This window comes from Mauremys mutica, chromosome 7, assembly GCF_020497125.1.
Source record: "Mauremys mutica isolate MM-2020 ecotype Southern chromosome 7, ASM2049712v1, whole genome shotgun sequence".
Lineage (NCBI taxonomy): Eukaryota > Metazoa > Chordata > Testudines > Geoemydidae > Mauremys > Mauremys mutica.
The window spans coordinates 71,764,787-71,836,660 of record NC_059078.1 but is presented as its reverse complement, the minus strand read 5'-3'; the positions used below and the strand labels follow the sequence as shown (position 1 = coordinate 71,836,660).

The following is a 71,874-nucleotide window of genomic DNA, read 5'->3' as shown; positions in this document are numbered from 1 at the left end:
AAGACCCTATAACAACAAGAAGAAATCTTAGGTTGAGGCTTATGCTTTATTATTGTTATTTCAGTTAGCAATGAAGGCATAGCATGTTTTTACTGTCCTAGAGAACAGAGGGGGATTGGACACAGTACCAGAGTTTGAATACAATTAACCACTGCTAGCCTCATATATTGCCATGTCACCATTGTAAGGTGCAGTGTTTGGGAACATTACTGCTGTACTTTTTATGAAGCCAGGCCCATTGTCCTTGATATGGCACAGTGAGAAGTCCTGTCATCATTCTATTATCTCAATTAGCATTTGCACCTCTCTTTACAGGTAAGAATCAGGGGCCTGTTCCTGTACCAGAGGAAGTAAATGGGAAATCAAGGGGCAGAATGAGGCCACACATACTGTTGATGTCAAAGAGTGGTTGTTCTCCCACTATTCTTTTTGGTCACAGGACAAATCAAATAACATTTCAGACACAAAGTGGACCCTACCCAAACCACACTATTTCATCTTAAGTATTATTTGGATGGGATGTTTTTAGCACCTGATCCCTCAGCTATTCCCAGATGTACTTTCCTAATTACACCAAAGTGGAGACCTGCCGAGGCTAACTATACATGCGAGAGGGTTAGACCTGTACTGCCCATATTGTAGAATTGAAATACTTATTAAAACATCCAACAAGTACATAGAAGTTTGAGGTATGAATTAAGTGCAAAAAGCCTAGATCAGATACCAGATATGAATCCTTTTTAACTCTGAAGAAGTACGGATATAGATCTGCATCCACATTACTCAGTTTGGGCTCATCTCTCACTGACTGGAATGAACAGCATTTAATTTGTCTTACCTTTTTGTATTTTGCTGACAGTAGCTTTCAGAGCCTTCTGTTGTTCTTGCAAAACACTTATTTCAGTTTTTAAAAGCTCACATTCTGAAGGAGAAAATAATAGTATTTTTCTTATTGTGTCACATTAAAATACGGAAGGTTTTCTAAAAGTTTAAAAAAGCCAGAGAAGTCACCTCCAGAACTAGTAATGAATCACAAGTGTAACACCAAAGATACTGTTTTTGATTTCTTGGTTGCTCAAGAAGATACAAGTTTAAAACTGAGGTGTTGAGGCCACAAGTCCACTGAAAAATATAACTACCTGTTCTCAATAGCACCCGCAGCAATGCTAGCTTTCCAATTTCATTAAAAAATTAGAAGCACATCCTTCATCCCATGAACCCAGGGATCAGGTACCCATCACTGTGGTGTTTCTCTCCTATAGGATGTTTGAGTTCATCAGACCAACTTCTGGTAACCCTGCAGGCTCACTCACTTCTCTCCCTTGAAATCCAGACTGTCTGGTTTCCCCAGTGCCCACCTCTGAATATTTCTCCCTTGCTCAGAAAGAAGCAGCAAAGCCCTACTGGAACATTTATGAAATGAAAACCATTCAAACATCCATAAAGGCCTCTCTGTCTGCCCTGTTGGGCTTCTTCTTTATCGCCCCCTCAGAACGGGGGCATTGCTTATCTCTGCCTCCACAGTCTCCCTTTGGTCCTTCTGCACCTCTGTCTCCTTTTGGTCCAGGGGAATCCATCCTTTCCTGGAAGACCTGGTATCCCTCTTAATCCTTGCAATGCAATGTGTTTAATTCAGGAAAAAGGAGAGATAAAATTAAGGCAAGTAAACAGTAGAATTTGTAGGTGTTATAAGAGTTTGTGATGTCATAATTAGAGATGGACAAAGATTAGATCATCGAAACAATGAATTTTGGGAAAAGTTCAGATCCTGATCCAGATCCCAGCTTTATAGCTTGGTTCTATTGCTACAATTTAAATATCAAATTCAAATATCTGAAAAGTGTTCAGAAGTTTGGTTTGGATTCACTTCTAAATGGAAATATTAGTATGTAAGTGTAGCTGGAATTCCTAAAATGTTTCTCAGCATTTACAGATTTAAAGCCATATTTTCCAAAGACTTTGGAACCAGATTTTGAAGTGCTCAGCATCCAAAATTGGGTCAAGATCTTCAAGAGCTTAAACACTCACATTGTGACACTTGCAACTGAATATTCAAAATAACTCTGCACTCAGTGCACTGTTTTGAAAATATGGTGCTATGCTCTTTTGAAAATTCAGTGACTCTAGTCTATAATCCCTTGTGCCTCCATTGCCCATCTCTAAAATGGAGATACTACTCCCGTCTTTCTTTCTCTCTCATCTATTTAGTTTGTAAGTTCTTCAGGGCAGAGAGTCTCTCACCATGTTTTATGTACAGTGCCTAACACGACAGTTTTCAGATCTCAGTTGGGGATTCTAAGTGATATTGTAATACAAGTAAATATTGCGTACAGTGTAATTACAGCATAACTATTTATAGTACTTCTAGAGAGTGGGCTGAATGCCTCTTACAAACTATGCACAACTTTATAATTAAAGAACAGACTTAAAAGAGAGCAACAATACCATCCAACCACTTACTTTGCAATTCCTGGTTTTCTAGAAAAAGCATTCACAGGAATAATTTTCTGTGAGTTTGACCCTGTATTTATATGCTACAGATTAAGTAACATGAGCTCTTGTTTCTAAGCTATGCTCATTTACAAGAAAGAAAAAAGAAAGAAAGAAAGAAAAGAGCTAAAATTGGATAAAGGCAGAGCTGCCCAGAGGATTCAGGGGGCCTGGGGCAAAGCAATTTCAGGGGCCCCTTCCATAAAAAAAATTGCAATACTATATTCTTGTGGGGTCCCCTGCAGGGCTCGGGGCAAATTGCCACACTTGCTCCCCCTCACGGGCGGCCCTGGGAAAAATAAACCTTCCGCATCTCAGCACAAACCTAGTTTTGAGAAAACTTCTTTACAAGGTATCACTGGTTCTCAGCATCACTCACTCACTCATGCCCGTCACCCCAATCGGGGTATGGGCCGTCAACCACAGATCTCCAGAGTCCTCTATCCTGGGCCATTCGCTCTAGCTGGTTCCAGGTATAGCCCATTTTTTTGCTATCAGCCTGAAGGTTGCGTCGCCAGGTATTTCTTGGATGGCCTCTTTTCCGCTTGCCTTGGGGGTTCCACCGCAGTGCCTGTCTGGTGATGTTGGTTGGCTGCTTGCGTAGTGTATGTCCTATCCAGCTCCACCTTCTCCTTCTAGTTTCTTCCTGTACTGGGAGTTGACGGGTCCTCTCCAAGAGGTGGATGTTACTGATGGTGTCTGGCCAGCTGATCTGGAGAATCCTTCTGAGGCAGCTATTAATGAAGGTCTGGATCTTCCTGGTGGTTGTTTTGGTTGTCCTCCAGGTTTCAGCTCCATACAGTAGGACTGATTTCACATGGGAGTTGAACAGTTGAATCTTTATTGCCAAAGACAACTCTCTGGAGCTCCAGATGTTCTTGACCTGTAAGAAGGCTGCTCTTGCCTTACCAATCCTTACTTTGATGTCTGCATCTGTGCCACCCTGCTGGTCGATGATGCTACCTTCTGCACTTCTTCCAGGGGGCGTCCATTCAGTGTGACTGGGTCGTTGCTGATGGAATTGATCCTAAGGATCTTGGTCTTGTCCTTGTGGATGTTGAGGCCAACCTGTGATGACGTGGCTGCCACTACATTGGTCTTCTCTTGCATCTGCTGTTTACTGTGCGAAAGGAGTGCAAGGTCGTCGGCAAAGTCCAGGTCATCAAGCTGGGTCCACAACGTCCACTGGATTCCGTTCCTACGCTTGTAAGTGGATGTCTTCATAATCCAATCGATGATGAGGAGAAAGAGAAGTGGTGACAACAAACATTCTTGTCTGACTCCAGTTCGCACCTGGAAGCTGTTTGTGAGCTGCCCTCCATGGCTCACTCTACAGTGTATGCCGTCGTATGAGTTCTTGATCAAGTTAACCACCTTTGCTGGGATGCCATAGTGCCGAAGGAGCTTCCAGAGGGTCTCTCGATCCATGCTATCGAACGCTTTCTCATAGTCAACAAAGTTGATGTACAACGAGGAGTTCCACTCCATAGACTGCTCAACTATGATGTGGAGCGTTGCTATCTGGTCTGTTCTGCTGGAAACCTGCTTGTTCATCTCGTAGCTGTGGATCGACGGCATCCTTCATTCTCTCTAAGAGGACTCAGTTGAAGACCTTCCCTGGCACCGACAGGTCTGTGATTCCTCTGTAGTTGGCACAGTTGCTGAGATCTCCTTTCTTGGGGATTTTGATGAGATATCCCTCTTTCCAGTCAGCCGGAATCACTTCTTCTTCCCATATCTTCTCAAAGAGGGGGTACAGCAGAAAGGTCCTTTGGGGCCATCTGCCTGTCCCAAGTCAGGGTAAAGGAGGAGGGTTGGGCGTGGGGCTAGCAACTCCACCCCATAAAAAAATCAACTTGCTACAGAAACGCCAACAAGAGAGTTAACAGAGACTTTTAGCCTGGAAAAAGAAGGGTCTTCAACTTGAAGACGCATGACGCTGGGTGGTGAAAGCCGCGAGGAAGCCACTAAGCCGATCACCCTTCTTACAACCAGGAGGATTACCATCGGCACATGGAACGTGAGAACCATGTACGAGTCAGGAAAGATGGCGCAGGTTGCAGCAGAGATGAAGAACAACAACCTGACCCTACTAGGCATTAGCGAGACAAGATGGACGCAAGCTGGACAGAGACGACTGTTGACAGGAGAGCTGTTGCTGTATTCAGGACGTGAAGAGAGCGACGCACCTCACACACAGGGAGTAGGCTTCATGTTGTCCAAGCAGGCACAGAGAGCATGATTGGTTGGGAGGCACATGGTCCCAGGATCATCACAGCATCCTTCAGAACTAAAATGAAGAGGATAAAGATGAATGTTGTTCAGTGCTACGCTCCAACCAATGACAGTGAAGAGGAGGACAAAGACTACTTTTTACTTTTACAACAGACTCCAGAAAATATTAGAGACTCTCCCAGACAAAGACATTACCATCTTTATGGGAGACTTTAATGCCAAAATTGGACCTGATAACACAGGATACGAACAAGTCATGGGGACCCATGCTCTGGGAGAGATGAGTGAGAATGGAGAGAGATTTGTGGATCTGTGTGCACTTAACAACCTGGTGATAGGAGGCAGCATCTTTCCTCACAAGCGGATCCACAAGAGTACTTGGGTATCGCCAGCAGGCACGACAGAAAACCAGATCGACCATGTCTGCATTAGCAAGAAGTTCAGAAGATCCTTGCAGGACGTTAGAGTTAGAAGAGGAGCAGACGCGGCGTCTGACCATCACTTAGTGGTGGCCAGATTGAAGCTGAAGCTGAAGAAGAACTGGATAGATGCGTCAGACAGAAGAGCGAAGTACAACATCAGCCTTCTGAAGGACCATAAGACCAAGGAAGATTTTGGATTGACGCTGAAGAATAAGTTTTCAGTACTACAGGATCGGTCTGAGGAAGAGGAAGACAGTGTACTCAACAGATGGCAGAAAGTGAGAGAGACACTTAGGTCAGCATGCCAGGAAGTGCTTGGAATTAAGAAACACCAGCAGAAAGAGTGGATCACAGCAGAGACTTTGACTAAGATAGAGGACAGAAAGAAGAAGAAGGCAGCAGTCAACAACAGCAGGACTAGAGCAGCAAAGGCCAAAGCTCAAAAAGAGTATGCTGAAGCCCACAGAGCAGTGAAGACGAATATTAGGAAGGATAAGAGAGATTATGTGGCTGGACTGGCAGCAGAAGCAGAGCAGGCAGCATACAGCGGTAACATGAAACAGCTGTACTATACTACCAAGCGACTATCTGGAAAGTTCAGCAAGCCAGAACGTCCCGTTAAAGACAAGCAGGGAAAGTCTATAACAGGAATAGAACAACAGATGAACAGATGGGCGGAGCACTTTGAGGAACTCCTGAACAGACCAGCACCACCAAATCCACCAGACATTGACCCAGCTAACGAGGACCTCCCAATCAATTGCGATAAACCAACCAGAGACGAGATCAGAAAAGCCATCACCATGATGAAGAACAGGAAGGCGGCTGGACCTGACGATATCCCAGCAGAGGCCCTGAAAGCAGACCCGGATGCTTCAGTGGAAATTCTGTACCTCCTCTCAGCATCAGCTAATGCTAAAAGGCACTAAAGCTCATTAAAAGGGTTGGACAAATATTTTCCGTCAAAACTTTTTTTGGATCGAAAACTAGGGGTTTTTAAAAAGCAGAAAAAAATCACAGACAATGTCTGCTTTCCTTCAAAATTTGTGGTGGTTTTTTTAATTGAAAGTCTCAAATTAGTCTGCTAAAACCTGAATATGGTTTGGGGTTTCAGAAGTGTGTGGCCAAATATTTGCTGCTTGCTGTGTTTGATTGCTTAAAGAAACAATAAAAAAATTCTGCTTAAAAAAAATCCAAAACTTTTGAACCACCTCAGCTTGTGACCAAACATCTGAGCCCATCCAGTCAGAGATTTTTCCAGGTTTCTGATACTCTGCTGGCTTTCTTGACTCATATCTGTCTCCATAACTTTTGGTTCATTTAGGTTAGAACATAAGAACAGCCATACTGGGTCAAACCAAAGGTCCATCCAGCCCAGTATCCTGTCTACCGACAATGGCCAATGCCAAGTGCCCCAGAGGGAGTAAACCTAACAGGTAATGATCAAATGATCTCTTTCCTGCCATCCATCTCCACCCTCTGACAAACAGAGGCTAGGGACACCATTCCTTACCCATCCTGGCTAATAGCCATTAATGGACTTAACCTCCATGCATTTATCTGTTTCCTAGAGACTGGCTCCATGAGGTCCCTCACAAACTGGAGACGGTTACTGTGGGTTTGTCTTTAGTATAGACTATGTACATACTCCACGAACTGAGCATTTGAGCTTGTTCCAGAATCTGGGATGAGCCTATGTTGTGAAAACTGAAATGCTCAAAATAGCACATGCATGTGAATGGACACAGGGTACTAAAATTAAATTAACCCAGGGGTTCTCAAACTGGGGGTAGGGACCCTTCAGGGGGTCAGAAGGTTATTCCTGGGGGTCGCGAGCTGTCAGCCTCCACCTCAAACCCCGCTTTGCCTCCAAAATTTATAATAGTGTTACATATATAAAAAAGTGTTTTTAATTTATAAGGGGGGGTCACACTCAGAGGTTTGCTATGTGAAAGGGGTCACCAGTATAAAAGTTTGAGAACCACTGAATTAACCCCTTTGAAGCCTCAGGGAATGCAGGGGAGTGGGGGGTCTCCCTTGGTAGGGTTGGGAAGGAGGTAGGTGGTGTATGATATTGTTCTTCTCATGTGATCCCTCCCCTAGTGGCTAATTTTAAATGAAGTTACCCTCTCCTGACATGAATCTCCCTATGGCACTGAAATTAAATATAGAGTATAACTTGGCATTTGAGAAGTGAAAGGGATGGTAGCCCTAATGGAAAAGCTAACAGCTTGGCTCTTCTGCAAGCCTCAAACTGCTGAATGAGCATTAGGGTAGGGAAGGCTGTGCCTCCCAAACAGCCTGGCCCTGCCCCCTATCTGACCCCCACCCACTTCCTGCCCCCTGACTGCCCGCCCCCCCTCAGAATCCCCGATCCATCCTGCTCCTTGTCCCCTCACCGTCCCCCAGAGACCCCTCACCACCACCACCCCAGGACCCCACCCCTGGTCCCTGTCCCCTGACTGCCCCAACCCCTATCCACCCCCCACCGCTGAGTCCTGACAGACCCCCAGAAAGCCCATGATCCAACCCCCCCCATTCCCTGTCCCCTGATCGCCCCCCCCACCTCTGCCCCTTCCCTGTCCCCTACTGTTGCCGGGACTCCCTGCCCCTTATCCACTCCCCCCCCGACCCCGGCCCCAGCCCCAGCCTCTTACCGCCAGCTCCCGCCTCACCTGGAGCCTCAGCACGTCGCATCCAGGAGTGTCCCTGAACAGCGGTGCAGCGTGGCTCCGGCAGGGCCTGAGCTCCTCCCCGCTCAGAGTCACGTAGTAAGGGGGTGGGGCTGCGAGCTCCAGTGGGGCCTGAGCTCCCTCTGCTTGGCCTGGAGTTCGCAGCCCTGCCCCCTTACCACGTGGCTCTGAGTGGGGAGGAGCTCAGGCCCCACTGGAGACACACTGCAGCTGTTCAGGGACGCTCCTGGATGTGCTGAGGCTCCTGGAGAGGGGTGGAGGCAGAGGCAGGGTCGGGCCGGGGCAGGAGCCTCAGCCGTTCTCTTGGGGGCCCCTGCAGAGCCCGGGGCGAATTGCCCCCCTCCTCTGGGCAGCCCTGGTTAAAGGAATCAAATACATACAATAATTGCAAAGTTCTTGGTTCAGGCTTATAGCAGTGATGGAATAAACTGCTGACTTAAGTCAAGTCTCTGGTTGCTTCCAAATCATTGGAAGGTCCTCAGTCCAATGGTTACAATGCTCCCATTTGTATAAGTCCATAGTCCAGAGGTTTGAGCAGGAAAGAGGTAAAATGGAGATGTTTCCTGCGCCTTTTAAAGCTTCTGTCATGTGGAGGGAAACCCATTGTTTCAAACAAAGCCCTCAGCACAGCTAGTGGAAGATTAAGGTAAAAGATGGAGTTTGGAGTCACATGAGCAAGTCACATGTCCATGCATGACTTCTCTTAGTCATGGCAGGAAATTCCATTAAGACAGTGTTTCTCAAACTGGGGTCGCCGCTTGTGTAGGGATAGCCCCTGGTGGGCCAGGCCGGTTTGTTTACCTGCCCTGTCCGCAGGTCCAGCCGATCGCGGCTCCCACTGGCCGCGGTTTACTGCTCCGGGCCAAAGAGGACTGCTGGAAGCGGCGTGGGCCGAGGGACATATTGGCTGCTGCTTCCAGCAGGTCCCATTGGCCTGCAGTGGCAAACTGCGGCCAGTGGAAGCCACGATCGGCCGGACCTGCAGATGGGATAGGTAAACAAACCGGCCCGGCCCGCCAGGGGCTTTCCCTACACAAGTGGCAACCCCAGTTTGAGAAACACTGCATTAAGACAGGTTTCTTACTGCATTAAGAGTAGACACGTGTCTTCCATTGTGAGTTAAGTGTTCTTTAATTCTATTTGAATAATTCCTTTACAGTGTGCTGGCTAAACTCCTTGTTGGTGCTAACCAGAAGCAAACACCTTAGAAATACAGGCATATAGTTAATACTACTAAGTTCATGTACAAAAATGATAGATGCATTCAAATAGAATAATCATATTCAGCAAATCATAACCTTTCTACAGACATCTTACCTGCCACATTTTGTACAAGATTTGTTGCAATTATATAACAGTGTTAGCAACAATGATCTACCTGGTTATAGTTTAATCAGTTAACGTCACACCACTAATGCAAAATCAATGCAGGAAAGGGTGTCCTAGACATTGCTGAATGCATCACAGGAACTTCCCATTCTTGGTTCTGTATTACTACAGCTTCTAACCCAATATTAGAAGTGTCAGCGTATAACAGAAATGGTTTATCAAAATCATGTTTGTCTAAAACAGGCTTTTTCTTTGTAAGGTTCATTATGAAAGTAACAATATTATTGAATCCCTTTACAAACCCCAGGTGTCAAGGCTGAATCCCCACTCTGTCACTGTGAGTGCAGAAGTGGGGGCCCACAAGGATTTAAAAAAATAATACTGGTCATTCCAGGCTTGTATTAAACTCCCAAGGTTACAGCTTTTCTCTGACTTTGGCTTGGTAAATGCTGCCACCACCCAAATTGAACCCCCTTTGAACCCAGGAAGGAGCACTTGGGAATTCCTCTCTGTGGGGTATCCTCAAGCCCTTTCACCCCCACTCTGGGGAAGAGCTGATAAAGAAAGCAAAGGAAATTAGCGGTGGCTATCAGCTAATCCAACAACATGCACAAACCTTTTAGGACACCAAAAATCCAATCCTGTTTGGAAAAAAGGTAAATTTTATTAAAAACAAAAAGGGTAAAAATACATCTGGAACTCAAGCTTTTTGCTAGGTCTTAAAAGAAACAATTCCAAAAATTAAGCACCAAATTAAGCTTTCTTGGGGGTTTAGCTTAAAGGTTACAAGCAAACAAAAGCATCAGGGGTTAGCACAGAGGAGATCCACAAGCCTTGAAAATAAACAGAAATAAACTTGATTGCATTTAGCTAAATATTCGGATCTACTTACTCATTTGGAGTTCAGATAAATAGTTCTAGGTATGATTTATGATCATACCCGGCTTAAAGCTGCTTATAGCATGGCTGCTCTGTCCCTCCAGCCCAGAGACCAACACACAAAGGGAAAGTTTCTTTCCCCATTTCAAAAAGTTCTAGTTTTTCCATTGGATCTTTTGGTCAGGTGCCTCCTTTTTTTTTTCTTTACCTGGGGGACTTTTTAACCTTACAGGTAAAGCAAGTAAAGCTACCAAGAGGGATTTTACAGCTAACTGGCTGGCTGGGTGTCCATCAAAGGGAACTACCCCCCCCCCCTTTATTTATCACATACCCTCCAAATCACAGACGATGCTGGTCAGCCTGGTTCAGGTCGGATCCACACCAGCTGGGATTTCTTCCTGGAGGTTTAGGAAACAGAGTTAATAAGATACATGCATCTCTAATTTCACTAATAATTACATGAAGAACTAAACAGTACTTTTTTCAAGGACTACAATGACTTAGAATACGGGGACATTTTCACCCAGCTGATTCTGGGAAACCTTCCCAGGAGAGTGCATCAGCCACTTTGTTAGCGGCTCCTGAAATGTGTTGTATTTCAAAATCAAAGTCTTGGAGAGCTAAATTCCACTGAAAAAGTTTTTTGTTAGTCTCTTTGACTGTGTGAAACCACTTCAGTGCAGCATGGTCAGTCTGCAGGTGGAACCGCCGTCCCCAAATATATGGGCGTAGCTTCTCCAGAGCATACACAATGGCATAACATTCTTTTTCTGAAACTGACCAGTGGCTTTCCATCTCAGAAAGTTTTTTGCTGAGAAACACAGCAGAATGGACTTGTTGATCTGGTCCTTCCTGTGTTAAATCTCCTCCTACACCACGCTCAGACGCATCTGTGGTTATGACAAATGGTCAATCAAACTCCAGGGCCCTCAGTACAGGGTCCGATGTAAGGACCACGTTAAGCTGGCTAAAGGCTTTTTGACACTTCTCAGTCCACTGAATTGGCTGTTTTTTCCTAGTCAGGTCTGTCAGTAGGGTGGCAATTTGGCTGTAGCATGGTACAAATCATCTGTAATACCCAGCCAAGCCCAAGAAGGATTGGACCTGCTTCTTTGACTTAGGGACAGGCCAATTTTGGATAGCATTGACCTTAGCCTGTTGGGGGTTGATAGTTCCTTGAACCACCTGGTGTCCAAGGTACGTTACCCTGTTTAGGCCTATTTGACACTTTTTGGCCATAACAGTTAATTCTGCCTCCCTTATGCACTGGAAGACAGCTAGGAGGTGTTCCAGGTGTTCTGCCCATGAATCTGAGAATATGGCCACATCGTCAAGGTAGGCGATTTCAAATTCCCCAGATCCAGCCAGAAGGTTATCTACCAGTCTCTGGAAGGTGGAGGGTGCATTTCACTGTCCGAAAGGGAGCACATTAAATTCATACAACCCTACACGGGTGATGAAGGCTGACCTTCCTTGGCGGGGTTATCTAGCAGCACTTGCCAGTACCCCTTAGTTAAGTCTAAGGTGGAGATGAACTGGTCATGTCCCAGTTTCTCCAATTGCTCATCTGTGTGTAGCATTGCATAGTTTTATGGGCTAGTTATGGCACTTAGCTTACACTAGTCCACACAAAAGTGGATTTCCCCATCTTGTTTGGGAACCAGAACCACTGAAGAGGCCCATGCACTCTCAGAGTGGCAGATTACACCTATCTGTAACATGTCCTTGATCTCCCTTTCTATTGCGGTTTTGGCTTGAGGGGCCATCCGATAGGGTTGGGATCTAATTGGGCGAGTATCACCTGTGTCAATGGAGTAGTATGCCCGTTCTGTCCGTCCTGGGATGGCTGAAAACATTGGTGTGAAGCTGCTGCAAAGCTCCTGGATTTTCTGTCACTGCTTACGCCCAAGGGTCATGGAAAGGCTCACCTCTTCCACATCACCATTGCTTTTTCTGTCATAGTAGACTCCTTCAGGCCACTCAGCATCATCTCTCTCCTGGGCTGTAAACTGGAGAACCTTGATTTCTCGGGAATAAAAGGGCTGTAGAGAATTAACATGGAATACTTTAGGTTTTAGGGTAGGGTCTGGGAACTCTATGAGGCAATTAACAGCTCCCCAGGCGCTCTTGGACCATAAATGGCCCCTCCCACGACACTTCCATCTTACTGGCCTGGAGCGCTTTCAGGACAATGACTTGGTCACCTACTCTGAATGAATGCTCTCGGGCATGTTTATCATACCAGGCCTTTTGCTCTTGTTGAGCATCCTGTAGGTTTTCTCGAGCAAGGGCTAGAAAGTCTTTGAGGGTGTTTTGTAGTTTGGTTACAAAGTCCAAAATGTTAGTTCCTGGAGAAGATGTAACCCCCTCCTATCGCTACTTCACCAACTGTAATGGCCCCTTAACTTCGAGGCCATAAACGAGTTCAAAGGGTGAAAATCCCAAACTGGGATGTGGTACAGCCCTGTAGGCAAAGAACAACTGCTGCAACACTAGTTCCCAATCACTGGAGTGCTCATTCACAAATTTATGTATCCCCAAAGTCCTATTAAACTTCTCCACTAGGCCATTTGTTTGATGGTGGTAAGGGGTGGCAACGAAGTGGTTCACCCCATGAGCTTCCCAAAGATGTTTCATGGTCCCTACCAGGAAGTTAGTGCCTGAATCCATAAAGATGTCGGAGAGCCAACCTACACTGGCAAAAATGTCTGTCAATGCCTTGCTCACGCTTTTAGCCCTGGTGTTGCTTAGAGCTACTGCTTCTGGCCATCGGGTGGCAAAATCCATGAAAGTCAGTATGTTCAGCTTTCCTCTGGGTGTCTTCTTAGGGAAAAGACCCAGAATATCCACAGCTACATGCAGAAATGGAACCTCAATGATGAGGAGTGGCCTTGACCTGGTCTTGGGGCTTTCCCACCCTCTGGCACACCTCACAAGACTGGACATAAGTAGAAATGTCCTTGCCCATTCCTTCTGAGTGGAATGACTTCCCCAAACAGTCCTTGGTCCTGTTCACCTCAGCATGGCCACTAGAGTGATCGTGGGCTAAGCTCAAGAGCTTTTTCCTATACTTAGTTGGAACTACTAACTGTCTCTGAGGATGCCAATGCTCCTTGTGCCTACCAGAAAGAGTCTCCTTGTATAAGAGTACTCCTTCTATACCAGACCTGGACCTGTTAGAAGAGCCAAGAGGCAGTGGGTAGCTCCATGCCGCCGTCCAAGATCCCTTGAGTCTCTCATCCGCTTCCTGCTCTGCCTGGAACTGTTCCCTTGATACTGGAGACATTAGTTCCTCACTGGGTTGTGGACTCTGGTGGGGTTGCAAGCACGGGCTCTGGTGCTGACTGTTTTGCCAGTTCCGATCCTTGGGCTGGTTCTGGCTGGCTTCCAGGAACTGGATCTACAACTGCTGCCATAGTGTCTGGCCTGGAGTCTCGTTCCACCACCTCTGGCTGGGTTTCTGTAGGAGGCTCAGGAATGGAGTTAGGTGTTTAGGCTGGCTGTGGGTGACCATCCCCACCCTTTTTGTTAGCCTTACTTGGTTGGATAAGTCTTCTCCCAGCAGCGTGGGAATGGGATAATCGTCATAGATTGCAAAAGTCCATATCCTTGACCAGCCCTTGTACTGGGCAGGCAACTTGGCTGTAGGCAAATTAAAAGAGTTGCCTTAAAGGGTTGCACCATCACTTGGGCCTCTGGGTTGATGAATTTGGGGTCCACCAGGGATTGGTGGATAACTCACACCTGTGCTCCAGTGTCTCTCCATGCAGTAATCTTCCTCCTGCCCACACTCACAATTTCCCTTCACTCTGGGGGTATTTGAGAGACATCTGAGCCTGAAGGCTCTTGGTGGGACTCCGGGGTGATGAGCTGTAGTCGGCAGGTGCTCTTGGGGCAGCTGACCATCACATGCCCCAACTCATTACATTTAAAGCATTGTCCAGCTGTGTGCTAGTGTGAGGTGGGTGGTTGGGGTGGTGGGATGAGAGGGCTTCTGGGGTCTCCCTGGCTGTGTGGAGGGCTCCTCCTTGCAAAGTGAGGCTTTGGGCTGACCCCGATGGTGGAGTATTGTCTCGGGTTGCCCCTTCTGGGGGAGGGATAGCTCAGTGGTTTGAGCATTGGCCTACTAAACCCAGGGTTGTGAGTTCAATCTTTGAGGGGGCCACTTAGGGATCTGGGGCAAAAATTGGTCCTGCTAGTGAAGGCAGGGGGCTGGACCTGATGACCTTTCAAGGTCCGTTCCAGTTGGTATATCTCCAATTATTATCTTATCCGCTTCAACTGCTACTAGCTTTCTTCTTCTCCGCCACCTCCACCCATTTGGTCTCCTCAGTTACAGTTTTGGGCTTCCCATATAGGATGTACCTTTCTATTTCCTCAGGAACACCCTCTAAGAACTGCTCCATTTGCATTAGGAGAGACCGATCTTCCAGAGATCTAACACTTGCTCCTGATATCGAGGCATCCCAATTTTTTATAATGTGGTGGGCGTGTCAGGAAAATGCCACGTCAGGTTTCCACTTTAGGGCTCTGAACCACCGATGGGCATGCTCGGGTGTTAGCCCCATTCTAATACTGGCCTTTTGTTTAAAAAGGTTGTACTCGTTCATGTGTTCTTTAGCATTTCAGCTGCCACCTCTGCTAAGGGCCACTGAGTTGCGGCCTCAGCTCCACCATATACTGGTATATAAGTGTGTTGTACCCAAGGCAGGCCCTTTCGAAATTTTCTAAGAAGGCCTCTGTATCATTGCCTATCTTGTATGTGGGGAATTTCTTGGAATGGGGAGCGATACCTGGAGAAGGATTGTTAGGGTTACCTGGTTGATCCAGCTTAGCCTTTTCCAGCTCTAAGCGCTTCATCTCTAACTCCATCTCCAAGCGCTTCCCCTGCATTTCCACTTCCAACTCCAAGTGCTTCGCCTCTCTTTCCACTTTTGCCTCCAAGCAGTTCACCTGTCTCCTCTCCTCCACTTCCACCTCTCTTTAGTACTCCGTTCCAAGTGCATCATCTGTAGGAAGAAATCCCTATCTTCTGTAGTCAGAACTTGGTCTGGGTTAAGGGCATCCCTCCAGCTTGGCACCTGGATCTTGGTTGGGGGAGGGCTGACCCTTCCCTCCTAGGAAGTCCCCTTTCCCCCATCTGCTCTCCTAATTTCCATCATGGAGCTGGATGTCTGGGCTTCATCTGGGTCTGTCTTCTCCATGGCGTGCCGCTTTGGGAAGACTGATTTTTCTAAGGTTTCGGTGCCTGACCTCAACCTCATGCACAGTCAAATAGAAAAATGTGTCCTTTTAAAATCCTGAGGTCTGTGCTTCTGGTTCAAAATGATCCCACTGCTCTGCCACCATGTTAGGGCTGAATCCCCACTCTGTCACTCTGAGTGCAGAAGGTGGGGGCCCGCAAGGATTCTAAAAATTAATACTTGCCACTCCAGGCTTGTATTAAACTCCCAAGGTTACAGCTTTTCTCTGACCTTGGCTTGGTAAACGTGGCCACCACCCAAATGCAAAAAAAACCCCTTGAAGCCAGGAAGGAGCACTTGGGAATTCCTCCCTGTGGGGTACCCTCAAGCCCTTTCATCCCTCCGCCCCCTGAGAGAGAAAACAAAGGAAATTAGCTGTTGCAACCAGCTAATCAAACAACATGCACAAACCTCTTAGGGCACCAAAAATTCAATGCTGTTCTTAAAAAAGGTAAATTTTATTAAAAACAAAAAGAAAGGAAATACCTCTGGAATTTAGGCTTTTGCTAGATTTTAAAAGAGCAATTCCAAAAATCAAGCACCCAAAATAGCTTTCTTGGGGGTTCAGCTTAAAGGTTACAAGCAAACAAAAGCAACTGGGGTTAGCACAGAGGAGTCCACAAGCCAATAAGAAATAAGAGAAATAACCCTAATCACATCTTTTTAGACATTCCCTAATTTTACTTATATATCTGAAGCTCCAGATAAGTAGGCTCAAGGTATGAACTGATAATCCATAATAATACCTGTTTTAAAGCTGGTTACAGCATTACTGCTCAATGTCCCTGCAGCCCAGAGAACAACGGACAAAGGACAAGTTTCTTGTTGCATCTCAGTGCATCTCATGCGGGCCGGGATAAAGCACAACAACCAATATGATTGCAAGCAGAATCGTTTATTATGTACAATGCATCATATTATATAGACTTCTCCATATTAGCAAACGTCAGACCCACCAACATTACATTGCTGCTGATTGATTCTTTGTCCGATACACACGCTTTTCACACGCATGGCCCTTTGCTTACTGATTTCCCATTTCCCATGCAATCCATCTGATTATGGACTTGTTTATCACCTTGAAACCGATCCCAGCTAGGCCACCTGGCGTCTATCTCCCACGGGCTAGCTCTCAACTTTCTCATAACAACTTTATCTAACTCCTCTGTTCTTGTTGTCCTGCTGCTGTAACTTTCCACCAAGGCAGCATAGGGATGATGTAACCCCACATTTCCCCCTCTTTTCTTAATAAAAACATCCAATAAACCTCTCCAAACTTCATTGCAAAAGGCATACAAAACAGGGCAAGCAAATAAAAAACAAAAAACAACTCCCAACGCACTTATTCCCATTTGGAGAAGAAAAATAACCCAAGTGGGCCAGCCAAAGTCATTAAGCCAGTCCCACAAAGGATTATAATCATGCATATGCTTATGCATATTATTCTACAATTGCTAAAACAATGCATACATAAAATGCAAATAATTAAATAAATTTATACAACACATTCCCTCAAAATTCTTACAACCATGTCCCTGCTTTCCAAGACTATTGGTATGCAGATTTTAATAACCATTATAAAATAAGAGAGTTGGCCAATAAAATTTCTCTCTTACTTAAGAAAATGTATTAAACTTTAGCATATCACATTTTTCTTCTGATGTATCCAAACACTTTGTATTCTAAATTAAACAAAACCAGTATCTGCATTTCAATCTAACCCTTCAGCTTAATTTCAAATCAGACCATCTCATAAAAATATTAAACACAACAATTCTGGCCACAAAACAAACATCACAAACAAAATATAAAACACCAAACTTAATTTTTACTCTATTAATAAATGCATAGTATATTAAATGCTGTGCAGCTGGCATTAATTTTCTTTAATTATCTAAAAAACAAAAACAAATCTACCCCTACTGGGCAATCAATCATTACTTAAAATATACAAATACTCTTATTAATTTTAGGCAAAACAAAAAAAACATTAATACAAATGCTTTTTGGCTTGCTCTTTACTTTTAACTTCTAATTTTAAACACTAAAAGAAAACATCACCACTTACAGTGCCCTTAAAGCCTAATACCATTTTAATTACATAGCACTGTATACATTCTTTAATTAATTTAACAAAATTGTTCATAGCCAAACAATTGCAAACTAATTTCTTCGCCTGAATTTATTTACAAACATTTCAAAAACAACAAAAACTTTTCTCTTTAGCATCTTAACAAAATTCAACTGCTGTTCCCTCTAGCAACCACAGAGTTAACTTTTTACTCTGCCTTAAATTACTCGCTTGTACTCCAACAACCACCTTTCTCAACTTAAATCACCATTCCTGAATATTTAAAATTCCCAAGCTTGTGCTTAATTACCTTTTCTTTCCACTACACCCTCAAAAGTTTTCAACCTGATTTCCAATCTTTCTGTCTATTGCCTGCCCGCCTGGGCCCGATCCTTTTTTCCTCTCCAAGTTCTCTGTCTGTTGCCTGCCCGCCTGGGCCCGATCCTTCTTTCCTCTTGCTAAACCGTCGCTTCCATGGGTACCAACTTATTTTACTACCAATTTAGCTAGGAGAATGGGCTTTTTAACTAGCCCCAAACCTTCTGATATTCTTCTGTGAACAATTATCTGTACTTTCCCACTGTGGGGGCTACATACTCATGCATGCAACTTTAATCACAGCATCTATTTTCCGCCTATCTCATTAGATATTGGCTACATCTAGTATCAAACAGCCTTGCAACTGCCAATAGTCAGCACATAACACAAGAAATTACAAAAATCAGATAAGGCTAACAAAAGCACTTTACATAAAGGTACTTTGGGTCACACAGGCCCAAAGCCATTCTCCCGAGTTACCTAGATTTATGCCTAGTAACACCAACTCCTCCCCCCTTTGAGAATACTCAAACTTTTGGCTGAGTTCTCAAACTTTAAAAACAAAAATCAATTAAACTCTAGGAAGCTGGGGTTAGTAATGAGGGGGTAATTAATTCCACATTCATCCTCCCCATGGACCCGGCAGGATTCGGTATGTGAGAGCCCACACCCCCCTCCAACCGGTCCCCATGCTGGGGAGGAGCACTGCAAATGTTCACACTTCCACCCAGACAGTGTCCAAGTATGTCTCTACAACCCCAAATCAGATGGTACTCCTAATGTATCTGTAAGGGCAGTGGGCCATCCTGGTGCTTAAAATCACTCCGAATGGCCATCCGCTGGTCATTCAGGATTTCAAACATACTAAATCCCACAGCAATGCTTTCCCAGCCTCAGTAATAGCCCATACCATCTCTGCCAGTAGCCTTTGGATCCTAAAACTAATGGCGGAAATGACATGTAAATCACCAACTCCAGCCTGTACTTGGGTTAGCGGAGCTCCAACAATAAAAACTAAATAAGGGCAATATCATTTACAATCCAATTAGGGAGGGCAATACATGCTAAAGGATTTATCCAAAACACAGGGCGCAGCCTGTAAAATAAACCTTAAAATCCAATTAATACCACATTTCTCAGCAGGAGTCCCAAATTTCTTCCTGCCAGTGTACAATTCTTTGTTTCTTCACCAGGGTCAGTTCTCAATGTCCTTTTAGTCAGAAATTTCTGGACTTTGGCAATGTCAGTGATATGAGTGTTTTTTCTTCTTTTCCACCACTGTCGTGGTTCAGCTTCTACGGGGGATATTACCAGGACATCATCCTGTAGTGGTTTTGCTTCTTTCAAAAAAAAAATCCAATAACACAATGGGGGCTGCAGCGGACAAGGGAGAGGTTAGCCAGCACGTCACCTTGTCCTTTTTTCCTGCTGTTTAGAAGCACAATGGAGCTAGAAAAAAAAATAGGCCAATCATCAGTAAAAAAATTCTCCTGATGTGAAGGGGTCTTTTTACAGTAAGAATCATGGGTCCAGGCAGTCAGTCTCCTGGTTGCAAGGAGTGGCAGGGCTGCTAGGATCTTTGAGCAGCTCTTCCATACCTGTGAGAAAAGACAGCTAACACATTCCGTTAGTCCCTGGCAGCGTTTTGCGGCTCTCATTAGCTTTTTGGGCCCAGTCAAGCCCCCCTTTTCCTTGTCTGTCCACCAAGTCTTAGCTGAGCGGCGTGTCCTTGACCGGGGCCAGAAAGATTTCTTCGGTTAACTCATTCTGTTCTTTTTCCTTCCCTGCTTGGCTTCTTTTAATCTGTGAATCCTGTGTCAGAACACCCAGCTGTTGCTGCTCATACCGGAGAAGCATAACGGTTTTCTCGGCATTGTCCCAGGCTCAGACCAGCCAGCGTAGGACGCCTTCTCCAGGTTCCTGCCAAAACAACTTACTTGCTTGTAGGTCCGAACGACCTCCGGGGCCACGGCACGAGCCTCTGCCTGCGCCGTGCACTCCAACGTCTTCCCGTCCAGGGCTCGGTTCCAGCGGAGCACCTCCTCGTCCTGTGCCCGAAGGGCGGTCAGGAGGAGCCTCCCCAGCTCCCCCTCTTTCCTTAATAAGTGAGTCAGTGCAGCAGGGGAAATCTTTTCCCCCTGTTGGTTCATGATGTGCAATAAAAGCTTCTGTGTTATCTTTTCTTCAGCTGATACAGCGGTACTCATAACTTAGCCAGCCGTTTACCTATGAGCTCAAACACCTGTGAGCTCAAACGCGCCTCTCTCGGACGCCCAGGAGCCGCTATTCCACGGTACCTCCTGCAGCGGCTGTAACCCGCAGCCGCTCAAACGCGCCTCTCTCGGACGCCCAGGAGCTGGCTCTTCCCCAGTACCTCCTGCCGCGGCTGTTCTCCCGCCTGTTCAGGACAACGACTCGATCCGATTCGAATCACGTCGGGGTCACCATTTGTTGCATCTCAGTGCATCTCATGCGGGCCGGGATAAAGCACAACAACCAATATGATTGCAAGCAGAATCGTTTATTATGTACAATGCATCATATTATATAGACTTCTCCATATTAGCAAACGTCAGACCCACCAACATTACATTGCTGCTGATTGGTTCTTTGTCCGATACACACGCTTTTCACACGCATGGCCCTTTGCTTACTGATTTCCCATTTCCCATGCAATCCATCTGATTATGGACTTGTTTATCACCTTGAAACCGATCCCAGCTAGGCCACCTGGCGTCTATCTCCCACGGGCTAGCTCTCAACTTTCTCATAACAACTTTATCTAACTCCTCTGTTCTTGTTGTCCTGCTGCTGTAACTTTCCACCAAGGCAGCATAGGGATGATGTAACCCCACAGTTTCTTTCCCAATTTTAAAAATTTCTACCTTCCTATGGCTCTTTTGGTCAGGTGCCCACTCCTTTTCTTTTACCTGTGGGCTTCTTAACCCTTTACAGGTAAAGCCAGCAGAGAACAGACCAAGAGGGATTTTACAGCTGGCTGGCTGGATGTCCTTCAAAGGGAGCTACTCCTCTCCCCCTCTTCATGTATCACAACATGTAAATAAAGTATGTCTCAGTCTCATTATCATCCCTGAAGTACTCTTGGGTTCCATGCATGGTGACTCCAGGGGGCACGTATCAAAGCGATGACAATAACAGAAGTCATTGTGTGGTTAATTCTCTGCAAAAGGTACTCACTAATTGAGCTTGATTAATGAGTCTCTAATCTGAGGCAAAGAGGTCCGAGAATTAAATTATTTTGTATAGAGCTGACAAACAGCAAACTGCCATGAATATCATTTTACTTTAACTTTTAGGTCGTTGGGCCAAATACTGAAAGCCAGTGATTCTCCTCTCACATCTGCCAGTCAGTGTAAAATCAGGAGTAACGCCAGTTAAGTCAATGAAGATCTAGTTAGTATAAACCTTGCATAAGGGAAAAGAGAATTCAGTGCAATGGGACTTTTGCCATTAACTTCAGTGGGACTGGGATTTAGTGCTCTTTCGGCTTCACAAAAAGTTATCCAACCCTTAGCCTGACTCCCATGTTTCCTTTCCCCAAAGACTAATGCACAATCCTTCCAGAGTTGGAAACAGGACCTACTTGTGGAGAACTGAGCTCCTTGGCACTAGCTAATAGACTACTGACCCCCAGAGCTAACAATGTGATCTAGTAAATCACAGCCTTGTTTCTTCCTGCTCTAACCATTAGGACACATTTTGTTGGGAGTTGGGAATAGACACAACTCAGGCGTGATATTTTGCTAATCTTCCAACAAAAAGTGTTCCTCTCAAATCTTCACTGGCTTCTCATGCTCTCCTCCCTTCATCTCCAAACAAGGAAACAGTGAGAAATTAAGCGAAACAAGAAAAGTGAGCACTGAAGGAAAAACTCATTGCAACCCATTGTTTCAAAAACAGCTGATGATGCCATAAGGTAACAGTGAGGACAATTTCAAAGTAACAAGTTATTCATCTCTCCAAATAAATCCCGATGCTGCCCCTCCAAAAATCCTCCCTCACCTACTCCCTCCCTTTGCTCTTTGCCTGCTCATCTGCCAGTGCTTAAGACTCCTACTGATGTTTTGCAGCTTGCCTGCCCTGGCATCCCACACATACGTACCCTCTTATTCGATTCTCTGCTGCTGCTTTGTTCCTCTCACTTCCATACACAGAGAGCTGAAGTGCCTGCCTAGCTATTGCAAAATGGTGGTGGGACTCTCCAGCTGGTCCCATCACTCCCCGTGCAGCACCCGAGAAAAGTCCTGAAGATTTTCTGCCCCAACAACTCCTGCTAATGGTTTAGGTAAGAAGCACAAATGGCTGCTCTTCTTGCATTGACTTTTTCCATTTCCCCCCCCAAGTGCTAACAGGGAAAGAATAGCTTTTCCAGAAATAGCAAAAAGATAGATCTACCACACTTACTCATATTGAGTAATACCCTACTCCATGAGTAGTTCCAGTGATTTCAATGGGATTTCTCATGGAGTAAAGTATTACTCAGCATGAGTAAGGGTGACAGAATTTGACACCGACTCTTTAGGAGAGTTATACCAGAGTGAGTCAGAGCAGAATTTGATCTCAAGTGATGCTCCCCACTTGTCCAAGACACATCAAGAAATAGTTGAGAAAAAAGAGACATCTGCTTATTCTATGTGGTGCTCCCTATTCTTTAAAAAAAGAAGTGGAATAAATGCAACATAAAGAGGCATTTCTCACAGCCAGTTATAAGGAAAGTTGGGTGAAAGAGAGACAGTCTTTCTGGAATGACTATTCACGATTAGCTTTGAAAATGAGTAGCAGGCAGGATCTCATATTTCAGTAGGTGAAGTTCAATAGATCTTTTTGTTGCACCACCAATAAGCCACCTATGGAACAATGTGTGCTCACCGTGACACAGCCAAGTACTCTGACTACAATTCATCAACATATAGACACCCATCCACCACTAACACCAAGGGCGAGGGGACAGGAAACGGAGGTCACTGCCCCAGACCTAGGCTTTAAGGTGAGGAAGGGGAGCTGAGACTGGCATTACCTCATTGGCAGGTCTAGGGTGCTGCAGTTACTTTGGAGAGACAATGAGGGCGGGGGAGTGAGTGCTGGTGCAGACTGCCTCCTGCTGCACTCACACAGCACCAGAAGCCCTGACCAGCCTACTGCTGCCATGGAACGATTACATTGGTACAGGGACAAGGGTGGACAAAAACAAAGGAAGAGGAGAGAACAGAAGTTGGTAAGAGGGGCCAGCGAGAAGGGGGAACAGCGAATGGGGACAATACACTGGGTGAGGGGACAGAGGCAAATAGTAGGAGAAGGAAACACCCAGGGAGTCCGAACAGGTGAAGGGTTGAATGCTCTGAGGCAAGAGGGAGCGGAGCAAAGAGATTGGTATGGGATTGACGACTCTGTGGGACAGGACCACAGTAGCCCTGATTCTGCTTCTGGGCTTGGGCCCTGGAAATCCCAGTGGCAGCCCCATTGACACAAGAGTCACAACAAACAGCCGTTATCCCAGAAGCCTGAGATTCTAAAGGGGAAACCACAAATTCAGCTAGTAGGGAGAATTTATCTCCAAACAGAGGCATCATCATCATCTTCATCATCACCTTTCTTGTGCTGAGGTCACTGGGAAGCAGCAAGACTCAGAAATAACTGTCTGAATTCCTTCTGACCCACTGTATCCAAAGCAGAAAGTGAAGGTTTTAGTTTGCTCAAATTTTAATAATTACCTACCAGCACCTACCTTTACTTGCTGAATACACAATGAAGCAACGTGACACACTGCCAGCTAATCTAACAGATGATGTAACTGAATGCAGTGTACAAGAAACCTTAAGAAATCCAGTGGATTTCTCCCTAGCTGCATAATCAAGCAAGAATATGTTAGACTTGCTAACAGAGGCAGTGAAAAGAGATTTATATTGACAAAAGGTAGTTCTGTGTTATCACTGTCCTTGCATAACTCTAGAGATTGCACACTGAACCTGATATCTCACTATTTACTGGACTGGATGTCGTTTTTTGGAAAATATTTGCTATTGATTGCCTCACCTCATGCAGACCTTGGCCACATTGCTGTTTAATTTAAAAACGTCAACCCTCCCTGTCTCATTCCAGTAAATGAAGCTGCTTTTGTGTAAGGAAATTGAAGAGTACACAACGTCCTTCTCCTAACACTCTATACCTTCGACAACATCCAGCTATGTTTGGCATTCTCTGCAGCAGGGTCAGGACTAGCCATGGGAAATATTTGCCTTTCTAAAAACCTCTTTGATTATTTTTCTTTACTGATGAGAAGTAGGGTACGTAAAAGCAACTGCTGGTAAAAGGTAGTAAGCAATCAAGGCCATTTTAAATTCATTTCTTCACTGCTGTGTGCTTTCTAAGTGCCAGGCACCAGCTGGCAGTGTGGAAGGAGGTTGGATGTCTCATTGGTGGTTAGAGAGAAGAGCAGCTTGTATGGTGGGGTTGATTGGAGCGCTGGTTGTGGGGAACAGTTGATGGCCATTGAAATGGGAAGGGTTGGCATTGCCGTGGGCATCTTTGTGTAATGAATCAAAGCCACAGGGATAAGACTTTATGCTGAGCTGCAGGAGTGACTGGCAGTAGCAGTGGCTATGCTACCTCCGCCAACTTCACACAACCCACAGTATCCATGTACCTCCTTACTCTAGATTTCTCTCCCTAGCAGGGAGCTAGTTCCAATAGCAGGGTCATCTCCTTCCCTATGGTTTAGTTTCTGGGTCCTGAAGTTCTCTCAGGGTAGGGGAGAAGGGAGGAGTCCGTTAGCTTGCCGCTCAGGTTGTCTGTTGATGGCCAACCACTTGGTGTTTTGGCTTATAGGGAGAGAAAGCAGAGCCAGGGGAAAGGTTCTGGGGAGAGACACTAAAGAGATGAGTGAATGATTGAATTTTCAGTTTGAGGGTCAAACCAAAACTGATTTTTTTTTAACCAGAATGAAAAGAAAAGGGAAAAATAGTTTTGTGTGAAACAAAACACTTAGTTCGACCAAAATAATTTTCCCTTGCCCCCCGCTTTTCTAAATGAAGCATTGTTCTGAAACAAAAAGTCTAAATGTTTCATTTTGAAATGATAGGAATGAAATGTTTTGGTGAATTTACTATTTGCTGAAAAAAATTGCCCAGTTCTAATCCAAACACACAAACACAGGCCTAGATGGCATTAGAAAAGTTTAACTGAATAGACTGAAACCAGTGTGACCCTTGGGATGTGACTCAAATGCTTCTAGAGTTCTCCATTTCAACAGTGACTTATTAAAAAGGTTGTAACAGCAGATCCTAGGGTATGTCTATGCTATGAAATTAGGTCGAATTTATAGAAGTTGGTTCTTTAGAAATCATTTTTATACAGTCAATTGTGTGTGTCCCCACAAAAAGTGCTCTAAGTGCATTAAGTCAGCGTACCGAGGCTAGCGTCGACTTCCTGAGCGTTGCACTGTGGGTAGCTATCCCACAGTTCCTGCAGTCTCCGCCGCCCATTGGAATTCTGGGTTGAGAGCCCAGTGCCCGATGGGGCAAAAGCAGTGTCGTGGGTGATTCTGGGTACATGTCATCAGGCCCCCACTCCCTCCCTCCCTCCCTCCCTCCGTGAAAGCAATGGCAGACAATTGTTTCGAGCCTTTTTTCCTGGGTTACCTGTGCAGACGCCATACCTGGGTTACCTGAGCAGACGCCATACCACAGCAAGCATGGATTCCGCACAGCTGACTGTCACCATATGTCTCCTGGGTGCTGGCAGACATGGGACTGCATTGCTACACAACAGCAATTCATTGCCTGTTGGCAGCAGACGGTGCGTTACAACTGGTAGCCATTGTCATGGTACTCCTGGGTGTTCTTTTAACTGACCTTGGTGAGGTCAGTCAGGGGTGGCTGGGCAGACATGGGAGTCACTCAGCCAGGTCATTCCCATCTTCTGCCAAGCACCCAGGAGATGATGATGGCTAGCATTCCTACTGCACCATCTTCTGGCGAGCAGCCAGGAGATGATGATGGCTAGCAGTCATAATGTAGCGTCTTCTGCCGAGCACCCAGGAGATGATGATGGCTAGCAGCCAAACTGCACTGTCTACTGCCAGCCTAAAGATGTAAAAGATAGATGGAGGGGATCAAAACAAGAAATAGACCCGATTTGTTTTGTATTCATTTGCTTCCTCCCTCCCTCCGTGAAATCAACGGTCTGCTAAACCCAGGGGTTTGAGTTCAATCCTTGAGGGGGCCATTCTGTGTGACAGTTGTTTGTGTTTCTCTTTAATGCAAAGCCACCCCCTTTGTGGATTTTAATTCCTTGTAAGCCATGTTGTCAGGCGCCCCTCCCTCCGTCAGAGCAGACAATCATTTCATGCCTTTTTTCAGCCCAGATGCCATAGCACTGGGATCATGGAGCCCGCTCAGATCACCATGGCAATTATGAGCACCACGCACATTATCCTGGAGTATATGCAGAGCCAAAGCAAAGCCAGGCAAGGAGGCAACGGCAGTGCAGTGACAAGAGTGATGAGGACAGAGACATGGACACAGACTTCTTACAAAGTACGGACCCCGGCAGTGTGCACATAATGGTGTTAATGGGGCAGGTTCATGCCGTGGAATGCCAATTCTGGGCCCAGGAAACAAGCACAGACTGGTGAGACCGCATAGTGTTGCAGGTCTGGGATGATTCCCAGTGGCTGTGAAACTTTCGCATGCGTAAGGCCACTTTCATGGAACTTTGTGACTTGCTTTCCCCGGCCCCAAAGTGCCAGAATACCAAGATGAGAGCAGCCCTCACAGTTGAGAAGTGAGTGTCGATAGCCCTGTGGAAGCTTGCAACGCCAGACAGCTACTGGTCAGTTGGGCATCAATTTGGAGTGGGCAAATCTACTGTGGGGGCTGCTGTGATCCAAATAGCCAATGCAATCAAAGAGCTGCTGATATCAAGGGTCGTGACTCTGGGAAATGTGCAGGTCATAGTGGATGGCTTTGCTGAAATGGGATTCCCTAACTGTGGTGGGGCGATAGACGGCACCCATATCCCTATCTTGGCACCAGAGCACCAAGCCAGCGAGTACATAAACCGAAAGGGGTACTGTAAACGGGCCGTACTCACCCCTGCCGCGCCTCCTGCCGGTTGGTCCCGGAATGTCCCTCGGTCCAGCCCTGGAGCGCCCTCGGCAGGCTGGTGACCCGCCTGTTCTCTGGCCCCGGCGTCCCTCCCTGGACCCAGTGCCCCCTATCTATAATTGGGTCTCCCCCTCCCAGGGGAACCCCGCGCTACTATCCCCGCCTTGCCTCAGTAGTGGCTACTGACAGTCATGGTCTAGCCCCACACCCTGGGGCAGACTGCAGTATCAGCCCACTCATCACAGGCAAAGGGGGTTTGGACCTGCTGCTTTGTCCTACCCCTGGGTTGCCCTCTGCAACCCCCAGTACCTTTGGCCCTTTGCTAGGCCGCAGCCTGGGGCTTTCCAGGCTGGAGCTTCCCTAGCCCCTCAGCCTGTTCCCCCAGCCCTGCTCCCTCAGGTATCTATTCTCAAGCCCTAAGCAGCCAGGCCCATCTCTCTCTGAGGGCAGAGAGAGACTTTGCCTGGGGTCTGGCTTTCCTGCCTCTTATAATCCCCAGGGCTTCAGTTTGGGGCGTGGCCCCAGCTGCAGCCACTTTCCCCATCAGCCCAGCCTCCAGCCACAGCTCTCAAGCCCTGCCAGGCTGCTTTCTAAAGCCCTCAGGGCCGGAGCAGGGTCCACCCTGCTACACACCCTCCCCCTCAAGAACCCGTCCACCGGGGGGGGGGGGCAGGGTGTTCTACTGGCCCAGGCTCCTTCTTAGCTGGACCCGTAGGGAGTCCCTTTCTCTCCGCAGGCCCTCTACTTCTCGGAGAAGCCTGTCCACTTCCCTCCGGTTCTGGGACCGGACGGTAGACCTCCCCCGTTCTCTGCGGGCCTCCCCCCGCGTTTGGGTCCCCATGTCGGCCCCCCTGGCCGTTGTCTGCGTCCCCCGCTCAATGCGAGGCCCTCCCGGCACGTCCCCCCTTTTTCTCCGGGGCCCTTGCCCCTTGATAGGGGGCGGAGTATGGGAGAGGAAGCATGCTCGCTGCCCCTCCCCTGCCTCAGCCCCTGTTTTGTGGGCTTTGGCCCGGGGTCTGGGAGCCTTATGAGGGCACAGTCTCTTTATGTGTCCCCGCTCCCCACACGCCCAACAAGTTCGGAGGCCCCCTGTTAACGTCACAGGGGGCACTCGAGTCTGGTAGGGACACTCCCTCCTTAAAACCCCCACCCCTGGGGATCATAGGGCCTTCTGGCCTGTGCGGCCCGGAGGTGTCCTGCCAGCCGTGCCTGCTTCTCTTCACTGTCCTTCAGTTTGCAGGCCAGGGCTTCGTTCTCCTGGTGGACCTTTCGGAGCTCTGTTACGGCCGTCTTCCACGCCTGCTCCGTGGCTGAGTCCCCCAGGCCCTCTTCCCCCAGGGTCTGGGTTCCGGTGGTGGTCTGTCCCAGCACCACCTGGGTCCATTTAGTTTCTTGGACCAGTCTCTCCTGGGCCCCAGCCTCCTGCTGGGCCCACTCTGTTTGGGTCTCCTCATTAAGGACCTCCCTGGTGATGGTCTGGGTCTGACCCTCTCGCAGGGTCCCCACCGTCCCAGCTGCGGTCTTCACCACCTCCCCTGGGTGGTCCACTGGCCGGTCAGCCACTCTCTCGGCTGCCTCCAACTCTGTTACCCTCGCCACTAGGGGGCAGTCCTTCTTCAGGTGGCCCTGCTCCCGGCAATGCCAACAGGCTCCCCGCCTTGCTGTTGCCCGGGCCCCCTGCTTCTTCCCACTGTCCCTCCCTGGGCCAACCCCTCCTGGGTTGCCCTGGGTCGTGCTCCTCTGGGCCAGGCAGTCCCTCCAAAAGTGGCCCCACCTCTCACAGGCCCAACACACCCGCAGCCGCCTGGGTTCCCTCACCCAGCGTGCCGTCTGAGGGACTGGGTTTTGTCCCAATCTGGGGTGAGGCACCCTGCCCCCAGCCCCATAGGGACAGTCTCTTTTTATGTGCCCACTCCTGGCACAGACAAAACAAGTCCTTCTTTCCTTGGCCCTAGAGCTGGGTTTCGCTCTCAGCCCTTTTCGAGTCCTCCCGACCACCTGTCGTAGGAGCCTCCTCACGGCCCGCTGTTCCTTCACCAGCTGGGCCATCTGTCTTTGGAGGGCCCATTGCACCTCCTGCAGTCCCTGTGGGTCTCCAGCCGCCTTCCACTGGGGCGCTGCCTCAAAACCCCACCCTGGGATGACACCTGGGGCGTCTGCGAAGAAGACCCCGGTGTAACAGGGATCCATTTCTCCCTGTCCTGGCCCTTTGTATCAGGGGCCGTTCTTAGTCCTTGGTCAGGTGCCACTGTAACAGGGGGTGGTACTCACCCCTGCCGCGCCTCCTGCCGGTTGGTCCCGGAATGTCCCTCGGTCCAGCCCTGGAGCGCCCTCGGCAGGCTGGTGACCCGCCTGTTCTCTGGCCCCGGCGTCCCTCCCTGGACCCGGTGCCCCCTATCTATAATTGGGTCTCCCCCTCCCAGGGGAACCCCGCGCTACTATCCCCGCCTTGCCTCAGTAGTGGCTACTGACAGTCATGGTCTAGCCCCACACCCTGGGGCAGACTGCAGTATCAGCCCACTCATCACAGGCAAAGGGGGTTTGGACCTGTTGCTTTGTCCTACCCCTGGGTTGCCCTCTGCAACCCCCAGTACCTTTGGCCCTTTGCTAGGCCGCAGCCTGGGGCTTTCCAGGCTGGAGCTTCCCTAGCCCCTCAGCCTGTTCCCCCAGCCCTGCTCCCTCAGGTATCTATTCTCAAGCCCTAAGCAGCCAGGCCCATCTCTCTCTGAGGGCAGAGAGAGACTCTGCCTGGGGTCTGGCTTTCCTGCCTCTTATAATCCCCAGGGCTTCAGTTTGGGGCGTGGCCCCAGCTGCAGCCACTTTCCCCATCAGCCCAGCCTCCAGCCACAGCTCTCAAGCCCTGCCAGGCTGCTTTCTAAAGCCCTCAGGGCCGGAGCAGGGTCCACCCTGCTACAGGTACTTTTCAATGGTGCTGCAAGCACTGGTGGATCACAAGGGATGTTTCACCAACATCAATGTGGGATGGCCGGGAAAGGTACATGACGCTCGCGTCTTCCGGAACTCTAGTCTGTTTCAAAAGCTGCAGGACGGGACTTTCTTCCCAGACCAGAAAATAACCACTGGGGATGTTGAAATGCCTATAGTTATCCTTGGGGACCCAGCCTACCCCTTAATGCCATGGCTCATGAAGCCATACACAGGCAGCCTGGACAGTAGTCAGGAGCTGTTCAACTATAGGCTGAGCAAGTACAGAATGGTGGTAGAATGTGCATTTGGATGTTTAAAAGCTCGCTGGCACAGTTTACTGACTCGGATAGACCTCAGCGAAACCAGTATTCCCATTGTTATTACTGCTTGCTGTGCACTCCACAATATCTGTGAAAGTAAGGGGGAGACATTTATGGTGTTGTGGGAGGTTGAGGCAAATCGCCTGGCCACTGATTATGCGCAGCCAGACACCAGGGAGGTTAGAAGAGTACAGGAGGGCGCGGTGTGGATCAGAGAAGCTTTGAAAACCAGTTTCATGACTGGCCAGGCTATGGTGTGAAAGTTCTGTTTGTTTCTCCTTGGTGAATGCCACCCGCCCTGGCTTTGGTTCACTCTACTTCCCTGTAAGCTAGCCACCCTCCTCTCACCCCTTCAATCACCGCTTGCAGAGGCAATAACGTCACTGTTGCTTCACATTCATGCATTCTTTATTAATTCATCACAGAAATAAGGGTATAACTGCCAAGGTAGCCTAGGAAGGGTGGGGGAGGAGGGAAGCACCGGGTGGGGTGGGGGAGGAGGGAAGGAAAACGCCATACTGCACTTTAAATCTTTAAAACTTAAAAACGTATTGAAGGGCAGCCTTCTGTTGCTTGGGCAATCCTCTAGGGTGGAGTGGCTGGGTGGCCGGAGACCCAGCCACCGTGTTCTTGGGTGTCTGGGTGAGGAGGCAATGGAACTTGGGGAGAAGGGCTGTTGGTTACACAGGGGCTGTAGCAGCGGTCTGTGCTCCTTCTGCCTTTCCTGCAGCTCAACTGTACGCTGAACATATGTGTTTGATCTTCCAGCAGCCTGAGCATCGACTCTTGCCTTCTGTTAGCAAGCTGATGCCACCTATCATCTTCAGCCCACCACTTACTCTCTTCAGCCTGCCACTTACTCTCTTCAGCCCGCCACCTCTCCTTGCGTTCATATTGTGCTTTCCTGCACTCTGACACTGTCTGCCTCCATGCATTCTGCTGTGCTCTGTCAGTGTGGGAGGACAACAGGAGCTCAGAGAACATTTCATCCCTAGTGCGTTTTTTTCACTTTCTAATCTTCACTAGCCTCTGTGAAGGAGAAACATTTGCAGCTGGTGGAGGAAAAGGGAGAGTGGTAGTTAAAAACACACATTGTAGAGAACAATGGGTACACTCTTTCACGTTAAACCTTGATGTTCACATTACACAGCACATGTGCTTTCGTTACAAGGTCGCATTTTGCCTCTTGTATTGAGAGCCTGCCGGTTTGGTGTGAGAGATCACTCACGCTTCACCCCTCCCCCCACTGCAAGGCTGACAGCGGGGAACATTTCTGTTCAGCCACAGCCAAACAGGAACGGGCACCTCTGAATGTCCCCTTAATAAAAGCAGCCTATTTCAACCATGAATGATATCACTCTCCTGAGGATAACACAGAGAGATAAAGAATAGATGTTGTTTTAATGCCAGCGAACACCGGGACCATACGCTGCCATGCTTTGTTATGCAATGATTCCCGACTACGTGCTACTGGCCTGGCGGGGTAAAGTGTCCTACCATGGCGGACGGAATAAAGCCACCCTCCCCAGAAACCTTTTGCAAAAGCTTTGGGAGTACCTCCAGAAGAGCTTTATGGAGATGTCCCTGGAGGATTTCCGCTCCATCCCCATACACATTAACAGACTTTTCCAGTAGCTGTACTGGCCGTGAATGCCTGGACAAATTAATCATTAAACACGTGTGCTTTTAAACCATGTGTAATATTTCCAAAGGTACATTCACCAGAGGTCCCTTCTCTGCCTTCAGGGTCCAGGAGCACGCCTCGGGTGGGTTCGGGGGTTACTGGCTACAGGTCCAGGGTGAAAAACATATCTTGGCTGTTGGGGAAACCGGTTTCTCCGCTTACTTGCTGTGAGCGATCTTCAATCTCTTCATCATCATCTTCCTCATCCCCCAAACCCGCTTCTGTTTTGAGTGATTCTCCATTGATGGTGTCAAATCACAGGGTTGGGTAGTGGTGGCTGCACCCCCTAACATGGCATGCAGCTCATCATAGAAGCGGCATGTTTGGGGATCTGATCCAGAACGGCCGTTTTCCTGTCTGGTTTTTTGGTAGGCTTGCCTTAGCGCCTTAATTTTCATGCAGCACTGCTTTGCGTCCCTGTTATGCCCTCTGTCCTTCATCCCCTTTGAGACTTTTTCTAATGTTTTGGCATTTCGATTACTGGACAGGAGTTCAGGTAGCACAGATTCATCTCCCCATACGGCGATCAGATCCCGTACCTCCCGTTCGGTCCATGCTGGAGCTCTTTTGCGATCCTGGGACTCCATCATGGTCACCTCTGCTGATGAGATCTGCACTCACCTGCACTCACGCTGGCCAAACAGGAAATGAGATTCAAAAGTTCATGGGCCTTTTCCTGTCTACCTGGCCAGTACATCTGAGCTGAGAGCGCTGTCCAGAGCGGTCACAATGGAGCACTCTGGGATAGCTCCTGGAGGCCAATACCGTCAAATTGCATCTACACTACCCCAAATTCAACCCGGCAAGGCTGATTTCAGCGCTAATCCCCTCATCAGAGGTGGAGTAAATAAATCAATTTAAAGAGCCCTTTAAATGGAAAGAAAAAGGGCTTCATCGTGTGGACAGGCTCAGGCTTAAATCAAGGTAACACTGTTAAATTCAACCTAAAATTGTAGTGTAGACCAGGCCTAAGTGTTTCCACTTTTTCATTCAGAAATGACAAAGCTCATCTAGCACATTTGTAAAGTGTGTGCACAAACCATTCATAATTTTCAGGCAGTAATTTAATTTAATTTAATTTAATACAATGCTGGTGGATCTATCCTTGTTCCAATGCTCTCACTTTCCTCCGCACAAGACTGTACTGCTTACTCTCCACCACTAAATCCCTTTGGCCCACTTATGCCTAGTGAACTTTTATCCCATTTTGGCTCAGTGGGTTCCACTTTTTCCAGCGGGACCTTGTATCCCCATCAACCCTTTCAATGTAAGGTGCTAAATGAAAAGAAAGACAAAAATAGAGCAACTTAATTTTCCAGTCGTGTCAGCGTTTGCAGTTGCTGTCATAACTGCAAATGGGCACAGACTATAACACTATATACTGAACTGTGGGGGAAGTTCAGACCCCGGTGCTAAACCAAAATTCATGGCTTGATCCAATTACCCTAATGGACTCAAATTGGAATACCAGCACTGAATGCCTGCAAATGGGGCTTAGAAGTTTGAATGTGGACTTGGCATGTTTCTTAATCAAAATATTAGCAAATGCATTTCACTAAAATTCCAGAATTGCTTCCAAATGTGCACATGTGTGGGTCAACTACCTAGCAGCATAGCTCCATTGATTTTTTTTTTAGTTTATCAATCATTGATTTCAATGGCACTATCCTTATTTATAGCAGCTGGGCATCTGACACAAAACATTTTTGTAAAGTCCATTCATGGGCAATATACACATGGATGTGTGACTAATTTGGCAAATCCATATTCATGCACATCACTCTAATTGTGTAAGTAATCCCACTGACTTCAAACTCCCTCCTTTTGACCTCAGTGGGACTACTCACATGACAAAGGAGCACTCCCTTCAATAAGTGTTTGCAAGATCAAACTCTGCATTTCTGGAGTCTGATAATTCCACAAGAAGGAACTGCCTTATTGAAAGGACTTCAGAGTTATTCAGTGAATTCAGCTCACAGAGCAGATGGAATTATAAGGTTCTTTTAACTTTCTATATGTGCAACACAACAGTTGTGCTTGCATGGGTAGGTTAGAAACACAGGGAAAGGTTTATAGGGGAAAGTAACAATTGCTGCCCATGTGCTGAAAATCATGTAACCTCTGAACCCTATTGCTAAGGGTAGAAGAGATTGGTTTCTCATTAAACAATGTTCTCTTGAGTGCTAGGTATTGTGATCCTTTACTATCACAATTTTAACTATTTTATGTGATTTCAGTGTGCCCTGAACTTATTGAAAAAGTCTGGAATGGGGATAACTCCTCTGTTCAAACTGCTGCCCTGATGCTAAACAAGGGGTCACATGATTGTAACATGTGTAACCCCCACTTGGGGGTGGGAGAGACAAAAGACTAACCCATTCTCCCCTCATCCTCTGCTGGAGCAATAGTGACGTTTCTACAGGGTGGGATATGGATGAGCAGTCCACTTGACCAATGACAAGCCAGGGCTGCACAGCTCCAGCAAGATAACTGGCGAAGAGGCAACCTGATTTTACACACAGAAAGCGTTTAGAGTTTGGAAGCTGGGAGAGAGAAAGCACAGGTGGGGAGGCCCTGATAAACTCCTACTCCCCCTCAAAGAGGTTGATGTTTCTCAAATACTCTGGCTATAGGGATCAGGTGGCTTCAGCACCCCTGTGACTAGCATTCAGAAAGAGAGAGCGAGAGATCATGATATCAGGCCTGGCACTGGCCACCAAGATCCAGCCAGAATACCAGGACGATTCCAAATAGGGAGCCGAGGTGGAGGCAGAAGAAGACTCTGCCCCATCCAGGGGTGAAGATAAAGTAAGGCAACTTTTGTTTATGCCAGCCAACACCACACCATTGCAACATTCCAACCTGAGACACGCGTCCTGTGCCGTACCATCCATGTTGGGAGTGTGCTATGGGGGAGCTGGGGTTGGAGGAAATTCAGACTGTTAGGATGAGGGGAAATGGTTTATTTATGAATGTTGAATAGTTATTAGTTAACCTTAACCCATTTCTCTTGTTTTCGTTTCTTTTCATTCAGTTTACGTTTAGTGCTTTCCATGTGTTTTACAATTGTCTGCCTTCAGACATAATCTACAGCCTTGCTGCATACAGTACAGAACAGCACATGACCATCAGTGTGAAATTTGTCCTTTGCAAACTCAGTGACATGGTTTTTAGGGGTGATTTTTAAAGTTTTCAGCATCTGTTTATAACTTTAATTACTCATGTCTGGAGGCTGAAGTGAAATTTGAGATGCATTAATACATGAACCCCTGTATGCCACTGAATAACCTCTATATGCCGGAAGCAGTTTATTGGAGTATATTTAGCTATGTAAATTTAAAGTGCATTCAAAAATCAACCACAAGAGGGGGAGGTTGCACGCATTGAATAAGGGACACCGGTACTTTCAGTAAAAATGTAGTTAATGTATGTTTTTATTTTTTCACAAAATGTAAAAACTAAAGATTCTCTGTAAAAACATAAATTCCATGTTCTTCTGCAGCAAACAGCTTTCTAGGATCCCTGACTATTACTGCTTTCTCAAGGGCAGCACCCCTGTTATGTCTGACATGGTGAAGCGTCACTGACAGTGGAGGCACAAGGCACCAAGAAAAAAAATCCAGGACCCGACCTGCATGATGAGATGGGAGAAGTTGCTACAAATATTAGTGACACCAAGCCCCAGGGAGAGAAAAAGGAGGAGGTTTAAGCCACACCTCAGAGAGTAGTTATAGATGGAAGCAATCAAACACAATCAGTTCACAACCTCTTACTCAGCCTGTTAGCAATCAGTTTAGTGCCATCTAGAGGGGCGAAGCTGAAATGCAAGACGAGAAGCTCTTGGCTTTCTGACTGGAGCAAAGGAAGCCGCCTACAGCCAGTTCTTTATGGTAACAAGAATCCCCAGTAACCCTACAGATGGACAGACTAAGTGTTCTCACGCTGAGAAGGCTTGAGGAGCTGTAAGCTAGGAGCAGCAGTGCCCAGATACAGCGCTCAGAAGTTCTGGATGCCACCGAGGGAGGTAATAGCACCTGAAGGATCACCATCCCGGAGAATAGGAAATTAGGAGGTGGTGAGTGTTGTGCCTGTGAGCACTGCACCTACAGATTTTAGTGCCAAAGCTACAGTCTTTCCTAGCACAGAAAGATTTGAAGCCAGGGCATGTTCCTCTTTCACCCATGACTGACAAGCTAGGGCCAGCTTGTGGGATAACTTGTGGAGAAGCGTGGCTCACCCTCCTGGATGACAGCCACTGTAAGAGATTGAGGATATTTTCAGAGAACTTGCTCATGCTTTTGGATTATGAGGATTTTGAAAGTTGGATTGACCAGGCCACTGAGGTGGTTCCAGAGTAGCAATGCAGAAAAGAGTGGGAGAGAGGATAGCAGAAAGCCCTAGGGTCCTCAGAATCAGCAACTCTGGCGCTATGTACATTACCTAGTTGCCTTAGAGAGCACATATGGAACCATAGAGTAGTGAGGACCTGTACTGCTGGTTCAGAGATCTTAAATGACATCAGGAAGAAAAAAGGCCCTAGTTCCTAATGAGATTTCAGCAGTTACTCATGAGAGTAACTCTGAAGAAGGGTATCCAGCTGGAGAGGGTGAACCAAGCCCAAATTACCCAGGTGCTCAGGGACTTTCTCTTTGCTGACACCATATTCCTTAACCTACATGTGAAGAGGTTGGAGGACCCACCCGCCTTCCTGGCCCTATTTAAGGAAGTTCGAGAAGAAGAGAATAGGGAGACAGTGAAGAAGGACCCTGTATTGCAGGCCAAACAGTAGCTCCCAAAAATCCAGGAGAAGGAGTTAGCCCTAGAGAAAAGGAAGGTAGCTATCCCTCAATAGCCTACTCCAACACTTGCAAATCATGTAGTTATGCCCCCAGAAAGGCAGAGAAGATCACCTCCTACTGGGGGCAACAATCCTCTGATGTATTTGAAATGAGGGGAAATTAGGCATAAAGTTAGAAGATGTTCTCAACTCAGGAACACAAGAGACTTCATTTGAAAGTTCCTACAGCGTTGAGTGAATCAAGGAAACACCAGAGGAGACCAATGAAGGAATGTACTGCGTACCGACTGAAGAATTACTCCTGCAAGTAGTATGCAGGAACTGAAGAACTGAAGAACTACTCCTGCATCCGAAGAAGTGGGTATTCACCCACGAAAGCTCATGCTGTAAAACGTCTGTTAGTCTATAAGGTGCCACAGGATTCTTTGCTGCTACTCCTGCAAGGTTAATCTATCTGAAGCAATGCCTACCCCAGAAAAGCAGCTGCCTAAAGACCTGGTAGGACCTGCCTCAGAAATTACAGTGAAGGTGGAAGGATATATCTTGGACAGTGGACTCTAAGTAATCATCATATTTAGCTCCCTATTCGACAAGTTACTGATGTGGCACAGGTACATGCTTAGCCTAAAAGCTCAGGATAGACTATATGCTCTATATAACTGTTCATCTCTTTCTTTTATTTGAAATTTTTAGATTTTTAAAAAAGATTCTTTCTACTAAGTATAATTGTGACAAATGCAGCTTCATCTGTCAAGAATTTCTATTTTATATAGAGGGAACTATAGGGAAACATAGGTATTATCTCTAAGTTTAGGACTCAGTGAGATACCGACTTTGACTTCAGACTAACCACATTAGCTAGAAAAGACATTCATGGAGTTCTAATTTGGCCTGAGACGTCTTGAGCTATTTATACCTATTAAGTCAGCTGAATTCTAGGTGCATCTTTTTGTATTGCAAGATAAATTTGAGAAGCATGGTCCTCTTCAAATGTGCAAAAGCAGAATTTGAAGTACAGTCGGGTGTTGGGGCAGCAGAAGGCAATCCAGTCTGTCTGTACTGGGAAAAGGAAGAGTCTTATGAAAATATCAAAGGGAGTTTCTCAGACAGGACAGAGGTTATTGGGGCTCAAATACTACAGTAATGGGGTCATTTAAGCACCTTTCTCCTTTCATATCATTCATTTTGTTTTGAGAAGAATTTCTTTGTTTCTGATTAAATGGATTTTAATGAAGATCCTTGTGATCTGAGACTGTTTGGGGAAATTCATTCAGTCTGTCATCTAATTCCATGTAAACCTTTCACACCTGAAAGTACAGTGTGTACAATAGTTCACCGGCAAAAAAATCAAGCAACGAACAACAGTAAAAAAATGTGGTGGCTTATATTCCTCTCAGGTCACTATACATTTCAACAAACAGATCCATGTTTTAACACAAATATGTCCTGAAATAATTCCAAGTAGAGAAGCACAGAATACTTCTTAAAGTCAAATATAAGCTCTTTGGGGCTATGTCTTCCTTGTGTTTGTACAGCTCCTTGCACAATTGAACTCTAACTTAGAATGGAGTGTCTCTGGAGTACAGCAATAGAAAAATAAATAATAAATGTTAACCAAACAAGAGAATGCACTGCCAAGCATGTTCATTAGCCATACAGGTGACCTCTTGTGGCCAATCAGAACAATGTCAAGTCTGTCTTGTATTTCCTAGGAGACTAATCCATCAATGTATCCTTCTGCATGGGGTTGCATCTACTTATTCCTTTTTATCAGACTCAGTACATGAAGGAAAACTACCTTCTACTTGAACTAACATTGTTTAGCACAACAAGCAGAATCTGATGATTTTGTTTTAAACTTTGATATCCTATATACCTGCAAAACCCCTTTAAAAGCCTCTAGATATTTGATTCTAACATACTACATCTTTTGTCACTTCCATCAAGTGAAGCAAAGGCAATATGACAGGTGGTTTAAAATTCACACACAATTAGCCGTTTCTCTCCACAGGATTTGTCATTCCACTTTCCGCTTGAATAGACTTCTACACAGTCCTCAATACCTTTGTCATTATTTGGTTCCCCTGTTTGCCAGTTGGAATACACAATGTTTTCTCCATTTAGATACTTGAAACGACCCTCTGTCTGAATATCATTTATCCCAAGAAACACTGATTTGTTGTACAAAACAACTATCTGCTGGATGGCTGCATTCTCGGCGGCATTCCGAGGAGAAGCAAGCTGGCCTCCAGCTTGGGAACACCTTTGTTTCAGACTGTCAAAGTTGCCTTCATAGCCACTGGTCATGAATATCTTTTCACCAACAATTCTGCCATTCGGGAACATTATAACTAGAAAACAAAGAGATATCTCCACATTAGACCTCTAGCTAAGTATGATTTTGTGAAGTCAACAGATTTATGGGCCCAGGTGGCAGTTTATGGAGGGGATGGTATGCTGAAATTGCCTATAATGGCATATACCCGATCTGCGGCTGCTAGCAGAAAATATCTGAGTAACTACAGAGAATTCTTTCCAAGATGTCTGGATCAATGGGTCTAACTGATTGCCATATTTGGGATTGGAAAGGAATTTTCCCCCGGGTCAGATTGGCAGAGACCCTGGGGTTTTTCCCCTTCCTCTGCAGCCTAGGGCACAGGTCACTTACAGGTTTAAACTAGAGTAAGTGGTGGATTCTCTGTAACTTGAAGTCTTTAAATCACGATTTGAGGACTTCAGTAACTCAGCCACATGTAGGGGTCTATTTCAAGAATGGGTGAGTTTCTGTGATCTGCAATGTGCAGGAGGTCAGACTAGATGATCCTGATGATCCCTTCTGGCCTTAAAGTCTATGAGTAGTGTCCTACCAAATTCACAGTCATGAAAAATGCAGCACAGACTGTGAAATCGACCCCCCCTGAAATTTGGTGTGTTGTGTGCTTTTACTGTATACTATACTTTTACCGTATACTATACAGATTTCACAGGGGAGACTAGCGTTTCTCAAATTGGGGGTTCTAACCCAAAATGGAGTTGCGGGGTATGTGTGACAAGGTTAATTTAGCATTGCCATGCTTACTTCTGTGCTGTGTTCAGAGCTGGGTGGTTAGAGAGTGGCAGCTGGTGGCCGGGCGCCCAGCTCTGAAGGCAGCGCCCTGCCAGCAGCAGCACAGAAATAAGGATGGCAATACCATGCCATGTCATCCTTACTTCTGTGCTGCTGCCTGCAGAGCTGGGTGGTCGGAGAGTGACAGTTGCTGACTGGGTACCCCGCTCTGCAGGCAGCAGCGCAGAAGAGTGGCAATACCATACCCTGCCATCCTTATTTCTGTGCTGCTGCTGCTGGTGACTCTGCCTTCAGAGATGGGCTACTAACCAGCAGCTGCTGCTCTCCAGCTGCCCAGCTCTGAAGGCAGTGCCACTGCCTGAAGCAGCACAGAAGTAAGGGTAGCAGTACCGCCCCCCCTGCTTCAATAACCTTGTGACCCCTCTGACAACTCCTTTTTGGGTCAGGACCCCGACAATTACAACACCTTGAAATTTCAGATTTAAATACCCGAAATCATGAAATCTATGATTTTTTAAAATGCTATGACTATGAAATTGACCAAAATGGACCGTGAATTTTGTAGGGCACTATCTGTGAGTCAAGGCAGCACTGGTGCTCATCGCTGACCAAGAAAGAGAACACACAGGATAGAAACTTCTTAAACTCCAGAACTCTAGGCATGGCCCTCCTCCCAAGGGGAAGAAACAGGAAGGGTCCCAAGGCAGGGAAAACTAATCTACGCTAACTATAAAGAGACTACTAAAAACGCCAGACTAGACTGTGCAAAGATATCATCAAACACAGAGGACTCCAACTCTGGCCATGCAGTGGTGAGAAAGAACTGGAGAGGCAGGTCAGTCTAATTTTCCCCTTATAGTCTTGGTATGGAGCCCGAGGAGCTCCAGAGCACAGACACAGTTCAACAGGCATCATTGACAAGATTTTCAGGTCTCAGGCACATGATGCACATCTGAGGTGTGAATTACACATAGTTCAGCATTCAAAGAAAAATTGCTGGTTTAAATGGTCTCAGGCTAGCCAAACACACACTGGTGGATACAATTAGCAAATGCATGATTTGCATAGGATTCTAGTTTTTGGAATTAATTACTAGAGCTGGACAGAGAAAGGTTTCCCAGAGGATTTCATTATTTTAAATGTTGGCTTCACTCTGATTCAGAACAAAACCTCAAAATTGCCAAATTCTCCCCAAAAGGGTATGGAGTCCAGGCTCAGGAGGTAGTCAGCCTGGCAGGCTGCCCATGAGCTGTGGAGGCAGGAAGCCCTACACTGCCCAGCTCCGGGGCAGCCCACCATTGGAATCCAGCCTGCCAAGGAGCCATGAGCTTGGCAGTCAGGACTCCAAGGGCTTCCAAGCTCCTGACTCCCTGTGACTCCACCACGGGGGTTGCTGAGGAGCCAGGTGGATGAGCTGGCAGGAAACTAGGCAGGTTTGGTTCTATCAGAACTTCATTGAAAAGTAAAAAGTTTTTGATTTCAATGAATGAGCAAAGTCCAATAAAAGAACGTGTCACTGGAATATTTCTGACCAACTCTATTAATTACCTTGGCAGTAGGTCTAGCCTATATACAAAGATGCACCAGTTTAACTAAAGGTGTACTTTTAAACCAGTTTAGTTAGACGAGCACAAAGCCCTGTGTAGACACTCTTCATTTGATTTAAAGCTGACTTAGTCAGTTCTATTTGATTCCTTGAGGATTTAAGCTTAAATTGATATAATCCAGTGTATGATGAATTTGAGAGTGTTCACACAGGAGTTTTCACCAGTTTAACTAAATCGAATCCAGTTTAATTAAAGTGACACAACTTTTATGCAAAGAACAGCCCTTTTCCACGCAGGGCCTGATCTTGTGAGGAGACCAGTGCTTACTGAGAGATGCTCAGTGTCTGTAAGTGGATTCAGTGAGATCTGACGGTATTTGGGATCACTCCAGAGAATTCCTCTCTCATTGGATTGGGCCTTTGTATTGTCTTTGGGGCAGAGAATGTGCTCTGCTCTATATTTTATAAAGCATCACATAAGTCTGAGGCATTGGATAATTCATTAATAATGAAAATGAACAAAACCATTGTTTAATGCATCAGACTACAACTCAGAAGGCTTAAAAGAGATCAGAGCTAAAATTGTGTTGAAAGGCACCATCCTACTACAGCATCATCTTACCTTGTTTGTACTTGGAGAAGCTGCTTTGCAGAGATCTCAGCTGCCCTTCCAAAGTACTTACTTGTCTTTTAAGGAGATTGATCTCTGAATGAAGAAAGTTGCATTAATCTTAATGTTAAAACAAATAAGCAATACAGACAAATAACAGCAGCCTGTAGTTTCTACTCTAAATGTCTTGGTTATGATCTTAACCTCTATATGTCCAGGTTATAGATCTAAACCTGGATTGCCTAGTTTTTTAATATGATAAGAATTACCTAGGATGTGTGGATGTTTCTATCCATAACCTGAAAGAAAGATTGCATCAGTTCTACTTACTCCTCCTCTTTAAGGAAAAGCCTGGACTAAACATCATTACACTATCCACACATATAGTGCTTGGGGACCTACCTAAGTCTGTAGACATATCACTTTCTGAGGGCTCGTCAACAATACCGCAGTAAATGGATCTAACTTATGCAACTTCAGTTACGTTACAGAGTTAGATCCACTTACCGTGGTGGCTACAGAGCATTGTGTCGATGGGAGAGCGTCTCCCGTCGGCTTCCGTCACGCTTCTCAGGGAGGGTGAAGTATAAAAATTGATGGGAGAGTGCTCTCCCATTGATTTAGCATGTCTTCTCCAGACCCGCTAAATTGACACTCAGTGCATCAATTTTTGCAACAGTACCAATCTACTGTTAAGTGCAGACATGCCCTGAATGCCCAAATCTGTCTTCCTGGGCTACATAATGCTAAAAATGCTTTTCCCACTGCTACTATATCACGGAGATGTGACATTTTACATTCTGTAAACAATTAGGTGGAGTTGAAGGAGGGTGTTTTGAAGTTGTAGATGGATGGGGTGGGGTGGGCACTTCTAAATGGTACCCTCGGGACTGGTTCACAAATTGTTACGAGCTTGGACATGCTGGTTTTACTTCATCTACATATGAGGTATTATCTAGATCTCAATCTATTTATCTAGATAATATACATACACACATGCAAACACCGTGTAACAGACAGTCTGCATCCTGGGATAGTGCAATATTTTGATTCTTTCATTATTCTCAGCATGATCTCATTTTAGCAAGCTACCAAAAGTGATAACCAACATCCGCCCTTGGGTTAATGTCTGTGTTAGAGGGGTAGAAAATAATGGATAGTTAAGCTCTAGGGAAGTGTTTTATCAATTGTTCTAAAGTAAGAAGCTCCTTGCCCCTATATCCACAAATATACTGGAGTCCTCATGAAAACGTCAAGGTATTTTTTCTCAGATAGAAAGCCAGAGCCAGAAAGGAAGCAGTAATTTTTTAAATGATTTTTGAAAATATGAATTCATCATCGATTTTGAAAATTTTGTAATTACTAGAATGGGTTTACTACTCCGTGATGTGGAAAAAGATATTTTTATGATTTGAAATCTTGGTCCCATTATGTAAATAGGAGTTTTGTCATTGACTTCAGTGGGACCAGGATTCTATCCATGAAACAGATGGCTGCTATATAATTTATATAATTCATAGTGATATTTTGATCTTTATATTTAGATAATGTCCTGCATTTTGCAGGTGAACTAGTTTTACATAATGTAAATTATGCACATGTAAATTGAATATACATTGGGAGAGACAGAATCTCTCCTCACACATTTTTTTCCCCAGGTGGAGCTTACTTGAGCCCACTTGTCGATGTGGGGCAGAAAGTGGTCCAAAATTCATTAGCACGCACCAACAGAGAAAATTAAATCCCTTCCCCAGCAAACAAACAAACCCCATTGCTTTACTTACCTGATAGTCCACTGTCTCCCTTTGTTCCTTTTTCACCTACTGAACCTTTATCACCTTTTAGCCCAGGAGAGCCAATTTGCCCTTTGGGGCCCTGTAAACCTGAGCTTCCTTGTAACCCTGTTGTTAGAGCAAGTGAAACAGATACAAAAACAACAAGTTAATCTGCAGGTAGTTTTCTAATTTCATATATAAAATAATGGGCATTTACATGTGGCCTTTCCTCTAAAAATCTCATAACATTTTACCAACAATCAATCAATTTAGCCTTGATGCTGTCTTTGAACTAAGTAGTAGTATGCCCAGTTTGCAAATGAAGTAACTGAGACCCAGAGAGGTCAACCATATTGGACAAGGGCACTTAGCAAAACAGTAGCAGGGCTAGGTATAGAACCCAGGTGTCCTGACACGCAGCACACCACTCTAATAAATGGATAATATGCCCTCACATATTTTTATTTATTTGAACTCGGGGTTGAGATCCAGGGATTCCCGAGTTCTCATAAAAGCTCTAATGGAAACTTGCTGCTAATCTTGGACAAATTACAACTTCCACAGGTTTTGCCCCAGTTTCTTCATTTGTAAAATATGGATCATCACACACCTTCAGAAGTGATTCATATTTGTAAAGCACTTTGAAAATGCAAAGCACTATATCACTATTAAGAATAATTATAGTAGTGACATATGTGCTCTTTGCCATTTGCTTGATGATACTCTGCCTGGGCAACAATTGCACAGAGAAACATGAAGAGTGCATCTAATAACAGCGGCTGTAATTCCACCATTTAATACCCATGAAGTCTAAATGATGAATATCAGATTATTTAGGAATACCAGACTCTCTTATCAAAGATAAGGCAATTTTATTTAGACATAAATAATTCTGACATCACGTAGCGCTTGCAGGTAAATACAAATAGAAGTTCTAAGATTTAGCAATTCATGTACTGTGGGATGATGAAACTAGTTTAGATAAGATATGTCCTCATTTGATCTTAAATTAAGGATTTGTTTACTGTCAGGAAAGTTAGTTTAACTTTCTGGGAATGCTTATTTTTGTACTCCTAATTACACTAAGGGCTTGTCTACACAGGGAAATTGACCAATAAAGCTACAGTGCTATATAACTATTCCACTATTATTATGCTGGCCAATTTCCCTGTATAGTTAAGCCCTAACTGGCAATGGTTAAACATGGAAACATTGAAATACTGAAATTCTCGAAAAAAAGCAAGCTATTCACTCAGTAGTTTTCAATCGGTTAGAACTAAGAATTCCCATAAATTTCATTAGAGAGGCTGTATTTCCAAGAGCTGAGTCCTGATTTCTAGGGCAAAGGGGATTTGGTTATGCTTCAGATAAGTGTACAGCCTTTGGCTTTGTATTTAACCAAATGGAATCTTGAACCTTTTCAACTTGTGTCCGTCACTATCTTCTAAGTCTACGGGACAAGTTCTCGGCCAGTGTAAATGGAGGCAACAGAGCTGTGGCAATTTGCAGCAGCAGAGAAATTGTTAATTTGGAAGCAATCTTTGCAGTGCAGAATTCAAGCCTGTCTACATCACTTACCTCTGTCTCCTTTGTCTCCTTTTGCTCCCTTTTCACCTACTGAACCTTTGTCCCCTTTTGGCCCAGGGGAGCCTGCGATTCCTGGCTGGCCCTGTGAACCTGTAGTTCCTGGCAGGCCTAGGGAGTGATGAAGGGAATGAGATGTACAAATCCAGCAATTTTATTATCAGGTGCTTTTTATTACAGTGAGTCTGCTGGTGGGAATAATACTGGGCTTTGCCGGTTACTTGATGATAGTGAATGCACAGGGAGACTTGAGGAGTGTGTGGATTTTGAAATCTAGCACCATCATATAACAGATTATAAATATCAGAGGGAAAATTCCTACTGCTTTTTGGTGCACAGTCATCAAACTATCCCATCACAGCTACATGATTCAATTGCGACTTGTATAATTCCCACACCATATAGAAGTTAGAGAAAGTTAAAGAAAATTGCACATGTTCAACTGCACAATAACTCACAACGATCTATTTCTGAATACTGTGCAGCACCATTAGATTGGAAACAATCACTGAAGTGCACAGTACAGTCTAATGACACCACTTACCTCTCTCCCCTTTTACTCCTTTTTCGCCTGGTGAACCCTTATCCCCTTTTGGCCCAGAAGGGCCCGCATTGCCTGGGTTACCCTTCAAACCTGGAACTCCTTGCAATCCTGATGAAACAGGGTGAAAGGGAAATACGTGAAATGTTCATTTATATCATAACCCTACTAAAACTACTGTCTCTGCTGGGAAAGATCCATTCTTTTTTTTTTTAATAATGCCTGACTCGTTGCAACTTTGTGTATGGGCAATACATTGAGATGAACAGATTGAGAGTTGCTGACCAGGAATGTGATAACATACAATCAGTAGTCAACTCAATAATTAAAATTAGATTGCTCTTTTTGGTGCAAAATCCTTGACACACATTTTTTCCAGGGAAAGGGAGTTCTGTTTGAAATTAGAGAATTATGAACACAAAACTACGACCAGGTTCACTGAAAAGTTCAATAAATTTCACAGGTACCTAGATTAGTACTGAATCAACATGCCCTAGTCTCATTTATAATTTTGTCTGAAAATCACGTGAAATTTGCAATTTTGTTACAAAACTGGTTGAAATTCAAAGGAAAATATTTTTGGATGAGAAGGTACAAGGATCAAGGCTAGATAAATGCTTTTTTCAAACTCCTATGAAGCTAAGCCATTGGTCTTTACACAATTTTACTATTAGGCCCAAACTAAGCCCTACATCCAAACTTTATGGCATCGGTTTATCTCTTCTATCAGGAGATTTTCTCTATCCCCTGGGGCAGTATGGGATTGTTCCAATACTGTATACATACATATATTTGGATATTTAACCTAAATTTACTTTTGTTCAGTTTTTATCCCAATAGTAGTAGTTATAAACCCATAGATCATGCATCTTAGGTACTCAAAGGTCACCCATTAAGATTAATTTAGTTGGAGTAAACATGCTTACTTTCAGTTCTGCTTAATTCCAGTTCTTTTAAGCTTTTTTCAGATGGTTAGTGATCACATTAACCTTCCCAATCAAAATAATCATAGCTCTTACCTCTAGCTCCAATATCTCCTTTTGTGCCTTTTTCTCCTGGTGAGCCCTTCCCTCCTACTAGTCCACCAGGGCCCATCTTTCCTGGGGGACCTTGTGACCCCTTTAATCCTTGTAATCCTAGTGTTGGGGCAAAAGAAAAATAATAGATTTAAAAAAGAAAAAAGTGAATGAGTTGCAGGAGAATAGAATAAGGTTTGTTAAATTAGGGCCAAATTCTGCTTGCAATTCATCTGCAATTCATCAGGGTGTAAATCAGGTAAGAACCTGCTCCTTGTAATCTATAATAAAATATAAAGTCTCGTGAGTGTTTATGGTCATGATTAGATTGCAATTTTAGTATCAGTTCATTAACTGTCCACCTCTTCCAACGTGTCAAGATGGTTTAATGATTTATTTCAGATTAAAATAATTGTAGTAGCAAATGGAAGACACATGTTGAAAACAGTGCTCACACTGGGGCAAGAGTGAAGATATGTAACAGAAATCCATATTGTGTGAATCAAAGAAGAGAATATTCTCCTGTGTGTTTAATTAATCATGGCTGTAGACCTGAGCAAATATAGCTAGGAAGTATTGGTTTAATATTCTTGCACATAATACCCACCAATCCATGCCCACTTTTATTTATGTATTCACGAAACTTGTGTTTTTATTCACAAAAATGGTAGAGGATAGCAAAACCATTCCAGATACCACCATGAATATATATTTGCAAGAGCATTCAATGGAAAGGCTCCTGTGACTATTTGAACAGCTCTTTTCATTATTCACACAATAGATTCAGTAAGCAATTCATAATGTTCAAGGATAATTTGTGAACAAAAAGAGGGGAGGAAGGGTGATTTCTGTTTACAAAACTGAAGTCACTCATGCAGGGATGGAAAAGAAAACCAGGGGACTTACAGTTATAAACAAGCCATGCAAAATAATATCAAATACTCAGAGACGAGTCTGCCAATAAATCTTCGCAAAACTGGTCAGCGAGCAATTGCAAAAAAGTGAGCTAATGTACAAAAGTGATGAACTGTTTGTAGACAACATACAAAAAGGTATAAGAACTAAATTGTTCAGATACATTATTCATAATGAATAATATGACAGGTTCTTTTAGGTACCTATTGTAAATTAATTAATTCCCTTTTTATAATTTGCAACCAAATGCAATATTATTGAATGAAAAAGTAATCCTTCAATGTAAACCTCGATATGGGAAACCTTTGTTAGTCCTGTAGGCCAGGGTTTGTTGTTTTTTTTCCTAGCATGTATTCTGGAATTTATATTAAGAATTAAGTAATCGTGCAAACTACAGAGTAATACCCTACAACGTATTCTGATGGAGCTCTTGCTAAACCGAATTGATCTGAGGTAAGGGGTAGGTAGAAAATAAAGTGTTTTTATTGTAGTTAAGTTATTTTAAATATTCAGGGTAAATAAGACTACTCTGAAAAGAAATATCACAGTCAAATTCTCTGCTTTATTTTACTGTGGGAACACTCACTCACCCAAAAGAGTATTTACCCCTTTGAGTGGTCCCACTGAAGTGAATCTAGCCCCAATTGAGTGTTTACATTCAGCATGCATATTTTCCCTTGTTTGACCCTCTGTCCTCCTCAAACTTCTGGATATTTTTGGGAAAGAAAATTTAGAAAATTTTCAGGGTTTTTTTTTTGAGCCAACAGAGAGCTAGTCTACATAGTTTGTTTTTTTTTAAATTGGGGAAAATTGAATTTTAAAAATCTGTTTCTGAGCCATGTCTAGCATTAACAACTTTCAGTCACTACCAACTGAAGCCAGATATCAAATTGGTGATTCAGAGATTAAAGGTTCTACAGCACTTCATCTACCCCAGAGGCATCCAGTCCTACATAGTAAGAGGTTTCATTTTGAATATGAACAATACTGTCAGCTCTATCCCAGCCTTCAGTAATTGCCAGTAGGAACATAAGGACCTTCAGGTTTTACATACCATATGATTAGCTGCATCTTTTTGTACAAGTTTTGCAGAGCTAAATGGTTTGTAGGAAGCATCTTTTAAATGAGAAATGGTTGAAAAATAATACCAGACAGACGTGTGAATAGTAAGCATAACATTAGGAAGTAAATACTTCTATACCTTGACTTCCCTTTTCTCCTTTAGGGCCTTCCTTCCCATCTCTTCCATCTCTGCCTGGTAATCCGTTCTGAGCAGGTCCACATACAACTACTGCACATGCATTTGGATCCCATTTTTGAACACTCTGGCTTGGACTTGCAGTGGATGTTTTTAGCAGGGATAATCCCAGAGCAAAAGTGATCAGTGTTGGATGCAGCAGCATTGTTCAGGTGTCAAACTTGTTGAAAGAAAGCACAGAGTTACCCGAAGAGCATTTTGACTCCATGTAATCAGTTTATATTTCATAGTACAAAGTGATTAAACAAAGTCCCATCATGCCATCCACTATTTAAGTGTTTGCAAACATTTGCAAACTTGGGCCCTGATCCTATTCCTTATCCCTATGTGGTTCCCCACTGCAGCCAGTAGGTAGGTGCAGAGGTCCTCCTGTGCAGAATATATCTGCTGGAGCAGGCCATAATTCTTACGATTTAAGTGAGCAGAGCAACTATTTTTCTAGACAGTGAACTGGGTTGAGCCCTTCTCAGGTGCACTGTGCATCCGAGGAAAGTGGGTACCCAGGCTGGACAGGATTGCTGTCCTTGTAATTCAGGACACAACTGCAGTCCTGGTCACACAAATGTTGATGTGGGCAGGGGCTGCTTTGGAGGATTTAGGAAAGGGTCAGAGTCATGGCTCTTTCCCCCACATCAGCCAGCAGAAAGGGTCCTAAGGAGCACATGCTGCACCCTGTTCAAAGGTAGCTCAGTGACCATAGTTCCCCTGCGGTGCGGTCTTGCATCAATTGTGCCTGCTAAAACATAATGGCCCCAAGAATCTCCTGCTGAGCCACTACCCTTTAAACAGGCTGGGCCATAAAGTGACAATTGGGCCCTTAAGATCCGGGAATTGATGGCTAACAGTGGATTTCTCCCTTTTTTGCTAAATACCTAGTTACAGAAAAATATCAGAAGAGATCAAAGGTTTGATTTGTTCAGAAAGGCACTGCACTAAAAGACAGCTGATAAACTCAGTGTATTTTAGTAATTGGCAGCCGAGAAATTAGCAAACATACCAGAATTTGCTTCTATTGTACATACATTTCACCCAAGCATGAAAAGGGTTAGCTAAGCACTAACAGGTTTCTCTGAAATGGTTAAAATCAAACCTAGAAGTACACCATCTGTTTAATAAGCAAGAGATGCATTACTCAGATTCATGTAATACAGCGCCACCCACTATATTAAAGTTCAACTTCATCGACAGTAGAAGTATTCAGAGAGTCACATAACATTCCATAAATAATATTTTAAAATAAACTGAAAATATATTTTGCTACATGCTGAATGCAACTTAATCATTAAAAGACAGAATTAAATGTAACAGCATTGATGATATCCAGGCACTTACTCTGTAATTTCTGGTGCTCTACAGAGGCATTACAGGAATGCTTTAATAAGAGTTCAACTCTCCATTTATATGGTATGCATTGAGTAACTTGACATCCCGTTTCTCAACCATATCACATTCCAGGAAACGGAGTTGTAGTTTTGCTTAAGAACATTTCAACATTCTAGTTTATCTTGAAACATTGGTGATAGGGAAGGCCAGGTACAAGAAAGGGATTTCCCACAAATGCAAAACAAAGGGAAGTTGGAACTAATCTGGCCTAAGAGACTGCAGGACAGAATCCAAGCCCATACACTAATCTGACCTCTTGAATATTTGGCAATCTTAGAAAAAGTGTGTGCAGTTTATAGCTCAGCACAGTTTAAGCCTGTGCAAACTGCACATGCTGGGTATGATCAAAAGGCCAAGGAAATTGTCAGGCTGTGGATCAGAGTCATGCAGGGGATAACCTGGATCTCACTACATTTAGCAGTGTGACAGGGGGCTTCTACTCACTGCAGGATGGCACCACCTCCTGAGTGTTCTGGGGATTAGCTCTGTGCAGCCAATGCCCCTTCCTTTTCCTTCTGCTCTGGGCCCTCCTCTTGCTCCAGGAACTGCAGCATCCTCTTCATGACTTGGCCCTCCATCCAGGTCACTCTGTGGTTTCCCCTTCTGGGGGAGATGTGCATCAAAGTTCCTGCTCACCAGCAGTCTCAGAAACTCCTCCCATTCACTGACCCAGGTGCCACTCCTTCAGTGGCTGGCAGGAGAACCTGGGCCCACCCTCTACTCCAAGTTCTGACTCAAGAACCCTCTACACAGCAGCCAAGGCCTTTCCCTAAGCCCCTTTTTGCTCTGAGCTCCGGGGCTTCATACAGGCCCCTCCTCTTCCTTCACAGGTCAGCTTCCTCCCAGTTAGCTCCCTCATTGGCTGCTTAACTGGCTGATTGGGCCCATCTGGCCTAATTCACCTCTGTCAGGGTCCGTGCAGGGAGTACACCCATCACAAGCAGTAAAGCCAACAACTAAAATTTACATAGAAAGGAAAGGATCTAAATAATCTCTACAATATATTGAGCTCAAATCACATTCTTTTCAATAAATGGTATATATCAGAGCTCTTCTCTTACCATGCATTTTTGTCTCAAACAAATGGACAGTATGTAAGCAATTTCCCACTGCATATTTTCAAGAAGCAATGGCCTCCTTATTTCTGGGGATGGTTGGTTGGTTGAGAAGATTTAAAAAACTCTCTGGACCCTTCAGCCATTTCTTGAATCAAACAAGAAAAAAATAGCTTTATTAAATTTCTGAAAGGTTTGGATAGAGCTTTATTATTTCTGGGCAGGGAAGTGTCACACCAGTATAAGAATGCCATCCCCATCTGCTGATGCTGATGGGGAGAAGTGCCACTCTGCAGATCCAAGAGGTGCGGACTGCTTGGAAAAGCATCCCAACATTTGTATGCTTCTCTGAACAACACCCATCTTCACACTCCTTAGAGCAGGGGTCGGCAACCGGTGGCTCGCGGCTCGCCAGGGTAAGCACCCTGGCGGGTCAGGCCGGTTTGTTTATCTGCCGCGTCGGCAAGTTCGGCCGATCGCGGCTCCCACTGGCCGCGGTTCGCGGTCCCAGGCCAATGCGGGAGGCAGGAAGCCGCGGCCAGAACATCCCTCAGCTCGCGCCGCTTCCTGCCTCCCGCATTGGCCTGGGACCGCGAACCGCGGCCAGTGGGAGCCGCGATCGGCCGAACTTGCCGACGCAGCAGATAAACAAACCGGGCCAGCCCGCCAGGGTGCTTACCCTGGCGAGCCGTGAGCCACCGGTTGCCGACCCCTGCCTTAGAGGTTTCCCCATGATCATCTACTGCATTAGGAGTCTGCAGTGACACAGACCAAGATACTTCTCCCAGAGGTCTCTTGTAGAGGTTGCTCTGTACTGTCTAACAGAGCAAGGAGAACACTGGTGAGGTTTGGCTTTTTGTAAATTTCACACACATTTTCCACAGGTTCCCCACAGTAACCAAAATTAACATTTTTAAATTATTTTTCTGATTTATAGCCCTGCTTGTCAAAAATTGTCAGAGCTGAACCATTTAGTTATTGTAAATATATTGTGTTATCACCCAATAGTCATAGACTGTATTGTACTTCTACAATGCCTTCCAACCAAGCATCTTCTAGGTGCTTTACAAGCAATAAAGAATTAATTCTCAAGACATCACTGTGAGTATTTTCTCTGTTTTATCAAAGGCTCAAGTCAAGATTTTCAACCAAAGTAACCTGCCAAATCAGTAGGCTGCTAAATCAATGACATGATTTTCAGAAGTGCTGGGCATCCAAGATTTTCAAAACTGATGTGTGATTTTGAGTGCCTAACTTGAGACACCTTAAAGTGGCCTGATTTTCAGGCAGTGGGATGCTCAGCACTTGCTGAAGAACAAGGCCCTTTAAGGTGTCTCAGGTTGGGTACCTACAACTCAAAGCATCCAAAAATCACTCATAACTTTGAGAAGTTTGGCCACAGTTGTTCTCATTGAGAGCGCTGTTGAGTGCTCAGTACTTTTGAAAATTCAGGATGCCTAAATGTGGGTTTAGAATCATGACATTAGGTTCCTGCTTTTAAAAATCGTGGTTTTTAAACATCATACCCACATTAACACATAACATCTATGGCAGCTCTACGAATACATCCCTAGATCTCAATCCCGCATGGTTACTTAAACACAAAACCATCTTTCCTCTCATGAGAAATCTTTTCAGCTGAATTGCTTTGACTTTCTAATCCTACATCCAATTATCACAGACTATTTCAAAGCTTTGTGATAATCTTGAGTAAACTTATGCACCCATAGAAAATAAGATACATGCATGAATTTGTTAACAATGCTATCCAGAGGACAAATAAGAGAATTTGCCCCAGTAACAAAACAAATGGAAAGAGGAACTGACTGGGCCTAAAAATAATTACACATATATTGAGTTTGTTTTTTTGTTTGCTTGTTTATTTGTTTTCTCTAACTAATTCCATTCTCTTTTCTTCAGAGAGTCTGAGGTTGAGATGCCAGTTGAAAACAGATCCTAGTTTTGCCAATTAGTAGAAAACAAGTATCAAAAAATTATACCATTAGCTAAGACCATATGGGCAGAATTAAACAGGATAAATACAAACCCACTATATGTTAGATTCAAATAATGCTACTCTCACAAGACTAATTTCTACAATATTTACATTTAGTCTAGCAGCAGGCTGGCATTAAATTGATGCAGTGCCAGGTTGAATGAGACTTTGCCCCATTTTGAAATGTCTATTAAATATAAGGCTGCTAAAGCTCTTCCAGACACAGAAAACCAGTTCTATTGAGGTGGCAAAAATGGAATTTGGCTATTATAGGTTGAGAGAGGTTGGGGAGATTAAATTCATTCCCAGAAGTCAGGAATGGGGCTGCTGCCAAGCCTACCTGCTGCTTTAGCTTGTGGGTGCTGGGGTCACTCGATCCATGGGGACATGGCTCTGCAGCCTGTCCCTTGGCCTGGGCTCAAATTAGCCTTGTGTACTGGCTCTGCATAGGCTACTACAAAGATCTAGTCCACAACACACTGGCTGATCCACTGCACAGCGACTATACAGGGCTCATGTGGAGGGACTTACTCTGGATCTCTGCAGGAGAAGTGAGTTTTACTGTCTAAGCCAAAAGACAGTTTCTGTCTGTAAAAAATACTCTCAGTGTAATAATAGTAATAACAACAACAATAAAAGCCACAAGCTACAGTAACACATGAAAACAGTCAGAACCATTTTTTTTCTTTTTTCTGCCAACAATGGTTTGTTTTTCTTCTCACAACATTTACTGCCATGTTCTTGCCGGTTATCATCAGCATCAAGTTAATTGTTAATATAGTGTTAGAGACCTTACAGAACTAGTAAAAGACAGTCACTGACTCAAGGAATATGAAAATCTAAGGGTCAGATCCTGCAGCTAGACTTGTGGAAGGGCTTCAGGCAAGTGCAAAGGTTTGCAGTGCAGATGAAATTGCAGGATTGGACATAGACTCATCGAATTTAAGGTCAGAAGAGACCATAATGATCATCTAGTCTGACCTCCTGCACAATGCAGGCCACAGTATCTTACCCATCCACTTCTATAACCAGCCCCTAACCTATATCTGAGTTATTGAAGTCCTCAAATTGTGGTTTGAAGACCTCAAGCTGCAGAGAATCCTCCAGCAAGTGACTCGTGCCCCACTCTGCAGAGGAAGGCGAAAAACTTCCAGGGCATCTGCCAATCTGCCCTGGAGGAAAATTCCTTCCCGACCCCAAATATGGCGATCAGTTAAACCCTGAGCATGTGGGCAAGACTCACCAACCAGCACCCAGGAAAGAATTCTCTGTAGTAACTCAGATCCCATCTCATCTAACATCCCATCACAGACCACTGGGCATACTAACCTGCTGATAATCAAAGATCAATTGCCAAATTAAGTGCCAAAATTAGGCTATCCCATCATCCCATCCCTTCCATAAACTTATAAAGCTTAGTCTTAAAGCCAGATATGTCTTTTGCCCCCACTACTCCCCTTGGAAGGCTGTTCCAGAACTTCACTCCTCTAATGGTTAGAAACCTTTGTCTAATTTCAAGTCTTCCTAGTGTCCAGTTTATACCCATTTGTTCTTGTGTCCACATTGGTACTAAGCTTAAATAATTCCTCTCCCTCCCTAATATTAATCCCTCTGATATATTTATAAAGAGCAATCATATCCCCCCCTCAACCTTCTTTTGGTTAGGCTAAACAAGCCAAGCTCTTGGAGTCTCCTTTCATAAGACAGGTTTTCCATTCCTCGGATCATCCTAGTAGCCCGTCTCTGAACCTGTTCCAGTTTGAATTCATCCTTCTTAAACATGGGAGACCAGAACTGCACACAGTATTCCAGATGAGGTCTCAGCAGTGCCTTATATAACGGTACTAACACTCCTTATCTTTGCTGGAAATACCTCGCCTGATGCATCCTAAAACTGCATTAGCTTTTTTAACGGCCATATCACATTGGCAGCTCATAATCATCCTGTGATCAACCAATACTCCAAGGTATTTCTCCTCCTCTGTTACTTCCAACTGATGTGTCCCCAATTTATAACTAAAATTCTTGTTATTAATCCCTAAATGCATGACCTTGCACTTTTCACTATTAAATTTCATCCTATTACTATTGCTCCAGTTTACAAGGTCATCCAGATCTTGCTGTATGATATCCTGGTCCTTCTCTATGTTAGCAATACCTCCCAGCTTTGTGTCATCCGCAAACTTTATTAGCACATTCTCGCTTTTTGTGCCAAGGTCAGTAATAAAAAGGTTAAATAACATTGGTCTCAAAACTGATCCCTCAGGAACTCCACTAGTAACCTCCTTCCAGTCTGACAGTTCACCTTTCAGTATGACCCGTTGTAGTCTCCCTTTTAACCAGTTCCTTATCCACCTTTCAATTTTCATATTGATGATCCCCATCTTTTCCAATTTAACTAATAATTCCCCATGTGGAACTGTATCAAATGCCTTACTGAAATCGAGGTAAATTAGATCCACTGCATTTCCTTTGTCTAAATAATCTGTTACCTTCTCAAAGAAGGAGATCAGGTTGGTTTGGCACGATCTACCTTTTGTAAAAACCATGTTGTATTTTGTCCCAATTACCATTGACCTCAATGTCCTTAATTATTTTCTCCTTTAAATTTTTTTCCAAGACCTTACATACTACAGATGTCAAACTAACAGGCCTATAGTTACTCGGATCACTTTTTTTCCCTTTCTTAAAAATAGGAACTATGTTAGCAATTCTCCAGTCGTACAGTACAACCCCTGAGTTTACTGATTTATTAAAAATTCTTGCTAATGGGCTTGCAATTTCATGTGCCAGTTCCTTTAATATTCTTGGATGAAGATTATCTGGGCCCTCCGATTTTGTCCCATTAAGCTGTTTGAGTTTGGCTTCTACCTCGGATGTGGTAATATCTACTTCCATATCCTCATTCCCATTTGTCATCCTTCCATTATCCCTAAGCTCCTCATTAGCCTTATTAAAGACTGAGGCAAAGTATTTATTTAGATATTGGGTCATGCCTAGATTATCCTTAATCTCCATTCCATCCTCAGTGTTTAGCGGTCCCACTTCTTCTTTCTTTGTTTTCTTCTTATTTATATGGCTATAGAACCTTTTACTATTGGTTTTAGTTCCCTTTGCAAGGTCCAACTCTACATGGCTTTTGGCCTTTCTCACTTTATCCCTACATGTCCTGACCTCAATAAGGTAGCTTTCCTTGCTGATCCCTCTCATCTTCCACTCCTTGTAGGCTTTTTGCTTTTTCTTAATCACCTCCCTGAGATGCTTGCTCATCCAGCTTGGTCTACAACTCCTGCCTATGATTTTTTTTCCCTTTCTTGGGATGCAGGCTTCTGATAGTTTCTGCAGCTTTGACTTGAAGTAATTCCAGGCCTCCTCCGCCTTTGGATCCACAAGTTCTTCAGTCCAATCCACTTCCCTAACTAATTTCCTTAATTTTTTAAAGTTAGCCCTTTTGAAATCAAAAACCCTAGTCCCAGATCTATTTTTGTTAATCCTTCCATCTAGTTTGAACTGAATTAGCTCATGATCACTCGAACCAAGGTTGTTCCCTACAACCATTTCTTCCATGAGGTCCTCACTACTCACCAAAACCAAATCTAAAATGGCATCCCCTCTTGTTGGTTCTTCAACTACTTGGTGAAGAAATCCATCAACTATCACATCCAGAAAAATCTGAGCCCTATTATTGTTACTAGCACTTGTCCTCTAGTCTATATCTGGGAAGTTAAAGTCTCCCATGATCACACAATTCCCATTAGTATTTACTTCATTAAAAACATTAAAGAGGTCTCTATCCATATCCAAATCAGATCCCGGCGGTCTGTAGCACACCCCAAGCACTATCTCAGGGGAGGCTCTAGTAGCTTTCTTTCCCAGTGTGATTTTTGCCCACACAGACACAGTCTTATCCATTCCATCCCTTCTTATTTCTTTACAGTTAACCTCGTCATTGATATACAATGCTACTCCACCACCTTTGCCTTTATTTCTGTCTTTCCTAAACAGCACATAGCCTTCAATACCTGTACTCAAGTCATGACTACTATTCCACCATGTTTCTGTTATCCCTATAATATCCGGTTTCATGTCCTGCACTAGTAGCTCTAGTTCCTCCATTTTGTTACCTAGGCTTCTCGCATTAGTGTACAGACATCTTAATTTTAATGATACAACGGGTAAGAGCTACAAACAGCAGGGGGCAAAAACAAGGGAAGGTGAGAGTTACAATAATATGATTACACAGTTCCTGCATTTCATTGTGCGTACATCTATGTGATCCCTTTTCCAAAATAAATTCAATGGTTAAATGAGTTTATTTGCCATCGAACAACTGTTATGCAGCCTTTGCCAGAAGCTGGGAATGAGCGACAGGAGATGGATCACTTGATGATTACCTGTTGATTCCCTCTGGGGCACCTGGCATTGGCCACCATCAGAAGACATGATACTGGGGAAGATGGACCTTCGCTCTGTCCAATGCCTGGTTGTTCTTATGTTCTAAATTCCCCCTGTTATCTAACTATGAATTTTGGACTCTTTCCTTCTCCCATTGATGTCAATTGTTAAAAATTTTGGCCTCTTGATTTTAACTTGAAATTAACAGAACATCTGCCAGAGCATTAGGTCCTTGAGACCCTATTTGCAGCTTCACAGGGGACTCCTTTGTTATTCATATTACAAAAGCTCCTGGGATTGAACAGTCATTGTATTTTTATTCTTTGGCCTGGACGCAGAGCAAGCTTGAAAAGGCACAATTCTCATGCAATCAGATGTCCCGGAGCTACTACGGGAGTCGCCTTGCACACTTTATCACAGCATGGACCACAATCCAATGGAGAGACTGCATGCGGGACACTTCCCCTCTGATTGGTGTTTGAACCCACTCTCTCCTCCTACTGAGCTTGACATAACATTTCTGTGGCAAACAAAGAAATTGTTCACACAGAAAATTAATATTAAGAAAGTTCTTTTAGCATCTTTTAACATGATTGAGGTGAAGGAGGAGAGTCAATAATATGTAACGAGTCATCTTTTCTCAGACCACCAGCAAGCACCCACAGCCCATCTTCAAGGGATGGGCTTGCAAAGCACTGACCAGCTCTACATTTCTGTCTCTTGCTGCATCCAAAGCTAACAGTGTTTCTTCGCTACAGAATTTGCCTCTAACCTCCGACATCTGTTGAATTCATTGGGAATTATTAGAAAAGGTTTTGTTGTTAAAAGCTGTATGGTACATTCTGTACACTGTAACCTTCAAACTATGTAGCAACGATGTGTGAGTCAAGAACTAAGTAGCAGCTTAGCTCTAATTTATATGGCTTTTTGAAGGGGAAGAGCTTTGTCAGGTTCTTCATATTAATTTACTAATAATAATTTGTACTTAATGGAACTTCTCAATCATAGCTAGGAGGTAAAGTATTGTCTCAATTTTACAAATGGAGAAATTTAGACAAAGTGAGGTTAAGTTATTTCTTCACAAGTCCCTGGCAGAGTCAAGATTAGAATCTAGGTCTCCTAACTCCCAGCCCCATGGGCTAAATGATATACAACACTGCCTTTTTTCTTATATTAAAGATGAATTAACCATTTATGTTCATAAAAATAACCTACACACATTCTTGGTTGACTTGCAATCCAATCACAATGTTTCATATTTTATACTATTACTTGTTTATATTTATTTTTTATAATAAAAACAAAACTCTCGCTTTCTTTCCACTAGATTTTAAACTTTTAAGACAGCGAAGCTGTAAGTAAGTGGCCTTTTAGCAAACCCAGGAAATACAAAAGCAGCTCTAATTAGACACTACACTATATGAAACCCAATATGTACAAGTTCCCTGAAGACAATTTTTAGAGTAATCTGTCTCTGTCTCTTATTGAAAGTTCTCTACTAGATATAGAGGGGCCTTTCTGGGATCTCCTCCTCAGATAAATTTTGATGAAATTGGCCTACGGCACAGTATTTTATGACTAGGAGAGATTATCTGAATACAATAATTGGATATGCTAAAATGCCTATTACAGAAAAAAAGAGGATTTATTGAAATAGTTATTGGAAAATTGTCATATATTTTATCAGGAATCCAATAGTAAAATATAAAATAGTTAATAACCTGGTTATTTCCTGCCCTTTCCCCTATCAACAGGGGAAGTAACAAGAATGTCACAGGCTTTGATAACAGCCTATCATACCTCCCCAGTTAGCACCCAGATTTGCAGCTTAGGGTTTGCAAGTCATCATGGGATGCCTTATGTTCCTCTCCATTGCATATTGTTGCACTACTACTTAATATTTTGGTGGTTGTTAAGATTAAAAGCTGTAGCTAACTGAAACTAAATAAGTCTAAATTGCTTTGGTAAGCAAGTGAACACCCCATTATTCCTTCTGGTAGACAGGACCAGTAAGGGAGTGAGAGGCAAACAAAGGGGGGGGGGGAAATTCAGGCTGGAAGAGGTTGGGTTATAGTTAGAAAGGAGGAGGTGGGCCTAGCAAGGGAAAGGGAGGAGATGGCATAACAGAGTCTCCCTATAAAGGAAACTGAAAAGGGCTGAAAAATGACATTAAAAAGATCAATTTATTAAAAGGTGGGAAGGTGTTTGCAAAATTTAATATGAACAAGATAGTTTTGAAGAATTATATTTTTAATTTAATTGGAAACAGGATTTTAAATTTATTTGAACTTGGTTATTTTGTGTTGGAATCCCAAACACAGCCAACACAAACTCCCTTGATTTTTGGTTTGATAACTATAATGACTGAAATTAAACTAAAACACTGCAAAAGTCTTCATCACAAGGATTTAAAATCCATTTTAGAGAGAGTTCTAGACCAGGAAGTCTTTCTCCAAATGTATGAGACTTGGCAAGTTTGGTTGACAAAGTGCCAATGGTAGTTATGAAGAAAAGAAGAGTGAACAAAATCTCTCTGTTTGAATTCAGTCTGCTTACAAGGAAAACGCTGGCGGCATTGCGTATCTAAATTAAATAGATAAGGTCAACAAAAATCTTATGCTAGAAAAAAGTTGTCATCTCCATGACAACCAAATTAAAAACTAAAATCTAATTTCTCTTTTCCTGTTTTGCACTTCACTCAGTTTAGACAATGAAAATAGGTTGGTCATTTTCACTTTATTTAGGGCTAGAGTCTTCCATTCCCGCTCGCTCTATGTAATAACTTTTCCCACAAGTAAGTAAGGGTTGCGGTATCTGTCTTTTGCTTGTCAGTTTCCCTTTGGCTGTGTTTGGGATTGCCTAGGAAACTGACTTGCTGCTGACAACCATTTTTAGCAATAGGTTCCCTGAATTGGTGCTAAAAACAGCTGTAATGACAGTGTAGATGGGAGAAAGCTATTTTGGCAGGCAGTGTTAAAATGATCTTGAATGGGACTTCAGGATTCGTTTCTAGTGGGAAGACATACAATGTTATCTAAATTTGCAAAGATTAAATTTTCTCTAAAGCTCATGCTGAAATAAAATTTGTTAGTCTCTAAGGTGCCACAAGTACTCCTGTTCTTTTTGAGTAATGTGGGAATATTAGAGACACAAGGTGGGTGAGGAAATATCTTTTATTGGACCAACTTCTGTTGGTGAGAGCGCCAAGCTCTCTCTAATATCCCAGGACCGACACAGCTACAACTATGCTGTATACAATAATGTGGAGGTAGTTTCACTGACATGAGCCACCCATCCATAATGCAGACATGTGTCTCCAAGTAGATATTAGATGCTCTTGCTATAATCCAGTCCTAAAGTCAAGTTAAATTTCTTGGCTCCAGAGCTTTGCAGAAAAAAATGTACTCACTGATATTATCAACAAGGAAAACAACATTCGATTTCTCTTTCTCATATTATGGCTGATATTGTGTTTCTGTAAGGGACAGCTTATTTTGCATTCATTTATTAATGTTTCTATATGGTATTAATTTTGAAAAACACAGAAAACAGACTGGTGATGGTCATTCAGATCAATGAGCTTAGTCTCTGTGACTTCCTGGGTCATCCTATTGCCTTTTGTTACCTTTTTGAGTCAGCTAACAACAGTGGGATAGGACATATGCTGCTGGTTTGATTTAAGGCTGGCTAAATTAATTGACTTAACTGTGTGCAAACATGACTGTATTGCTAGGGTAAGTAGTTTTTAGGGTGTGTAGAGCTTATGCCTTTGTTCTTGGTTTTTAAATGGAAAATGCCTAGTATTTTTTATTACTAGTGTACATGACTTGGTTTCTCTGTTCAGTTTTGTATTGATTCCTGATGGAACGCATAGGTAAATCAAAAGGGACTTTTAAGGGGTTGTTAAAGAACCAAGCAGGAAAGGCAAGATACATACCTTCAAAGGAATTAAGATAACAATGCCTGGGCCATCAACTGTGGGCAGAAGCGATCTATCTGGCATGAGCCAGGCTGTGATCCACATTGGTTGGCTCACCGAGCTGCTAGGGGAAGATGGGGAGCTACTGCCTCACTGGCCATCCTGGGTCACGCCTCTCACTGGGGAATTAGCAGAGGAAGAGGCACCGACAAGGGTCTGTAGCATGCTCCTCAGGCAGGGGAGTGCCGGCAAGGGCCTGTAGTGCCTCTCAGGCTGGGAAGCGCCGGCAAGGGTCTGTAGCGCCCCTCAGGCGGGGGAGTGCCGACAAGAGTATGTAGTGTGCCCCTCAGGCCGGGGAGTGCCGACAAGAGTATGTAGTGTGCCCCTCAGGCCGGGGAGTGCCGACAAGAGTCTGTAGCGTGCTATCGGGATTTTGCTACCCACGGCAGGTTGGCCAGGGTAGAGGAATGCAGGCCCACCCAACTCCACTGTGCTCCAGCCCAGGGCCCTTACAGTGGCGGGGCGAGAGTCCCACCACTGGGTCAGCGGGGTCCTTCCGCAACCCCATGACCAAATAGACTCACTGCACTGTGCAGTTCTGTCCCTGGGCTCCTTCCTACCCGGTCCCTTGAGCGAGTCCCTCCAGTCCTTCCAGCTCATACGTGTACTCGGCTGCTGGCAGCTCCTGCTCCTGCTCTGCCTCAGGTTCTGCCAGTTCCTCCAGGTACTCGGCTGCTGGCAGCTCCAGCTCCTGATCCGCCTCAGGTTCCACCAGTTCCTCTGGGTACTCGGCGGCGGGCAGCCCTGGCAGCCACTGTCCTTCCTCCCGGTCAGGTTTCTCCTGGGCCAGGGCCTCCACTGGACATGATGTTTTACCCTTTTTAAGGCTCAGCCTAATCTCCAAATCCTCATAAAGGCTAGTCGGCAGAAAAAGGAAGGATTTAAGTGAGTGGCCAGCGATGCTATTCTGGGTGGCAATGAAAAGAGCCATGAAGGCTATTTCTCCCAGTTCAAAGATGGGGAATCAGATGGACCAGCCTGCGCTATGGATAGAGAGATTAAGCTAGATAAGGACTCTTTATTTTGTTTAATAAAGTTGCTATTGAATAAATGAGATGATATAACTAAAATGAGGAAGGAAATATCCTCACTTCATGGAACCATAGTAACTACGTAACCAGAGTAACATAGTTGAGTCCATGAATATCTTGACCCCTCTATAATCACTGGTGTTATCATACCAGGGTCCCTATGAGCACTGCATCTTACCCTTGACACTGAATGATCAACATTAGGTGTTAGCCTAAGCAAAAGTTAATTAATACATTAAACAAAAAGCATTAATCCATCAAAAGTGTGTCAAACCCCCAAGCACTATGTTATCTTATATTACTGGCCTTTGCCCCTCTTCCATTGTCCTTATCTCCCCATCCAATTTTGTCTTCTCTGTCTTGTCTCTATTTAGATTGCAAAATCTTTGAGGCAGGGATTTTTTCTGCCTGTAAAGTGCCATGGTATTTGTGAGTGCTGAATAATGGGACTTAAATCCACAATGTGCCCAAACTCCAGTGGGCTATCAAGGGACACATGACCAAAAGCTTCTAGAATCCCTCCCCCCCCATTTTAGTAACCTGAGAACAAGGCTGTAAACAAGCAGACTGTTGACTTGTAAACAGCTTTAAACAGAGATTAATGGAAATCCATACACTTCACTTTAAGACAAATATATACTCATAAAACTAAGGCATTCTCTGCTGGAACTATGTGGAGCAGAATGGTCATCTTTTCGCCTTTTACATAAGAGACAACCCTGATCTGTATTCTCGGTCAGTTCTTCATGATCGTCACTTTTGTTCAAGTCTGAAATTGTGTAGGTATCAATTTCTCACAGCACTTGAAGTATCTCCTGTTTTAACTACCTATGAACACAGTTCAAGGTTGCATAATGGCTTTATTGCAATTCAATTTATCATAATAGAAATTTCAGCAAGATTCAGCATATCTATATCTTTACATCACTGATGCAGCACACTATTCAAAATGTGAGGCTATTGTAAATCAACAAGGTTATATAAATATTAAAGCTATAAGCCAACTTGCACTAACTGATTTTAATGTAAACCACAAGGACAGGGAGATTAAAATTCACAGATTATTAACTGTTTATCATTGCAGGATTTGTCATTCCATCTGCCATCTGGATACATTTCTACACAGTCTTCAATTCCACCAAGATTATTTGGTTCTCCTGCAGCCCAGTTTGAGTATTCTATTGCTTCACCACTTAGATACTTAAATGAACCTTCTGTTTGTATATCGTTTATTCCAATATATGCTACTTTGTTATGACGAACTACTATTTGTTGTATGGCGCTGTTCTCTGCAGAATTCCTTGGAGAAGCAATCAGGCCACCAGCTTGGGAACATGTGGCTTTTGAGGTCTCAAAGTCACCTTCAGCACCATTGGTTACAAATGTTTTTTCACTGGCACTATTGCCATTTATGAAAATCCAAGCTAGAAAAAACACAGAAGTACAGTACATCTAAGTTACATTTTTTCCCACGCAATATTCTTCAGATTAGAGTAACAAGTTCTTGGACCCTGGAGCAAGAGGCAGTTATTTTTGTCGATTCATTCTGTCATTCCAGCTGCACACCAACCCAGAAGTTTGAAAGGGGAAGAATATTTTACTGGTGCAGAGAAAACTATGGACAGAGGCAAAAAGTCTCAGGAAGACCCTAAAACAACCAGGAAAAATCTTAGGTTGAGGTTTATACTTTATTATTATTATTTTAGTTAGCAATGAAGGCATAGCTGAGGAAGTTTTTATTGTCCTAGAGAGCAGAGTTGGAATTGTACACAATACCAGAGTTTAATACTATTTTGGCAGCCTAAAATATCGCCATGTCACTATTGTAAAGTGCAGTGTTTGGGAACATTACTGCAGTATTTTTTTTTGAGGCCAGGCCCATTGTCCTTGATATGAGAATTTCTGTCATCATTCCATTATATCAATTAGCATTTGCAGCTCTCTTTACAGGTAAGACTCAAGGGTCTATTCCTGTTCCAGAGGAAGTAAATGGGAAATCAAGGGGCAGAATGAGGCCACATGTGCTGTTGATGTCAGAGAGTGGTCATCTCCCACTATTCTTTTTGGTCACAGGACAAATCAAATAACATTTCAGACACAGAGTAGACCCTACGCAAGCCACAGTATTTTATCTTAAGTATATTTTGGATGGGATTTTTTTAGCACTTGATCCCACAACTGTTCTTGGGTGGACTTTCCTATTTACATCAAAGTAGAGACCTGCCGAGGCTAACAATACATGTGACAAGGTTAGACCGGTACTGCCCATATTGTAGAATTGAGTTACTTTACTAAAACATTCAACAAGTACATAGAAGTTTGGAGTATGAGCGAATAGCAGAAAGCCCAGATCCGACACCAGATATGAATCCTTTTTAACTCTGAAGAAGTAGGGATCTAGATCTACATCCAAATTACTCCATTTGGGCACATCTCTCAGTGACTGGAGTGAACAGCACTTTATTTGTCTTACCTTTTTGGATGTTGCTGACAGTAGCTTTCAGGGTCTTCAGTTGTTCTTGCAAATCACTTATTTCAGTTTTTAAAAGCTCACATTCTGAAGGAGAAAATAATAGCATTGTTCTTATTGTGTCACATTAAAATATGCAAGGTTTTCTAAAAGCTTAAAAAAGCCAGAGAAGTCACCTCCAGAACTAGTAATGAATCACAAGTGTAACACCAAAGATACTGTTTTTGATTTCTTGGTTCCTCAAGAAGATACAACAAGTTTAAAACTGAGGTTCTGAGGCCACAAGTCCACTGAAAATGAAACTACTTGTTGAGTGAAATTCTCAGTAGCACCTGCAGCAATGCTAGCTTTTCAATTTCATTAAAAATTAGAAGCACATCCTTTATCCCATGAACCCAGGGATCAGGTACCCATCACTGTGGTGTTTCTCTCCTATAGGATGTTTGAGTTCATCAGACCAACTTCTGGTAACCCTGCAGGCTCACTCACTTCTCTCCCTTGAAAACCAGACTGTCTGGTTTCCCCAGTGCCCACCTCTGAATATTTCTCCCTCGCTCAGAAAGAAGCAGCAAAGCCCTACTGGAACATTTATGAAATGAAAACCATTCAAACATCCAAAAAGGCCTCTCTGTCTGCCCTGTTGGGCTTCTTCTTTACCCTCCCTCAAAAGGGGGGTACTGCTTACCTCTGCCTCCACAGTCTCCCTTTGGTCCTTCTGCACCTCTATCTCCTTTTGGTCCAGGGGATCCATCCTTTCCTGAAAGACCTGGTATCCCTCTTAATCCTTGCAATGCAATGTGTTTATTCAGGGAAAAGGAAGAGACAAAAATAAAAGCAAGTAAACAGTAGAATTTGTAGGTGTTATAAGAGTTTGTGATGTCATAATTAAAGATGGACGAAGATTAGATCATTAAAAAGAACAATGAATTTTTGAGGAACAATGAACTTTGATCCAGATCCAAGCTTTATAGCTTGGTTCTATTGCTACAATTTAAATATCAAATTCAAATATCTGAAAAGTGTTCATAAGTTTGGTGGATTCACTTCTACATGGAAATATTGGTATGTGAGTATAGCTGGAATTCCTAAAATATTTCTCAGCATGTACAGATTTAAAGCCATATTTTCCACAGACCTTGGAACCAGATTTTGAAGTGCCCAGAATGCACTATTGGGACCAGATTTTGAAGTGCCCAGCATCCAGAATTGGGTTAAGATCTTCAAAAGCTTAAACACTCTCATTGTGACACTTGCAACTGAATATTTAAAATAACTCCGCACTCAGTGCACTGTTTTGAAAATATGGTGCTTAAATGGGAGCTATGCTCTTTTGAAAATTTAGTGACTCTAGGCTATAATCCCTTGTGCCTCTATTGCCCATTTCTAAAATGGAGATACTACTCCCGTCTTTCTGTCTTTCTCATCTATTTAGTTTGTAAGTTTTTCAGGGCAGAGTTTTTCTCTTACCATGTTTTATATAGACTGCCTAACAAGATGGTTTTCAGATATCTGTTAGGGACTCTAAGTGATATTGTAATACAAATAAATACTAAGTACAGTGTGATGAGAATAACTTCTTATAGTAACTTCTAGAGAGTAGGCTGAATGCCCCTTCATCCTTTGCCTCTATCTGCAGCAGTGAGACCTAAACAACTTTTCCAGGGTCTGTCTCTTCAGTGCCAATTCAACTTATTTTGAGGCTTGACAATACCAGAATGTATATCACCCTGGTGTTGGCCATCTGCTGACACTGCCAAGAGTGCTATTAGTCTTATTTATTATGTATGTGTGTTTGTGTGTATCTTAACCACCAAGAAATGCACTGTAACAGCAAGTTATTTCACATATATCACAGGACAGGCATTGGCTGGTAACAAGTTTCAGACACTGCCAATGTGGATCAGATTCAAAACTGGTGGCCTGGAAGTGAAAGGGTCTAGAGCACATAACCTATCTCAGAAGCATCTGGTTCCAAATTGTAACATAGCTTTTATTTTACTTTGAACAATACTGTTAGTTTCATCCTAGTGTTTTAGTAATTCACAATAAATTAAGAATCTCTGGATTGTTCATGCTTGACAAAACCTTTTGCTCAGGTTCCATCTAGCTACATGATTTGAATTATGCATTCTTTTTATTAGCTTTTAAAAAAATACCAATCTGACCAACAGGTGAACAGTAAATCAATATTTCTATACCTTGATCTCCCTTTTCACCTTTAGGGCCATCTTTTCCATCTCTTCCTGGTAGTCCGTTTTGAGCAGGTCCGCACACAACTAGTGTACATGCATTCTGATCCAGTTTTTGGACATGCTGAGCAGGATTTGAGTTGGAAGTCGTCACCAGAGTTAACGCCAAGACAAAAGTGTTGAATATTGGAAGCAGCAGCATTGTTTGATTCCTAGCCTGTGGAAAAAAATCATTAAAAGAATTACCCATAAGGAATTTTGTTGCAATATTACATTGGCTCTATAAATGAATGCTAAATGTCTACTTTCTAAGACATTTGTACTAGTTTGTTATATTTTTAGTCAGAGCTTCAGTGGTCATGAAAAAAACTTTGAAATTATTCTTTATTCAAATCTTAATGAAGTACCCTTAATTTTGGAATTTGTCCTGCTCCAAAATCCCCACAACTTGAAACAAAAAAAGCAGCAAATTTCAATTAAGTCCCATCAGGTTGGGACATAATCCTTAAAGTTTTAGTAGATCACTGCTTTTAAAAAAGTGAATTATGTTTGGACCTGCACAAGTGCACTGAGGATAGAATGGAAGTGAGTACCAGGGCTGGACCACAATTGCAATACTTGCACTTGGGAATATAGCTGTATGCTTTCATTTCAAAGCTAACATATGGCGTAGACTCCCCAACTTATCTGGTAATGATTTATAAAATTGCATATACTTCCTAAATGAATAGCATAAAGAATTAGACAAGATGTATTTTGTTGTACTCTGAATAAAATAGGAACATAAAACCATGACTGTTATTTTCTAAATTAAAACACAAACTATAATATACTGTAACCTTAAACCTTGAATGATGTGGAAAACCATCATACACGTGTTTAGTAGACATAAATAAAAGATTTTAAGGAAATTTCTATCATAACCTTCTTACAAACTATGCACAACTTTATAATTAAAGAACAGACTTAAACGAGAGCAACAATACCATCCAACCACTTACTTTGCAATTCCTGATTTTCTAGAAAAAGCATTCACAGGAATAATTTACTATGAGTTTGACCCTGTATTTATATGCTACAGATTAAGTAACATGAGCTCTGGTTTCTAAGATATGCCCATTTACAGTAAAATACTCATTTAAAAATAGTTTAAATTTACAGTAAACAGCTTTAGTGATATCTTGAAACCATGATAAGAAAGATAAAGCACAAAGAATTAATTTTTTCCTGTTGGCAAAACACTAAAGAGGAACTGAATCGACTGCAACACAGACTTCCCCAGAACATCTCTTAAAGCAATGCCCGTTTTATATGCAGCTGACAATTTAACCATATGTAAATTGTACATTAATACTTAATAATCCTGGATTTCACTGACCTTGTCAATAAGTCAAGATACAAATTTACCTAAAATAGAGATGATTCTGAATTTTTTTTCTGTACAATGGGCTCAAAGAGATTTGTTTGTACTACCTAAACAAGAGCTCTGTGTATCTCAAAAGCTCATCTCTTTTATCAACAGAAGTTGGTGTCACTGTGCCTCCGTGGGTCACAACCGAGAATACCAAATTCAGGACAAACTGCTGAGAAAAAGGGCAGACAGCCCCCAAAACTGGTAGTTATTCTCCCATAAAATATATCAAACCAGCAATAAAAGTTAACTTCTGTTTCATCACACTGGCTAACAAAAAGTCAGAAAAGCAGTTTCCTGAGGCATTCCAGTCCTGGATTCAACATTCAGATGCTAGACTTAAAGATAAGAGGTTCTTTAAAATCAGTTTAATTAAACAAAGGTATCTTCTGCTCCCAAAGGACCAGCCACACACCCAGGTCAATATACAATTCAGATCTTACTGAAAAATCACACTGTTGCCAATCCTTCAGTATCTAAAATCTAAAGGTTTGTTGAAAGAAAGAAAGAAAGAAAGAAAGAAAGAAAGAAAGAAAGAAAGAAAGAAAGAAAGAAAGAAAGAAAGAAAGAAAGAAAGAAAAGTTAAAATTGATTAAAGGAATCAAATACATACAATAATTGCAAAGTTCTTGGTTCAGGCTTATAGCAGTGATGGAATAAACTGCTGACTTAAGTCAAGTCTCTGGTTGCTTCCAAATCATTGGAAGGTCCTCAGTCCACTAGTTACAATGCTCCCGTTAGTATAAGTCCATAGTCCAGAGGTTTGAGCAGGACAGAGGCAAAATGGAGATGTTTCCAGCACCTTTTATAGCTTCTGCTATGTGGAGGGAAACCCATTGTTTCAAACAAAGCCCTCAACACAGTAGTGGAAGACTACAGGTAAAAGATGGAGTTCGGAGTCACATGAGCAAGTCACATGTCCATGCATGACTTCTCTTAGTCATGGCATGAAATTCCACTAAGAGTAGATAGGTGTCTTCCATTGTGAGTTAAGTGTTCTCTAATGGTTCATTCTATTTGAATAATTCCTTTACAGTGTGCTGGCTAAACTCCTTGTTGGTGCTAACCAGAAGCAAACACCTTAGAAATACAGGCATATAGTTAATTTCATGTACAAAAATGATAGATGCATACAAATAGCATAATCATATTCAGCAAATCATATCCTTTCTATAGACATCTTACCTGCCACATTTTGTACAAAGAACGAGGAGTCCTTGTGGCACCTTAGAGACTAACAAATGTATGTGGGCATAAGCTTTTGTGGGATATAAACCACTTCATCAGATGCATGGAGTGGAAAATACAGTAAGAGGAATATATATTATAGCACATTAAAAGATGGGAGTTGCCTTACCAAGTGGGGGGGGCAGTGCTAACGAGGCCAATTCAGTCAAAGTGGATGTGGCCCATTCATGACAAGAAGGTGTAAGTATCAACAGAGGGAAAATTATTTTTTGTAGTGATGCAGCCACTCCCAGTCTTTATTCAGGCCTAATTTCATAGTGTCAAGTTTTGTACAAGATTTGTTGCAATTATATAACAGTGTTAGCAACAATGATCTACCTGGTTATAGTTTAATCAGTTAACATCACACCCCCAATGCAAAATCAATGCAGGAAGGGGTGTCCCAGACACTGCTGAATGCATCACATGAACTTCCCATTCGTGGTTCTGTATTACTACAGCTTCTAACCCAATGTTAGAAGTGTCAGCATATAACAGAAATGGTTTATCAAAATCATGTTTGTCTAAAACAGGCTTTTTCTTTGTACGGTTCGTTATGAAAGTAATAATATTATTCAATCCCTTTAAAAACCCAAGGTAAAACTTGCTCAAACCAATAGTGGATTGGATCTGCTCTTGTAGAGTAATTCTTGTATGTCTTGTGATCTTGCCCAGAGCTAATGAAAATACCTAATTTATTCATACAAGCTCTGGGAAATGTTTGGAACCCAATTAACATCAAGTTAATGTAGATATTAATGTTCTCCATAGTGTAGGAATCTTTGCATTTAGCCATGAAAACAATATGGTATAGTGCCTCAGTTTTCCTTTTTATGCAGTGCATTAGGTGTGTAATGTCTTTTCTCCTGTGTACAGTTTCAAGACTGGTTACAGGCACTAACTTTGAAATATCAGTATTACATGGCCTTAGATATAAAGTGTGTTGTCATGTAATGAAACAGTATAACCATAAAGGCTTTTAGGACACAGTGAGGTCTTATGTATCACTCCCAATATGGTCAAGGTTTTTTTCAAAAGATCTTGCACATTGTACGTGTTTACAGTTTTTTACCCACGAAAGCTTATGCTCAAATAAATGTGTTAGTCTTTAAGGTGCCCCAGACTCCTTGTTGTTTTTGTGGATACAGACTAACACAGCTACCCCTGATACATAAGCAATGCATTAGTTATAACAGCTAACGCCAGCAATAATATTAATATCAAATCTATCACAAGTGTACATTCACAAGCATTTTGTCATGTCACACCTTTGGCACAATACCCTTGGGCTTTTGGCATTCTAGGGTTAACCTGTGGCTTCCATTTGTAAGATTAATTTTTCCCTTACTCCCTGTCAGTACCATCAAAATCTGAGCTCTTTTGTGTAACAGAATTAATTGGCTGGCTAGGTGTGTCCTCTTTGCTAACAGTTATGGGCAAGTCTTCCTCCCCCCTGTCAGTCAGGTAATTTGCATCAACAGAGACACTGTACCAGGGGTCTCAAACACGTGGCCCGCGGGGCTATTTCCTGCAGCCCGCCAAGCGCCCCGTGCCCGCCCACCGGCCTACCTCCAGGCCAGGGGTGGGCAAACTACAGCCACAGGATTGCCCCCATCGAGCCCTGCACCACTCCCTGTGGCTGGGGGGTGGGGAGAAGCAGAGGGCTCAGTCTGTGTGTTGCCCTGTCAGGCACCCTCCCCCCGCAGCTCCCATTGGCCGGGAACAGGGAACCACGGCCAATGGGAGCTTCGGGGGAGGTACCTGGAGGCACGGCAAGCAGCGTGCGGAGCCCTGCGTCCCCCTCCCCCAGGGGCCATAGGGACATGGTTCCAGCTACTTCCTGAAGCGGGACCAGGGCCAGGGGCGGCAGCCTGCCCTGGCCCCAGTGCAT

The 71,874-nt window shown here is 43.8% G+C and overlaps 2 protein-coding genes across 2 annotated transcripts; both read right to left on the bottom strand.

Moving 5' to 3' along the window:
* Positions 1 to 37,895: 37,895 nt before the first annotated feature.
* Positions 37,896 to 50,269, bottom strand: LOC123374473 (pulmonary surfactant-associated protein D-like). The gene is made up of 8 exons (XM_045024501.1): positions 50,180 to 50,269; positions 48,791 to 49,007; positions 46,678 to 46,794; positions 45,662 to 45,769; positions 45,112 to 45,228; positions 43,543 to 43,659; positions 41,771 to 41,854; positions 37,896 to 38,886 (listed from the first exon to the last, which is right to left on the bottom strand). Exons 2-8 carry the CDS (start codon positions 48,990 to 48,992, stop codon positions 38,510 to 38,512), a joined length of 1,122 nt encoding a protein of 373 aa, XP_044880436.1. The 5' UTR covers positions 48,993 to 49,007; positions 50,180 to 50,269; the 3' UTR covers positions 37,896 to 38,509.
* Positions 50,270 to 63,586: 13,317 nt separating this feature from the next.
* Positions 63,587 to 71,637, bottom strand: LOC123374476 (pulmonary surfactant-associated protein D-like). The gene is made up of 5 exons (XM_045024506.1): positions 71,553 to 71,637; positions 67,355 to 67,562; positions 65,842 to 65,940; positions 65,160 to 65,243; positions 63,587 to 64,110 (listed from the first exon to the last, which is right to left on the bottom strand). The coding sequence occupies exons 2-5, from the start codon at positions 67,545 to 67,547 to the stop codon at positions 63,734 to 63,736; spliced, it is 753 nt and encodes a 250-aa protein (XP_044880441.1). The 5' UTR covers positions 67,548 to 67,562; positions 71,553 to 71,637; the 3' UTR covers positions 63,587 to 63,733.
* Between the last annotated feature and the right edge of the window lie 237 nt (positions 71,638 to 71,874).

Excerpts from the sequence above, each read along its gene's own strand:
- LOC123374473 (XM_045024501.1), bottom strand. The coding sequence starts at position 48,992 with ATGCTGCTGCATCCAACACTGATCACTTTTGCTCTGGGATTATCCCTG. Across the intron at positions 46,795-48,790 it reads AGGAGAAAAGGGAAGTCAAG|GATTACAAGGATTAAAGGGG; the intron begins GTATAGAAGTAT and ends CCCCAACACTAG. Across the intron at positions 43,660-45,111 it reads AGGAGACAAAGGAGACAGAG|GGTTACAAGGAAGCTCAGGT; the intron begins GTAAGTGATGTA and ends CTCTAACAACAG.
- LOC123374476 (XM_045024506.1), bottom strand. The coding sequence starts at position 67,547 with ATGCTGCTGCTTCCAATATTCAACACTTTTGTCTTGGCGTTAACTCTG. Across the intron at positions 65,941-67,354 it reads AGGTGAAAAGGGAGATCAAG|GATTAAGAGGGATACCAGGT; the intron begins GTATAGAAATAT and ends TTGCATTGCAAG. Across the intron at positions 65,244-65,841 it reads GGGAGACTGTGGAGGCAGAG|AATGTGAGCTTTTAAAAACT; the intron begins GTAAGCAGTACC and ends TTTCTCCTTCAG.